General features: G+C 37.3%; 4 protein-coding genes across 5 annotated transcripts in view; all 4 read left to right on the plus strand.

Moving 5' to 3' along the window:
- Window positions 1-2,453: 2,453 nt before the first annotated feature.
- ppp3ca (protein phosphatase 3, catalytic subunit, alpha isozyme) lies at window positions 2,454-51,486 on the plus strand. Of its 2 annotated transcripts, XM_083565465.1 has the most exons (14): window positions 2,454-2,793; window positions 17,230-17,430; window positions 30,177-30,301; window positions 31,171-31,282; window positions 34,895-35,040; window positions 35,145-35,284; window positions 44,991-45,068; window positions 45,208-45,302; window positions 46,186-46,311; window positions 47,683-47,760; window positions 47,984-48,068; window positions 48,202-48,299; window positions 48,741-48,791; window positions 50,673-51,486. In XM_083565465.1, exons 1-14 carry the CDS (start codon window positions 2,745-2,747, stop codon window positions 50,849-50,851), a joined length of 1,563 nt encoding a protein of 520 aa, XP_083421591.1. In that variant the 5' UTR covers window positions 2,454-2,744; the 3' UTR covers window positions 50,852-51,486. The 2 variants fall into 2 exon arrangements, with proteins under 2 accessions (XP_083421591.1, XP_083421592.1); XM_083565466.1 differs by lacking the exon at window positions 48,741-48,791.
- Window positions 51,487-54,297: 2,811 nt separating this feature from the next.
- Window positions 54,298-58,174, plus strand: ecscr (endothelial cell surface expressed chemotaxis and apoptosis regulator). The gene is made up of 7 exons (XM_083565485.1): window positions 54,298-54,590; window positions 55,390-55,428; window positions 56,288-56,347; window positions 56,437-56,532; window positions 56,671-56,704; window positions 56,796-56,866; window positions 57,728-58,174. Exons 1-7 carry the CDS (start codon window positions 54,533-54,535, stop codon window positions 57,787-57,789), a joined length of 420 nt encoding a protein of 139 aa, XP_083421611.1. The 5' UTR covers window positions 54,298-54,532; the 3' UTR covers window positions 57,790-58,174.
- A 66-nt stretch (window positions 58,175-58,240) lies between these two features.
- Window positions 58,241-65,846, plus strand: dnajc18 (DnaJ (Hsp40) homolog, subfamily C, member 18). The gene is made up of 8 exons (XM_083565468.1): window positions 58,241-58,835; window positions 61,189-61,387; window positions 61,489-61,634; window positions 61,866-62,078; window positions 62,346-62,458; window positions 62,620-62,729; window positions 63,013-63,179; window positions 64,056-65,846. Exons 1-8 carry the CDS (start codon window positions 58,694-58,696, stop codon window positions 64,178-64,180), a joined length of 1,215 nt encoding a protein of 404 aa, XP_083421594.1. The 5' UTR covers window positions 58,241-58,693; the 3' UTR covers window positions 64,181-65,846.
- A 5,070-nt stretch (window positions 65,847-70,916) lies between these two features.
- The window catches only part of hnrnph1l (heterogeneous nuclear ribonucleoprotein H1, like), an 8,410-nt gene continuing 7,237 nt past the window's right edge, over window positions 70,917-72,089 (plus strand). The window contains exon 1 of the mRNA XM_083565467.1: window positions 70,917-72,045. The gene's annotated coding sequence lies outside the window, so the exon portion shown is untranslated. The remainder of the gene's footprint in view (window positions 72,046-72,089) is intronic.

Below are 72,089 nucleotides of genomic sequence, written 5' to 3' on the forward strand. Positions count from 1 at the left end.
CAACTGGTTTGCACTTAGTGCGACCATAATTTGTTTTCCAACAGAACAATGACCACAAACACGGCTCTAGGTTAAGCGAGAGAGCTATTTGTTCAAGAAGAAGAGGAAAGATGCATCAGATGACCTGGCCTCCACAATCACCTAATCCAGTTAAGATAGTTTGAGATGAGTTGGACTGGAGAGTGAAGGAAAAGCAGCCAACAAGTACTTATCACCTCTGGGAACTCCTCTAGATTGTGGGAAAACCTTTTGAGTTGACTACCTCATAATGTTGACTGAGAGAATGGCAAAGTGTGTGTAAAGCTGTCCTTAAAGCAAAAGTTACTTTGAATAATTAAAAATAGATTGAATATATTCTGGGTTATTTCTGGATAATTTAATACGTTTATGTTGACTACACAGGTCCAAGTTTTCCATATCTGTTGTAATTTCAGTGTCTTCAGTATTAATGTACAATGTTGAAAATAAAAGAAAAGAAAAGAAAGCAAAACATTTAATGAGAGAGAGAGAGAGATAGAGAGAGAGGGGGGGGTATATGTGCTATTATTATGGAATAATCAGCTGGATGACTGTTTAAATGATTAATAGTTATTGGGAGACCTCTTGTGGCAAAACTAGGTATTGCAAATAGCACAGTCAAAAATACAGGTAATTCTTGCAAGAAAAAAGTCTAACATTTTGTAGCCTAAAAAAGTAACTAATGTCATTAAAGTAACTAAATACTTAAGTCGTTCTTTTTGTTAAATCCAAAAAAATACACATATGAATCACAGCAGATCTGTTACAAATAATCCTGGATAACTCAAAAGTCAGGGACCAATGGCAACATGGTGAGTAAAATACAGATTGGACATTTAGATAGAAAATACACTGTTTTTCCAGAAGCTGTCCCTTAGTTCCTCTTTCGGTGTTGATGGTGGAGAGTGCTGGCTTATATGTTCAATCAGGTAAGTATATTATAAATCTAAAGGCTGTAGATTTACACCATTTTTTATCAAAGCGTTTAGCTTACCATCCTTTAATTTGTCATCCATCTGTAAATGACAGATCAAAATTAAGCTCATATTATAAAATCTAAGTCATATAAAATGCTATTTATTTGATCATGATTTGTGAGTGGGTTCGCACAAAATCTGAAACGTGCCATTATTACAGTCATGATGATGCTGATGATGATGATGATAAAGAATAAAAATAATAATTAAACATGGGACATATGGAGAGCATGAGAAACTCAGGTCCCATGAATCTGTCCCAGTGTGTCAAATAAAACTATTATGCATAATAATACATTGACATTATTGTTATTGTTGATGGTTTGCACTGTAGAGGTCATACTTAAAAAACAAAAAAAACAAATAACAATAATAATAATAATAATAATAATAATAATAATAAATAAATAAATAAATAAATAAATAAATAAATAAATAAATCACTGAACATCAAGGATCATTGAAGGATTTGTGAAGGTTTCACAGATGTTGTACACATCTTAAACCACACCAGAGCATTACACAAGCTGATTTTGGACAAAACTATTCTCCAGTTCTTTAGATAGTTAATGGTTCTACTTGGAAGTGGCCCAGTGCAGGTATAGTGTTTTTGATTTTTATACTGTGGCTGACTGTGTGAAGGCAGCAACGATGCTTAGAAAAAGCCTCCACTGGAGACTTTTCAAAGCAAAAGCCCCTTATCAACGCAAATATCAGCATAATAATCATACCAATGCTAGAAATAATAATAATAATAATAATAATAATAATAATAATAATAATAATAATAATAATAATAATAATAATAGAACTGGCAAAGGAGCATTCAATGCATTAGACAAATAAACTACAAGAAACTGCATGTTTTACTTGATATAAGCTATTAGAATATATGTTGCTCTGCTCCATTGATCCTGTTTCTTTTTTTCTTTTTGGAATAAAATATGTAAAACCTGCACACACAAGGTGGATTGGTGCGCACAAGGTTACATAAAATGTGTTATTTTTCCTATCATTATTGCAGGTTTAGTTTATACTGCATGCCTTAAATATGCCCAATGAGCTTTGATTGACAGCTGCCAATTACCAATTAGGAACAGTAAAACAAATAATTATAAATCTGGTGCTTCTAATCATTCCTGGTGCTATCTTTTTTATTATTATTATTATTATTATTATTATTATTATTATTATTATTATTATTATTATTATTATTATTCATAGAAAATGAACAGGTTGGTAGAGGGATGCTGAAGACTCTTTGCTCCAAGTGGATATTGATTAGCAAACATGGCGTGTCGTGTTCTCGGGAAACCCCTCTTCATATCCACCTGATGGCAGCATCAGGCAGCCCCTTTAAATGTGTGCGTGGGAGTTCCCCTCGCCCCTCTCCATGGCTCATGGCTCTCCCGAATCCTCTCTCTCTCTCTCTCTCTCTCTCTCTCTCTCTCTCTCTCTCTCTCGCCCCCTCCCCATCCGCTCCCTCCATCCTCCCCCACATCACGGCAGCAGCAGCAGCAGCAGCATCTTCAGCCTCAGCAGCATCAGCATCCACCCATTTCTACTCTTTGGCTGGACGGTGGCGTAGTTTTGTCCAGCGGCGTTGCTGAGAGCCGAACCGAGTGTCCAAGGTGATGCCACTGCAGCACCCGCATCTCGCCACCGCGCCATCACACCGAGCCTAAGCCGCTTCCTCTGCAAGGAGGGACAATACACCGTTCGCCCGGGAGACATCAGCCGCACAGGAAGATGTCCAACGCCGACATGGTCCTCAACGCCACCGATCGGGTAGTGAAATGTAAGTGTCGTTTCAGCGCTCGCGCGTCTCAAAATCCGGCGGATGCCTAAATGCGCAAGGAACGGGGGATGTGGTGTGGGGGGTTGTGGGGGATTGAGAAACTGGGGTAGTCGGATCGGATCGGATTGGCCGCGCCATACGCTCGCTTGGATGATGCATATGTCTGATAATGGCATTTTCTCTGATCGGCTTATGTTCATGCGCGACGAAAGGGAGTCTGATTATTATTAGTGGGTGGGCGGATTTAGGATGCATGATGTGTCTAATCTAATTTGCTGCACAGTAAGGGTGAGGAGCAAAGGATGGATGCATAGATGGATGGATGGATGGATGAGGCAGGCACTTTCTGTGGAGGCGGTGATGCAGCAAGATTGCGTTTGGCATGCTGGTAGAGGGCGCATGCTGGCTCCACTCATACGCACACACACACACACACCTTCGGGTACACGGAAATAAGGAGTCTAATGTCTTTCCACTGGTACCACTGTTAGAGTGATATGTTAGATAATCGTCCATATTTTTGAAAACGACAGCGATAGGAGGGGGGATTCCAGCTTGAGGGTCACGTGATCCCCAGAAAAAAGATGCCTTCATATAGAAATAATAGCTTTTGCACCCTGGATGCATAATGCAGGCTATAGGGAAACATTTTACCCAAATAACTGTTACATCATCACATGCTTTTATTTGTGATTGGACATATTGATATTTCCTTGGGTTTATATGGTGTATTTATGAATGCTCTGTGTGTCAGGATGATGGTCTGTAATATAATGTATACAATAGACCATTAGACTAGAGTGACTCTATACTGATATGTAAACCTTGCTGTCTCTGCCACATTTTGTCCATGAGGATTCAAGTGTTTCAGAGTGTGTGTATACATACACTGTGTGTACATGCTTCTAACATTAACCTGATGGTTTAAAATATAGTGGCTAATTCGTTTGTTTTCTTCTCGGAATGACAAGACCAAGGAGAACAATGTTCCTGTGGCATTTAAGCTCATGGCACATTTGAGCTCATGGCACATTTGCCAATACTGGGTGGGTAGGGTTGGATGAGATTCATCTGTTAAGAGTTATATGCGCCAAATATTTCTAGGCTAATTGAGCACTGCACTGCCAAAAATAAATTGGCAATAAGCTGCAGAAGGACCTTTAGTAGGTTTTAAGTATGCAGGTATCCACCAACTCATCCATGTCCTGACAGTAATACTATCATATTCATATTTTGTATCAGGATTAAGACATGATCATGATGATCGAAAGGTCTCTTAGCAAGCCTGTCTTCTGATTGGGTCACATGAGCTCTGAATTTGCTTTAGCATAGCCTGCTTATTGTACCTGCATTTGTTCCTTGTTAATGGAGTTGATGAATTACATATACTGTATTATTGAAAATAGGTTTCATGTTGTCATTTTTTTGGTTTTCATGCCTGTATGCATTTCATGCAGTAGTTACTGTTGTTTCAACCCCCTTGAAAATAAACATGTCTCTAAAACCTCTACGATGAAAAGACTTCATGCCACCAGTTTGTAGCCGAGGGTGCACGTTCATGTACTATTAAGAGTAAAAATCAATATTTCTGTTTCACTGTTATGGGTTTTGAGAGTGTAGAGAAAGGAAACCTTAGGAAATCCATTTAGGAAGCCAACATAACCTTAACAAGCCTTATTTGTACAGATACAGTCACTAACAGTAGTGAGTCATGGTGGCCTGCACCCACACACAGACCTTAGGATATTCACTCAGCTCAGCTTAAGAGAATGTTCAAACAGTCACTGTGACAGGCCACTGACTGTTTCCTCCCCACATGCCTTACAGCTGGATCGGTGGAAGATCACCCTCACCGATAGACTGAGCTTGTCTCAACACACTCCTGAACTCACCCCGACACCACACAGCTCCATGATGCTTTGTGTGTTATTGATTTTGGCATAGGCATTTGTTTCACCCTCAGTCAATAAGACAAATAAAAAGACAAATTAAATATAAGACAAATTAAAAGTATTGTCTATATCACAAAAGCAAAAGGCAGCAAACATCTGAAAGATTTTTACTGGTCTGTGTTACTGCATAAGGTACAATTAATATAAACTCAAACAAAAGCTTTATGTCCTTTATGTCTGGCTTCGATTTGTGCAGTCAAAAACTATTTATTAGCTTTTATATTAGCACTCTCCAGTGCATTGTTTTCTGGACCACAGGATGCATTAATAATATGTAGAGCTATTCATAAATACATGCATGAGATACTGCAAGTTTATAATTTGTAGATCTTTCTTGAATATTAATACCCCAGTGGCTTCATTGCTTTTATATATATATACCGACCATTCATAACATTTTGACAGTATAACATTATGACCGGTGAAGTGAATAATATTTTGTCATCATGGCACATGTTAGTTGTTGGGATATATTAGGAAGCAAGTGAACATTTTGTTCTCAAAGTTGATGTGTAGAAGCAGGAAAAATGGGATGGGCAAGCGTAAGGAAGTGAGCAAGTTTTACAATGATAGCTAGACAACTGGGTCATCTCCAAAACTGCAGCTCTTATGGGGTGTTCCTGGTCTCCAGTGGCCACTATCTATCAAAAGTGGCCCAAGGAAGATGAACAGTGGTGAACCGACGACAGGGTCGTTGGCAGCCAAGGCTTATCGATGCACATGGGGAGCGAAGGCTGGCCAGTGTGGCCGATCCATCAGACAATATACTGTAGCTTAAATTGATGAAGGACCAACACAATATTAGGCAGGTGGTCATATTATTTTTTAAATTTTTTTTTGATAATATGTTGATTTGATAATATGGCATAACTTTATGCCTGATCGGTGGCCATAAAGTTATGCCTGGTTATATATGTATTTAAAACCTTGTTTTAATAAAAGTTTAATCATTTTATTTTTTATATATGTAAGAAAGTAGAAAGATCCTTGCGAATTACTCTCAGAGATATTACCTCCAACTATCCAAAAGCATATGTGGTAGGGGGTCTGATAAATTCATTGCTGATTCGTTGGCCCTAAGTGAATATGTGTGTAAATGTAATGGTGTCTAATACTTTCCCAGGGTATAGCCCTGCTCTGCACATTGTTTTCTTCCGGATTTCTGACATGATTTAACATGAAGTAGTTCCTGATGGTAAATGAAATAATATTTATAGGGTTACATATATCACCGACTTTGCTTTATTCTCCAGCTTGAACTTGCTTTGAGTTCAGAACATAATGTAAAGTCTTCACATTCAGGTGGACATTCAGTTCCTGTAAAGGCAGGGAAGCTGTGTCATAGGTGACAGTAATATTATTTCACACTGGCACCTGGTTTCATTTAGGTCAGCAACTAGCTTCGTTCGCTCAGCCTAAGTAATAAATGGCTTAGTCTGGTGACAGGGTTTTAGTGTTCTGTAGATGCCATTTAGCCACATCTTGGGGTCCCAAAGGGATGTTTCTAAGCAGCCTACTTTACAGAGTTTGATTCTAGGGCATTAACTGTGTTAGTGCTGACAGGACCTGGGTGAATATTAGAGTTATTCTCAGGACAGATGTGAAAGAAAATTCCCTGGAAAGCCCAATATGTTTTCAGATAATCTATGCACATTTTACTGACTTAAATTCAACTTATTATCTAGCATTATATCAAGTTTATGTACATTTTATTAAGTTTTTTTCCTAGTCAAGATTCTTTTAAACCAAGTAACATCCAAACCATAATAATACATTTTCATTCTTGTGGACTAACAACTCAATCAGTTTGTGTGACTGATAGAAATAGTAAAATCAGCGTTATGATATCATAACACTTAGTCTCAACATACAACATCCACAAGAAAAGGGCAGTATATAATCACGTATAACTTCCTTCAAGAAAATTGTCCTATGGAGAAAGCTACAGGAGGTTTTTTTCTTGTGATTAGTCGTAATCATTAGTTCAGAGCGTGCTTTGTTCGCAAACAACATTCCGAAAACTACTTGCTTCAAGGCTGAGCAAAATGATCTCGTCCATCTGTCTTTTATGACTGTATAATATCTAAATGTACGTGTTTTGCCTAATCAAATGTTGGAGATTGAATGGAACTGAATGGCTATATTCACACAGTACTCGCTCTAATGGCCTATCTAATGTGCTAGGCTCTGACAAACCACCTATTATACAGTGAGCTGCCTGTGTGTAAAACACGCTATGAGTAATCTGATACTAAATTAGCTGCACACAATAGCCATGTAGCAGAACAGAGACATGTCCACGTGTTCAGGACCGGCTTCCAGCAAGCACCACAGAGGTGAATGGGTGAAGAGGTGAATGGGAAGGTGTAATAGCCGTCTGGGAGGCTGAGAGGGGCGAGTGGGGAGCTGGGGTTATCTGCATGCAGGATATACGCTCGCTGGCTTTATTTAGCTGTGCGGGTGAATTATTTAAGCATTGATTCACAGCAGTGTTTTACTGCACATTGCTCTCTTACGTAATGAAACTTCCCCAAGATCTATGAGATGCATTGGGGAAAAGTCAGAGAGAGACGGAACATTAATGCTGTATGGTAAGAGGAAAGGATCAAATGGGGGAGAGACAGATATGAGAACTGAGCATTTTGAATATGTAAGTGTAAGGCACATGGCATCAAAAAGTGTTTAGAATGGGTTAAGTGCAGGAATTTAGGTAACTAACAGAGGTTAATCTTGAAGTTTAAGCTCTCATGGAGCAAATCTTCATCCCCATCCTTTTCAGCACCCGCTCTTCAGATCCCATGCCATCTTCTCAGCTCTTTGGCCTCCAGCATATTGCCTTTTCATGCATGGACTGTGCTTAGTTGAACTACATGACTGGTTCAGGTAGGCTACAGTAACTCAAATAATAGATCTTTACTGCCGTGTTTTGCTGAAAATCCTCTCAGAATTCTCAAGGAGGATGAACTGGAACTGCAGAAGACCAAATCAGCTCTTCACAGCCAGGGGCAGACATTACCATGTCCCTGAAACTGGGAATATTGTGGAAAAGGCCCACAAGGATAACAAAAGGATAACTAAATGATTGAGCAGGTTTACATGTGTTCCTAATAAAGCCGCCAGTGAGAGTATAAATAACAATAAAGCTTGTATTTTAATTTATCTCTTTAAGGAAACACTTCACAAAAATAATTGTTGGTACAAACAATACCATATCCATTCCATTCATAATAGCCATTCATAGTTCTAATAGCTTCCAAGATCACCGGTTATCTATTACAAGGTGTAATATTGTGTTTGAGGTGTGAGGTGTCTGCTTCATTAAAGACTATTTAGGAAACTACAAATAATTAACTGTTTTTAAAAAAAATTAATTGGGCTGAACTATAAATTAAGCATCTGTTTCTTCAACTGTTTTCTAAAAATGATTTTAAAAAAATCTTTAATTTCATTTAATTTCATTTTTTGCTATCTCTGATACTTACCTCTGTTCTGCTTTTTTTCCTGGTTTTATTTCTTTGTTTCTGTAATGACCTCTTGATAGGTTGGTACCATATGTGTATTCATTAAAAACACACACACACACAAGTAACAGATATGCTAATCAGATAGGGCCTTTTTAGGGCTCTTGCTTAGATGTTGCTTTGCTAATTGAATTTTTAAAACAGCTACTACATTTTCATATTTGACAAGTCTTTGGAGTTACATGATCAACTAAAGGAAGGTGAAAGAAGGAAAACAGCTCCTACATTTACATACTGGGGCTTACAATTTAGTAAAATATTGTGTTTCGTGTGAGTAATCGTCATCTCATCTATTAAAAAACTGTGAATCAGAAACATTGCAGAGTCAGAGTGCAGAGTCAAAATAACCCTGAATAAAGATTAGCATTGCTAGTTAATGCTGTATGGAAACATTCATTTTTTTACTGACACATAGAGCTTTGTTTGGTCTAATGCTTTTTTTTGGTTCACTATCCTCTCAGATCAACCCATATTTGTCAGAGCAGACACTTCAAATGAGCCTGGTGGATTTTGGCTCCCAGAAGTGTTGAGGTGTATCTTGTTTTTACCTGATGCAATCACACAGCAGCAGAAATAAGCTGCACTAGCCAGAGCTAAGGTTTTCTCTTAAGTCCAGCTGTAGAGGCTCAGTCAGTGTAGGCCTACAGTTGATCCAGCCACAGCTAATGTGTTAGACAGTGAGGAGGTGGTTATGCCACCTGGTTTGCTCAGTTATTTATAATTTCCTATCAACGTGTCTACTTTTCTCTGTTCACAGAGCTTTATCTGGCACCCAGATGCAGCATTTAGTTTAGATAGTTTAACGTATGGAAAACCTAAATTATGTCTGATTAGGAGAGGTGTGTCGAGTTCAGGGGAGACTATAGACCTGCCTGTTTTTCTCCATGACAATTTTGTCCAACATGTACAAAAACTGGGTGATGAAATGTCCTACCACTGACATAGTTTGGCACAGAATACAGCTAGTTACTGTAACTATCTTAGGTGAAACTCCTGCACTGATTCAGAGTGAAGATGATTCTTATTCGGTGTCACACTGCATGCATTTAAAGCATCAGTTTGTACTGTTAGCCTCCTATGTCGAGGGATGTATGGGAAAGGGTTAGGGCTGTAAAAATATGCACAAAAGTGTTTATTTATTGGTCATTCCCTTCGTAGTTGCGTCGAGTCAGTTTAGCAGTCACTACGGTTTGCTTGGAAGCTGCCCAGGACAACAAATAAATGGGACCAAAATGTACTGGCACACAGACTGGATTCTAATTGCCTAAACACTGCATGCTGTTCTGCTGTATAGATATTAATTCTGCAACTATGCTATGATGCAACAGTAGTGTCTGGTGTAGTGCTGGGATACTGTGATATTCAATCGGAAAGGTAATAGCATTGTCTTTTCATAGGCAAAACACTATTGTGTAGACAAGAATACATTGACTAAAAGAAAACAAGACATCAATTGTGATGCTGTGTGTGTGTGTGTGTGTGTGTGTGTGTGTGTGTGTGTGTGTGTGTGTGTGTGTGTGTGTGTGTGTGTGTGTGTGTGTATTGTGTGCATAATTGGTAAACAAAAGGGTTATGCTGGGCATCAGCAATTTCTGTCATTTCTGTAACTTGTACTTTGCAGTCAGTTTCACAAAAAAAAAAAATCTATATAATTTCATATGTTTTTGATAAATAATATAACATCGAAAGCAAAACTGAGTAGTTTTCTTTCAGTTTATATGTTACATTTAAAGTTTAACATATATATTTTTATAGAGAGGGAAGACCTCCTTGCCCATTAAAACCAATTGGCTCTGTCTTTATTGTTTTCTCTGACCTTACATTATATATTTTTGATGTTAACTGAGATTAATGAGGTAATCTCCCAAATGACTGAACCTTTATCTGGCAGTGATGCTGTTTGCACTGTGTGCAACACTAAAATCTTAAGATCAGGTTCTCTTTGTGTCTCATTATAGAAATACTGTGGCCAGCTTTAAAAAAAATTCCGGCATTTCGTGCCATCTCTCAGAGCCAATGTGTACTATTGATTTAGTGTACAAGTGATTTCTCTAAAATATGACATTTAACATCCATTATATCCTATATAAAGCATGCAGCTTAAGTTTATTTAATTGTCCACTGGGAAAACAATCACACATTTGTGACATCAATAGACTCATGAGGGTACTAACATGTCAACGAAGAGACATGACAGATGTGGAAAAACATAGCATATGCAAGTTGCCTGATGTTCATGGTGGTTGTTTAATTTACAAATAGGCCTGCCTTTGATCCTCAGCTTGTGCAACTTGTGTCAAAAGATAAAATAACACAAATATTACTTCTGTTTTACTTCCACATGTTGATAAGTGCTTAACACAGATACAGGACTGTAGCACCTGCTTGTTAGCATTTAGCTTACTGCCAAGCATCTAACCAGCCAGAAAAAATATATGTTTTGATTAATCATAAGTGTGTAATGGCATGAAGAATCATGTTCACAACTCAAGGTCTCGCCTTTGTGAAATCCTCAGTGCTGGATATACAGTACCTTATATTTCATACTTCAAATACATAACAGAAATGTTGCTCATTATTTCATCTTGTTAGTCTAACAAACTATTTGGACCTATAATTTTCTCTTCTGAACTGTTTACACAGCCTTTCATACTTCATTTCAATTAAATTAACACAGAAATTGGTATGTTGATTAAACTTTTCAAGATTTAGACATTTAATCAGACAGACCAGACTGTGTGAAATAGTATGACGGTGCAGGGGTCACCTTAGGGTCAATTCTGAGCTCAACTTGGGCTCGGAAACAGCTCACACTTTAGGCTGCCTTGTCTAATTAGTGTTTGTTTGTTTGTTTGTTTGTTTGTTTGTTTGTTTGTTTGTTTGTTTGTTTGTTTGTTAGAGTGAATGATGGTTGGGTTTTTTTCTGTCTGTCAGATGATGTGTGTGTTCACAATGTATAGTGTGTCAGTGCTGGCCGCCCTCCAGTAGCCGGTGGCTGTTGCTCAGCAACACACACCGCAGTTTCAACAGCTCGGCTTTGGGTGTAAGTAAGGAACAAAGCTGCTGTCGACCACCTCAGTCTGCTTGAGCGCTCTCAAGCGTGACCAGTTTCTTCAGTGCAACCTGCTTGTTTCCTTTCTTCGACATTTCAGTTCCTAGTTTGGTTTATTGGCATGACTGCTCATCTTTACAGTACTCCAAAAGCAATTAACATCAATTAGAGTAGTAACAACAAAGCTGTATAATAGTTATAATATAATCTGTAGTTTTTCATGTCTTTATTAGTTTAATATTGGTGAATCCAAAATACTGTGTGTGTGTTTAAATATAAATACTAGAAATAGTCTCAACCAGAAAACAGACAGACAGACAGACAGACAGACAGACAGACAGACAGACAGACAGACAGAGAGACAGACAGACAGACAGATAGATAGATAGATAGATAGATAGATAGATAGATAGATAGATAGATAGATAGATAGATAGATAGATAGATAGATAGATAGATAGATAGATAGATATGGATTGGTCCATTGGTTTATGGATTGCCACTAAGGATTGCCACATATTCTATGTAATCATAGTGACATAATTTTCATCATATGTTCATCATATGTAGTTTATTGGTTGCATATACAGTTGGTCAGATTTCAAGTTTGTGACTGTATGACAGTTTGTCACATATTTATACACAACCTGTCCATTACTGAAAAACATATCATCTGGTCTTAGCATTAAGAACCATATATTTCTTGGGGTGCAGAACTATTCTCAGTACAGCACTGACACTGACATGGAAGTGTGTATGGCACTGGCTTGACTATTTTACGTGGAGACGTGTTACATTGTCACTGCTGGGATGGGGTGCAGTCCATCAGCCGAAATAAAATAAATAAATACTCAGCCGGCAGCAGTGTTACAATCAGAACCCATCACTGACAAAGGGTTGAAAAAGGAAATGAGATGTATCTGCATGATGTTCATGAAGTGCTTCCACATGATATTTCGATAGTTTAATGTAATGTATAAAATGGTCAGCTGCAGTAGGAATAATAATATTGCTTAGATGTACTGTATGTAATATGTAATTCTGTATCTAGCATATTAGGTCAAACACTAAGGCTAATGTGCATTTGTCTGTGTGCCTGCTTGTGTGTGTGTGTGTGTGTGTGTGTGTGTGTGTGTGTGTGTGTGTGTGTGTGTGTGTTGGCCTGTAGGACTTGGAGGGCTGGAAAAGACAGAGACAGATAGGCACATTATATGCTTGCACCTTTGGAGCTGAAGGAGACAGTGCGCTAAACTGCTGCTTCTTCCCAGATCTCTCCTTTAATCTCTCTCTATTTCTTTCTCTCTCCCTGCTCTCTCTCTCTCTCTCTCTCTCTCTCTCTCTCTCTCTCTCTCTCTCTCTCTCTCTCTCTCTCTCTCTCTCGCACTGTGCCTGCAGTATCAATTCAGTTGGCACAAAACGCTCAATAGGTGTCACTGGTTCTTCATCTTGCCGATTTTCTTAAAATCCCCCTCTTTTATTCCTTTACCCCATTTTCCTCATTACCTTATATATCACCACTATAACATGAGAACCGCATAGTATGAATGCTAGCAGATGATTTTATTCACTGCATCACAGAATAACCCACTCAGATGAAAGTGCCATCTACATACCTGATTGCATGATTGGTTTGTTGAGTCCTGATTGACAGGGAAAGACACAATTTTTTGGTACTCAGATGATTCCATTATTTTTGTGTGTGTGTGTGTGTGTGTGTGTGTGTGTGTGTGTGTGTGTGTGTGTGTGTCTGATGCATGCAATCACATCTTTAATTTCTTCTACCATGGAATAGATTTGTTAAGTATTTTGCATATGTATTTTAAATATTTCAGAGTTTGACATTCCGATTGGTTCTAGATTATCAAACAATGATCAAAATGTTATCAATCATTTTATAAGAGCTGCTCTTTTGACCAATCACTCGCTGCTATTTTCTGCTGTGTAAATTGCCAGGCTAACAGTAGCATACTATGTACAACTTTCCTGTGCCACATATACACTGCTGTGTATTTCTATTAAAACATTATCGATTACTACTTCAACAGAGACATGCATATGTAAAAAATAGATGCAAGACTCAACTGTAAAATCTTTATATTTTTATATCATACACCACTGCTCTGTACAGATGCACACATACATACATACACAAACAGATTGCAAATCCCACACTAGTTCTAAGCCAGTAATGTCACCCATAGTTGCTTGATATTTTTTTCCTGCTTAAGTCAAGCATAAAATATTTAAATCTGTGTTAATCATGTAGAGCCTTAAAGTCCCTCCTGTCAACTTACTGTGCATCTCATGTTTGTGTCACACTTACATTATTGCAGTATATATGCCTTATCTAGGATGTGTGGGCTGTATTACCATAAAAATTTGGTTTTAGCTGAAGATCCAGTGCAGATGCAGCAAAAGTGTTTCCCACCTTTAACTTTTATTTAGAGTTCCAATAGAAAAAAAATATCTCATAATACTGAAAAGAAGTGGGGCTTGGAATTTGCTATGGGATCTTATAGATGCTTGAGCAGTTTCTCTAGAAGAAAGGGCAGAAATGTCAGGATCCAGATGTGCAAAGCTATTCAAAACAAATGCCAGCGGTAATTGCAGTCAAAGGTGGGTCTACCCAATATTGACCCAGGGGATAAGAAACGTTGCAAGCAACAGATATCTCTTTTTTTGTTTAGTTGTTTAATTAAACATTGTATAACAATGAAAATGTTACACCTTCAAATCAAATGACAATTAAGATTAGTTGAAATCCTGAATGTAAAAAAAAAAAACCTGTTTAGAGGGTAATGTACTGTATATTGACCAACAGTGTTTATCCTGTTGTGTTTAAGATTTGGGCATGTAAAAATGCTTTCATCAGAATGCAATGGAATAAATTAAGCCTGATAAATCATTTACCAGAATGTCCTTATTTATTTTGGATGGTAGAAATGGTAAATGTATCACATCTGGAAATCTTGTTTTGTTAAATAAACTGGATCAGTTTAATAAAGTTTGGTCTCCCCTTCTCTATTATCTTGATAGTGTAGTTTGATTGTGTTTAAATTGTTATCCCTTTACTAGTGTGAAAGGTTTTAAGTCCATAGAGAGGAAGGTGGGATGGGAATCTGAAGTTTTTTTCTGGTACTTTGTACTTTCTTTTTTGTTTAAAATTAATTTTATTTTATTATTTTTTTTGTTTTTTTTGTGTTGTGTGTCCCTGCATATAACAAAGAGTCATGATCTTATAAAAATATTTAAAATACAAAATGTAATTTTATATATATATATATATATATATATATATATATATATATATATATATATATATATATATATATATATATATATATATGTTTTATAATATATATAAAACCTTTAATAAAAAAAAATTAAAGATATGTTCATGGAAGGAGTCTCCAGTGTAAATGCTTTGTAGCAGATTTTGACTGCATGGGAGACTTATTTCCTTCTTCTGAGGTCATAGGTTTAAACGTGCTATAAATTAATTGCCAATGGGAGCCTGCTAATGTTCCAAAAGATTAAATGCTTCAACATGGTTGAAAGTGTGTGTGGTTATAGTGAAGAATCCATCTATGTTAAAAATGATTATTGTTGGAAGTGGTGTGTTATTGGAGTAATTAAATACTTCCAGGGGTGTGGAAATCATAATCACTTTCGGTGGGTATGGTAAATCCAGGTCATTACCTGCATCACTCTATTCCATCACTCATTATTTTCCTATAACTCCATGCCTGTCATAGTTTATAACTTACATTATAGGCTGTTTAAAAAGTGGTAGTGGGTTAAATTTGGCATGAAGTGATATATACGAGATACCAGTAATAACCATCTTTGGTTTGGATATTTATTTTATTGAAATGTTATCTTCTTTTTACTCTCTATGGCAGCTCGAGAAAACTTCATACTTCCTCTCACAGATACAAAGACCACCGTCATATAAATTTACCATTTATACAAATGATGACCGTGTCATGCGTTTCGACAATGCTTTGTCTCTTGTTCATCGATCCTGTAACCACACACTGTAATTACAATGCAGCTCATCTCACCAGCACCACAAGCGTAAATAATTCACCATTCCAAAGCTTTGTTCGAGCTCCATCATCACTGCACACATTTCATAATGACTCACTCTTTTGCACCGTGTTCGACGTGGTGCTCTTTGTCTGATCAGGAGCTCTGAAAATGTTACTCTGTTGCAGATCAGCCTACAGTTTCACTACCACTTTATCAATAATTCATGCAGTGGCAGTGTAAGCGATTGTTGTGGAGTGTCATTCACTCGCTGAAGCACTCCTATTGTTTAAATGTGAAAAGTCTATTTAACCTTGTTAATTTATTGTCAGGGAACGACTGATAGTACTAATGAAGCATGCATAATTAAAGTAGTCTAGGTTTGTAAGGATTTATTTTCGGCAATGAGCCGTTCATCACAGAGCGCCCTTTTGATCATGAGTATATTAAAAAAATGGTCCGCTTTAGCTCTGTACTGTATCATTATGTTGTGAAGGATGCTTGAATATATTAGGTTTTATTTGGCATTGATAGATGATGTGTTAGTTATAGAGCACGCTTCCGGCAAACTTTTGCTGTTTCTATCATCTTTTGTTTCAGCCCTGCCTGTAATTGCACTTTTTATTTCCCAGGGTTTATGTCGTGAAACTTCCAAAGATTTCCATCATCATTTTTAGACCATACATATCAATGAGTTTCTGGCATAGTGTGCAATGTGTTGCATTTTTTTTCATGTTTAATCTAATAAGGATCACAATCTTATCCAGATTCCTCAGTCTGTAATAATTTGGACTCATCAGTGACTTTCCTGCCAGGTCCTTTCTCAGTCCCATAGCATTTAATAAGTCTTCACCCTGTTTCCTCTTCTAGAAAATTTTATTTCCTCTGGTCTTGGTTTTATCAAAATACCAAACGCCTTGAGAATGCAGGAGACCACAGGTGGAATATTATAGTATTTGATGGACTGTATGAGTTTAATTCTTGTTCTTCAGGTCACATTGTCTCAGCAAGTTCCAACTGGTACTTGGTCTGACTGAGACCAAAAATAAATACCACCTGTTATATTTCTTGATAGGAAATTGAATTAGCTTAAATAACACAAATATCTTATATTTGTAGCACATTCTACTGAGAAATAACTGGCAGCACAGCACATTGTTTTAGTTATTTTGTAGTCTAAAAACAAAATAAAACTAAATTTGGATTATATGCCATGAATCTAATATTGAATTCAATTCATTATTATTGGTATAGCGCTTTTAAGAATAGACATTGTCCCAAAGCAGATTTACACAGATAAAGTGGTAATAAAAGAATTTATACGTTTGTTCCTTATAAATGTAAGTTTGTAATAATTGTAAGTTTGTCCCTAATAAGTGAGCCATTGGCGACTGTGGCAAGGAAAAAAACCCTAAGATGGCATGAGGAAGAAACCTTGAGAGAAGCCAGACTCAAAAGGGAACCCATCCTCATCTGGGTGGTACCGAATATCCATTCATTACAGTTCCATCATTGTTACGGTGTGCAGTGATTCAAGGCAACATGTGATCCTGAGCCACTGTAGTAGACTGTTGATATTAATTACAGTCCAAATGTGTCCTTTAAGTTCTTGTGTTGCTCTGTAATTTCATGTATCATTAGGCCGTTGATGTGGAACCATCCCCAGCTGCACAGAGAGGTCTCCAATTAAAGAGAAAATAGATCGTACTATATTTAATTGTTAAAATCAATTTAGTTAATTTATTAGTTAGTTAATTAATTTACAAATAATTATTGTACAAATAACGTGATTGTATAAGTAATTACCCTCTCATTAGCCACAGAATCGGCAATCACAGTTTGATCAGGTAGATAACCTCTTGTCTTTCTTTTCTTTTTCCAGCCGTGCCCTTCCCTCTGAGCCACCGCCTCACCATGAAAGAGGTGTTCGACTGTGAGGGCAAGCCTCGGGTGGACCTTCTCAAAGCCCACCTAACCAAAGAGGGCCGAGTTGAGGAAGCCGTGGCCTTGCGCATCATCAATGAAGGCGCTGCCATCCTACGCCAAGAGAAGACCATGCTGGACATTGAGGCACCTGTGACAGGTAAGACACTTTACATTTTGCTTCAACATCTACCACATTCACTTCATCTACAGTGTAAAGCGAAGCAATATTGAGAATTAGAACAATATTGTGTATGTGAGATCTGTTTAGTGATGCATATAATACATGGTTTTATTTTGATGGTTCTGAATTTCTTCCATTTTAGTCTTTAATTCTGTTCTGACTGGTGCAGAGTTGTGTTTGAGAGTTCCCTTTATTGCTTTTCGCCGGGTTTGTTGGTTTAATGGAAAATGAAGTTATACTGATTGCTTTTTACTCGGTCGAAAAAGGGGTGAAAGTGAGCTGGCTATCACTCCCTTGCTTCAAGCGCCTGCAGTAGCAAGCTGTACTGAGAAAATTAGCACTTAATTGCAAGGGAGCTGCTACATTTTTTTGTGTTTTTGTGTTTGACTCACCAGCAGAAGCATTTAAACATGGAAATAAGTGCCCAAAAACAAAAAAGTGTTATAAGCATATCAACAGAGAACTACTCGATTAAAACAAAAAAACAGGTGTACCATTATATTATTTTTTTTAAATCACATCTTTTGCAACAACCATCTTTACCACAAAAAGCTAGCGAGTTAGACACAGTTAGCGAGTCTGAGTCCCAAACATGACAAGAGCGGGGAAAAGATGTATAAACTGAGACCTAAAGCACAACAATAAAGTACAGCTTTCACAAAGCCTTTACTTACCTGCAAGTGAAACTAAAGATGAAAACAAAAGCATAAGTTTCTAGTCACCGCTAGATTAATGCTGATATGTTTAGCACATTCAAAAATGGTGCTATGCTGCCATGAATGCAAGGTGAAAGAAACGGTGTCTGAGCAGGTTTAATAAGGTCTGAAGCACAGTAGACTGGTGTAGTAGAAAATACTCAATGAGTCACAATAACATTGATGGGCTACTTGCAGTAAATCAACTAGAAAACAGTTTTAATACCATATATTAGACTAAGCTAAATTATAAAAATTACAGGGACACCTGATTTTTACAGCCATATGTGTTTCTTTCCCAAACTGTTATCCCAATTTTGGAGGCGCACAATTGTATAGATGTCTTTGATACAGTAAAATTCAATTTTCCCTTCACTTCCCTTGTAGCTAAATGCACACAAATCTCCACAACCAAACCCAAAATCTTCCCAGAAGAGTGCATGTTTTTATTATAAAAACAAATGAGAAATAAGTGTCGAATTGGATATTCAAAAAGGACATAAGAATCTTATGGTCAGGTGTCCACAAACTTTTGTCCATGTAGTGTATTTTGACGAGTCATATTGATGTCTAGTATGTCTTATTATGATATTATAACTAAATAAAAACAATTAAACTATTTCTGGGCATTCTTACTATTTCCAGCTTGTAGTTTTCTTATTCTATTGGCAGAACATTTAGCTTTTGTCTACAAAATAAATGCTTTCTAAATGAGTCAAATTATCTTCAGTTAAAGCTTGAAATTGGTAGAAATGATTTAAAGATTCCTTCATTTGGTTTATTGTAATCTCATAAAAGGAAATATTAGTTGAATTTAAGTATATAAAAATATCCACTTGCAGGGTAATTTTTTTAGTGCAACAAATAGATCAAGGGGTTAATAAACTGGATTAGTATAGCACAGAAAGAATATAACACTGTTGGACCGAGACACTCGCACTGCTTATCAGTGCAAATAATGGCAAAAATAATATTTCCTTATTTCTCCTTAATGCACTTTTAGGTTTGACAGGATGTCATTCTTATTTGAAGCATCTTATCTATATAACTATATTATATAAAGAGGTTGCAGCTTTTTGTCTATATAATCAGTATATAAATTCAACATCACTTCAGTAGTTCATTTTGTTTATTCAAAGTGCACTCTTAATAGGAATAATGTTCATTTTCATAATACTTCAAAATATTTCCGATGCCACTGCATATTTCATTTTTTTGACATCTGGTATCCCCAGCTAAGAAAGCTTCATTTTGCATTGTATTGAATCTGGGATACCACCTGGATACAATCTTGTGATGAGACCTTCCAACAATGAAGTATTTGCAGTACATGACTACTGTCTGTAACCACCTTTTCTATTTTACTTCTTGTCTTGTTCATATCAGTGACCATGCACAGCATATGGAGCTATCAACGTGAGACCTATCCACTTACCTCCCTTAGGGATAGCTTTTAGAACTAAGTAGCCTCATATTAGCATTGCTACCCTTATTATTCATCATTACCATGCTGTTTGCTAGTTATCCCAACAAACTTGTTCGGTGCTGTTGCTCAGTAACACCATTCTCATAATGCCCATCAGGGTTGAGTAGTCCCTCTGTACCATCTCCTTCGAGTAAACTGCTTACCTAGAGACAAACTTGACCCCATAGTCTAAACATCTTGCTAGTTGCAAACACCTACGTTTGGTAACAACTGAACAAAAAGGAGGCCAGAATGTAATTTAAGTTCCTCTTCAGTGAATTAGTGACCTGGTGGCAGACATGGCTCAGCTGATTCAGGAGATGGTGTCATGCAACTTGGAAGCTCAAATCATTAAACAGAAACCTAATCTTATTGAAAATATTCCACTTTTCACATTAGAGGAGTATGAGTTTGCAATGTCTATATTAGTAATGGGTTGTTCATGAACGATTCTTAGCCGTTCGTTTTTTTATCATGTGACTCCCATAAACGCTATGCAGTGCATTACACAGAAAACAGAGTTCTGTAGTTCATCTCATGGGTCCTCTGGTCTGAGACGTTTGTTCTTTTGTAATGTGTCTCCTATATATTCTTTGCAGTTATAAATAACTGTATGAATGATTGCACATAAATTATTACAGCAGTGTTTGGTTTAAAAAAAAAAAATCCTGAAACCTATATGTTTTCCCACATATGGAACACTATAGAGGTCAAAGATATGCATTTGCTAGAAAGAGTGGGCCATGTAGCTTTAATCATATCAGTGACCTTTCAAGTCCCAAAGGGACTTGTACACAAACATTCCAGGAGGATTATAACAATAAGACACTCAGAACAATTTTTCTGCTCATTAAAGTAAATGTATGAGCAGCTAATACAAAAATAATCTATATGTGTATATATTAAGGTGAGACCCCCTAAAGGCTGCTTGCAGCAGTAGGGCAGTGCTTTAGCCAGCTTGCATGAATCCACTAAGACTGACAGTATAGCAGTCCATGTCCAACATCAACCACCAAAGTAGGAGGACCAAAGGCTGTTCTCCAACGTTTCTAGCATAGCATCACCTGGAAAAAATAGATGAGTAGGCTTTTCTGTAGGAGAGGGAGAGAAATTGAGGCATTACTATAAACTCTATTAAATTTTTTAATCAAAGATTGTGTGTAATTGTTGTCAATCAAATCCAGATCTTATGTTAAGGGTTATCTTTAGCATGGAGTAGGAAATGGCCTGCCCATCAAAGTCTTAAAAGGAGGCATCTGTGTTTTTGGTTTGGGTGTCATACAAATATGACAAAGGTCAGTGACTACAAACTCCACACAATTTTTACCTGTTTTCAACCTAGCTTTGGTTATTATATCCTTAATATTAATTTATTTTAAAAATATATATATAAAATAAGTTATTAGTTACCTTTAGGACTATATTTAATTTTTGACTGGCCCCTTCTACTCATTTGTACACAAAGCAACACAATGAACAAATACAACAAAAGCTTCAGGAAAATTGCAACACCGCGAGAGTTTTTTAAATCATAAAATCTTGATTATGCGTTTGGTCAACAGAATACCCAAACAAATCTCTAAATTTTTTGTCTCTCCACAGAAGTAAGGATAACTCGGCAGTTACTTAAAAATGCATTCATAGAAACATTATGAATTAGATACATAATGCGTGTGGTATAATCAGACATAAATTCTAATTACCATTATAGAAACACCGTTAGGCTTGTTATGCTTTCATGTGACACAATTGGATAAATAGGATTTCAACACAGAGGCAGGTAGAACAAATAAAGTAGGAATTCTTACCTCATTATGTAAATCCCACTTCTGACAATATTAAACTGTTAGATTTCTTTCTTTGATTTGTTTTGTATTTTATACGATATTGTAGAGGCACAATCACTTTGTCACACACATCCTGCCCCATGCATTAGGGAAGGTTTGCCAAGTGACTCACAGGCAAGAGTCAAATAGTAAACTTTTCACAGTAAAGTTTCTCTCTATATATTTCATTTAGAGAACAAAGAATATACACATCAACAAAAACACATATACAAAATTATTGGCTCAGACAGCAGTGTTTGTTTTGAAACAACAAATCCTGAATCATTTTGCCACATTTGGAATGCTAGAAGGGTCAGAGACAGTCTGACAATCTGGACAGAAAAGAAAACAAGATAAGAAAGGAATGTAAACAGTGGACACAAAGAGTGGGCCATTAAGATTTTTGCATATTAGTTAGCTGATAGTCACCTTACTCCTTATTGTAGGAGACCAAAGTTAGGGTGTTGGTCAAGTCTCTGCCGACCTGTTTTATGAATCTGTCATTAGCATATAGCATTCTGGCAGAGATGTACAAAAGATGACCTGGAGAGGAGAACGCAGGTTTCATAGTCATGGCTAAACAGACCACCCAAGGGGTTGTGGGAGCTTCTAAAAACAGAGAACCTCATGGAGAGGTACTTACTGAAGACATTTCTAACAAGTGTGTTGAGGAGCGATGCCCCATCTGAGAGAAAGCCACATCATGTACATTTCCTTTATGTGCATTAACAATAATATATGGACGTTTAACCAGCGGGAAACCTGCTGCTGTAGGTTTTTTAAAGCAGCATCAGTCTGAGTCACTCATATTGAGTGCAGTAGCACAGTTTGACCATCCTTTTAGATTTCTCGGCCTTTTTTTCTGGCACAGCTGCTTAAATCCATCAGTATATCAAAACTGAGGAGAGGAAAGAAAGAGAAGAGAAGGAGAAAGAAGATCTTTCGAGCAGAGCACACCTACACCTCTGAGTCATCTTCTCACAGCCCAGCTTTCTCTCTCTCTCACGGCTGCTGGGTGATTTATATCTGCGTGGGTGTTGTGTATGTGTGTGTGTGCGTGTGTGTGTGTGTGTGTGTGTGTGTGTGTGTGTGTGTGTGTGTGTGTGTGTGTGTGTGTGTGCTTGTGTATGCTCATATCACGTACATGTTCATACATATGTGAAGTTGCGCTCGTGTGACTCCATTCATATGCGTAAACATGTCTGCTTGTCTGGACAGCCTTAATTAGTTCCTCAGCATAGGCAAAATTAGGACAGTTTTTGTTATGTATTGTGCAAGTGTGACTGTAATGATGTCAAGAGCTTATGAAATATGCAAGAGACGACACGTACATGAGGAGATGTCACTGTGAAAAGGAACGCTTCCTTTTGCGATCCACCAAAATGGAAAACAAAAGTAATCTCTCATGCTTGGCATACCTTCACACAGCTCTACAGCACCTGATGTAGTGCTTTTGTTCATAAGGATCGTATGCGATAAATTTGCATGGCTTTTTAGGCATTCACATAAGCATACACACATGCCGTTTTCGAGTTCAAGCTGAGGTCAGGATCATCAATTCAAACTAAGGCTGATTTGTTCAGTGCATCTTCTTGGGCAGGTTCTCATTAAGTCCAACGATGCTGTAGCCAAGCTACATCTGCATAATGCTGCTGTCATGAGAAAATCTTCATTTTGCCTTGTTGTTTTTTTGTTGTTGTTGCTGACTCTCCTCTTTCTGGATGATGCTATTTTATTGTTTTTTATTTTTTAGCTTGATACAGAGTTATGCATCGATCAACACTAATACTGACCAGGTATTTACAACTATTTTGTTAAAGGTTATTTAAAGTGTGTTGTTGCATTTATTGTTTTTCTTTATATAATGAATTATATTTTAGGACACTATTTTTATTGTGCATAGCAATACCGATTTCTTAAAAATTATAGAGTAGAGTAGTGGAGTGCATTAAGGCTACTTTCAAACCCTATTTATTATATATATTATAAGTAAAAATAATATATTTTATGTATTATTTGAATTAAAATCAACAGTAAACTTTTGTTTTTGCATCCATAGATACTCTAGCATTGTAATTACCTTTGTTAGTTTTACCTCGTCTTTGCTAACGCTGCTAAAACTAAACTTTGGTGATGTATGTAGAATTGTTGGGCAATACAGTGCCGATATATTAAATCAAATGCTAAAGGTTATATTGAAACACAATCTATTGCAATTCTAGTAGCTTATCATCATACTGGCCACATTTAGGTGATACACAGTGGGTCAATCCTGCTGTTTGGGACACTGACATATTGAATTAATAAACTGAATATAGCCAGTTCTGTCTGGATGCATCCTGAATTCCCTTTGTAGCTCTGTGAGTTTAAACTAAATTTCATACATTCTCATCTCTCCTGAAATCCTCCTCTAAGAAAAAGAAATTACTTGAGAGGAAAAAAGCATAAGAGAAGAGGACACTGAAGAGATGGAACTCATGAGAGTTTGTGGGTGGCGGTGGATCTGTGAAATGTAAGAATGAGTTAAAACCAAATGAATCCAAACAGCAGTGTTCAGGAGAGAAGGTTGGCTACGCTGGATAAAAATGACAGAAGCAGAATGAGCGAAGAAATAAGCATCGATAGATGGAATTATATCAGTGGTCACTGAAACTCCTGCCAGAGTTCTGTGTTCTTGCTGAGCAAGCAAACCATCCTCTACTTCGGAAGACATTAACTGGAGCAACGGTGAGAAATTACATAGGTTTAAATGTTTGAGCGGAATGATATGAAAAATTCATGGCATGGTAACTACAAAAAATAAATAAATAAATAAACCCTGCATTTCTTGCTGAGCTCTTAAGGTATATAACTCACAGCTGAGGAGACCTGCGTTTAATCACTCATTTCAGTTTGGTTGGAGTTAGGATTTTTTTTATAATTTTAACCTTATTGCATATCAATTAGCTTAGGTTCTTTTAGTTCTACTGCAAAACAGCATATGCTGCATATGATTTTTTTCTTTACAGATTTACAAACTCAAAAGTCCAAAAAACAGTGCCTAGACATTTATACATGTCTCTATGTGCAGTCTTAGAAAAAGAAGGATTGATCTAAACACCTCAGAAGTCTTTTGTTGAGCCTCTGACGAAACCTGAAAAGGGTCTTTGCAGAAACTTACAACAGAATGTCAGAGAAGGCGCCATTTAGACCTTTTTAGGAAGCTAATAACAATTAACTACACAAAGAACACTTGAAGATCTTTTTTCTTCTTTGAAAGAGTGTTTCATAAGAGTGTGTTTTATAATTTAGAGTAATGTTCATGGTTTTATAGTTTATTTATTACTGACTGTAACTTGTATTCTACCTTCTTATATTACTGCAGCTAGCAAGCAGATTTGACTAGTGATTATTTAAAAAATCATTTAAAATAAAAAAGGAACAGTTTAAAACATATTGCTGACAGTTGCATACATTTCCATATATCCATTCCATGCATATAGCCATGTAGTCTCCATAAACACTGGCAAATAAATGGGTCTAAGTAAAAATCTCAGTCACTTTTAATATGACCCTGCCATGAAATGCAACCGTTTCTGCAAGTCAGTTCATGAAATTTCTGCTAGTTCTCCCTCTGTGAAATTTAAGTGCAATCAATGTAACCTGGAAGCATCTAGGAGCAACATCTTGGCAACAAAACGTCACAGGAAGACCACACAAAGTCACATTAAAATCACATTTTAAAATTCTTGTATTATTCACAACAGAGTTCTAAACTGCCACTTTGATGCAACATCAGTAAGAAACTATGCCTCTGTAGCTTCATGAAATGGGTTTCTATGGCCAAACTACTGCCCACAATCCTAAAATAACTATAGGGCAATATAATGGCAAGCATGGTGTAAAGCACACTGTTATTGAACTCTAAACAAGTAGAAACGTGTTCTTTAGATATCTGGTTATCTGTTTCCTTGTACAGAGAATGGTGGCTGATATAATCCCAAAGGTGGGGGAAACTCCATACTAATACCCATGGCTTTGGAAAGATAGGGTCCTACAAATTAATATCGATGTGATGGTTGGGTGTTCACATATGTATTTTTTGTCATATAATGAATCTCTTAACAAGCACATTCAGCAGGTGATGTAGTTTTATGCATTATGCAGCTGATGATGTAGAGCCAACAGCTGTAGCCAGTAGCAAATACTTTTATGCAAATACAAATGTAAAATATTTTATACAATTAATACAAATGTAGACACTAAAAACAAAAAAGAAAAAAATACACAAACGCTTTAATATATATTGCATACTTTCCTTAAATATATGTATTATTTTGCATGCTTCTTTAAACTAAAACAATTGAATTCTCTTCAACTGGATGGGGATAAGAATACCAAAGTGCAGACCTCAGACAGTGTTCATTTTTATCTTTTTGCTACTTACAGCCATAATGGTAGTAGTAGTTGTCATACCTATTGTCAACTTGTCAACTCACTGCACCTAAAATTATTACAACAATTTTTTTGGGTATATGTTTTAGAGGGTAAACCAGCACACCCATATACTGTTCTACAAATCTAAATTGAAAAAAAAAGTTAACATTAATGAATCTGAATCCAAATCATCTTTATTAACCAGTATCATGGGTTGCATATACAAGGAATTTGTCATAGGGTGGAGGTTCTATAAATAGAAAACTTTCCTAGAAAAATAGGAAAATATAATAATAAAGTAATAAAGAAAGATAAAGAAATCAACTATACATTTTGTGCAGAGTATGTAATATCTAATAATAATGTAAAAGTAAGGGAGAGAAAATAATAATTTTCCAGGTGCAGGTTTGCAATGGAACTCCTTCTTTGTTGCTTAATGAGTAGAATGTTGGACTTTAGATCAAAAGGTTGTGAGTTTCGAAACTCAGCTCCACTAAGCTGCCACTGCTGGGCCCTTAAACAAGGCCCTTAACTCTTAACTGCTCACTTGTATAAATGATATAATTGTAAGTTGCTTTGGATAAAGCTATCTGGCAAATGCTGTAAATGTTTTCTATAAATTTATTCATGTGAAATTACAAAATCATATCAGTGCAGTGTCTTATTTCCTTAGTCACAATACACAGAAAGGGTTTTATAGTGTAGTCATGTACGGTGCCACATGCTTATTTATAAAAGACTGACGTGTCTGTGTACAGTATTGTGTATCACAATGCACTACCCACTGCATCCCTGTTGCAGCAGATGCCATTTCCTGATTTCCTGCTCGCTTATGTTCATTTGATTTCACCATACATCATACAGCACTCATCGTGCAATGTTACTGCCTGTTTTTTTTTTTTTTTTTTTTTAAGGGATAAGGGGCAGGGATTATATAAACCTTTTCATATCTACAAAGCCTTAAAAAACATGGCTGACAGTAAGCAATAGAGTCGTGCCTGACTGGAAGGGTTTGAAGTTGCCTTCAGAAAATCCCCCAGCTCTGCAGGGGATGGCAAAAAAAAAAAAAAAACAGCAAGCATGGAGATGCTCGCAGGAGTAGTGTATCAGCCTCACAGTGCACAGCGTACTTCACAAGGCCTGCTCAATCCTCTCTGCTGTACCAATTTAAAAGAAAAAAAACACTGTCGGAACAGATGAACTGAATCGAAAAAATGGGCGTTTTTGTTCAACATACTGTTGCCTAATAGTATTTCTTTTGAGCACAGCCAGTGTAGAATCCTTGAAGGCTTCATGTCGTGTAATAGCTTTCTGAAATAGTTCTTTAGAACACATAATGAAAAACTCCTTTTCGCTTTCATCTTAGGTATGTACTGTCAAAACAGTGCAAACATGCAAAAAACATTTAGAGGGAGTTAGACTTACAAATGGACTAAAAATGAGTGATCAGTGGATATAGAGATGCTTGCTTGTAAAAAGCAATGAAAGAGCGAGAGGGGGATTGGAAAAGGGTGCAGGTAGATGATTGAGTGTGTTCACTTCTCCGCCTGCATCCTGTCACATTGCTGCCATTCATCAGCTCGAGTTCCTGTATGCGGGTGCGTATGGATGCAGACAAACCAGACAGTACTGCATAGATTCTTTTTCAGTATGTATGAGAGCTTTGTGTATTGTCTGATACTTGAAACTGGGGGTATAACACAATGTCACTTCTACTGTCTGTATCTATGGTGTATTCAGATTTTAAGTGGTTTATATCAGTAAGGGTTTTAGGATACCACTCTTCATGTAGAAACATTGGAAAAAATAGAAGTCAACAGCATTAGCATGTATAAATTCTGGTTCTAAAAGTTCATCAATCTTAGCTACATCACTCATTGTTGATCTAAACAATCCTACAATCCTGTTGGTCTTTTTTATCCTGCTTGCAATTTTTTTTTTATGTCGGCAAAAATACTAATTGTCAATTTCCAAAAATAGGAAAAAAGTAGATTTCAAGTGACCTAAACCAGTCAGTTACTTAGGTTGCATAATTGAAAGCTTTATGTTCATGAACTTACACACATTTGAACATACGAAAGTATAAACTTCCCACTTACTTAATTTCAACCAAATATATTAAATAAAAAGGTGATTATTTATTTGTGTTAGTAGTCTCGTTTAGAGTACATTTGTTGCTCCAGAAAAAAAGCTGTACTCGTCTACACAATAAGACCTTATATTACAATTCTAATTACATTTTTATATACAGTGTAACTATATGACTTGGCAATGGCTAAAAATACTTTGTACGCAAAAGTTTGCATGCCCATCTTTTTCCTTGTGTGTTTGTAAAGCAAATGTCTTAATTTAAAAACATTTCCGCAATTTTCGCATCATGTTCTGTTACAGAATGTCACAGTGCATGTTGGAATCCATGACCCCAGACCATGATGCTTGTATTTGTTTATATGTAATAAACAAAAGTGTTGAGACTTTTTGAAATATAATGTTTGGTTTTCAGAGGTCTTACATTATGAAGACAGTACTATGTCGTATACTCAAAATACTTGTGATTTAATGAACAGCCCAATGAAAATAAATTCTTTTTTTTTCCCCTATAGATATTTAGCCCTGCCTTTTAATATCATGACTAACTGTCATAGCTTCTCTCACTATTTCTGTGTTTGTGTCTGAGGTATCCCTAAGGCAGGACAAAACTACTTGGCTGTCTAACACTGCTACATTGCTGCTAAAGGGCTTGTCACTGTAAAATGTGTTAATGGCTCATCCTAATGGCCCAAAACAGGCTCTCAATGCCCCTGGCTCCAGTTACCTCAACACAGATAAGACTGCCATCCATTTAACACAGCTTATGATCATTTCAGCTGGGTCCCTGAAGACCATTCAGGTTCAAATGCTTTGTTTGTCGGATTAATGTTTTCAATGGATTTAGTGATTGATGCATTGCATGAGATCAGAGATTGTGGTGACGTCACGCTGTTTTCAGAAGATCACCTGGCAAATTTTTTTTAGCTTAAAATACAAATAGCTGTGTCAGTGTTTTAGGTCGCTAATATTTGCGAGCCTGAAAGGGTTGTCTGGCATTGTTTGTGTTTTTCTGAAGCGTTTTTTGTAGCGTTAGTGGTGTTGCTTCGAACCCTGAGTGGGCGAAGGCCACAACGGAGCAAATCAGCAGAGACAAAGATGGCAGGTGGGAGGGAAAGAAAGCGCAAGAGAGAGACTGTGTGTGAGTGTGAGAGAAAGAGACGAAGGGGGGCAGTGAAACAGAGGAAGTGATACGCAGTTTTGGATACTACAGCTTTGTCAAATATCCAAAGCAGACTGATGTGATTACAGTAGGACAGTTCACACAAGGTTCCTGGTACCAAATACAGATATGTACATATGTATGTTTTCAGTCTTTTAGAGTCAGTCAGATACAGTCATATTTGTAAGAATCCATCCAATTAGATATATTCATATTAGCTTCAATTTGTTAATGTGATGACACAAATTGACTTGTAATAGCTAATTAACATTCTAAGTGAAATATTAATTGCATAGAACAAGCTGTGAAGAAAGAGGCCAAGATTCTGAACCAAGTATTGATGTTGTTCAACATGACTAAATACCTGTATAATAGGTTTGTATATGCTGTCAATACTGTCTATAAATATTTCCTCAAATATGTCCTAAAGCCACGCCCACACTCAGATATGAACTGGCTGATGGGTCTCATGGGTAAATGCTTAGGCAGCATCTCCATGCCAACGCAGAGGAAAGGCAAGAGAAATGAAAACTCCTCATTTATTTCATTATTTATCCTCATCAAATTCATGTCACCATAGCAACTGGAGTTTGCATCTCTCTCTCTCTCTTTCTCTCTCTCTCTCTCTCTCTCTCTCTCTCTCTCTCTCTCTCTCTCACACACTCTCTCTCTCTCCCTCTCTCTCTTTCACTCTCTCTCTTTCTCATGCTCTCCCTCTTGCATTTTCTCCTCCTCAGGGAAAGAATCATCAAACTGAAAGACAACAGAGATGTTCTGGCCAAACAATCTCCTACACACAGAGATGCATCCCATCCCCTTTCCCCACATACCCACAGCATGTTGTTTTACATTCACAAAAATTAGTTTGTACACCTGTCTCCTTTTTTTGAACATTTATGCAGTCAATAAGCTGACTGGAGCGGCAGTGACTGCAGTTCCTCTACACAATATAACAGAGTGCAAAAGAAATTTCTGTAGGGCTAATGGAAGACATTGATAGGCTCTTATTCCCTATCTCACTCACTCTCTTATTTTTTATTCTTTCTCTGCCTGTCTCTTTCTGTGCCCAGTGTGTGGCGACATTCACGGCCAGTTCTTTGACCTGATGAAGCTATTTGAGGTAGGGGGCTCACCCGCTACAACGCGATACCTCTTCCTAGGAGACTACGTGGACCGGGGTTATTTCAGTATCGAGGTAAGAGGAAACACACATCAAACACCAGCAACAGGGTGCTTTTCTAAATTGCCCCTCATTGTGAATAAGTGTAAATATGAAAACCTGTGATTCCCATTTCCTACCCAGTGTTCCCTGTACCAGGTTACTGAGAATGAATGAATGAATGATTCACAAAAGTGTATTGCACATTAATGAAATGTTAACCCTTTTGATTAGCATACTTTTAGCTTGACAAGTGTGAGCTAATAATAGTAGATTTTTCAGGGTATAGTAGATTTTTGATAAGGATGTATTAACAGAAGTATTTCCCAAATATAATGAATTTAGCTTATGAATAGAAGTCATTTAAGAAATAATTTAAAAGGATTTGTCTTCTACTTCAGCTTGATGTATTGTCTGGGACAGTAGTCATGAAAAACATGAACACGCATTAGTGAGTGTTAGAGAATGTACAGTATTTCTTACCTAAAAGATGTTACATGTGTCATTTAAAAGCTCAACAAGTTCTCACCATTAGTTAAAACCCTGTTGAGATTGTTTGGGCACATGAATTTATTTTGTCTGTCTTAGACACATAAGCATTTGTCTTACTATTCTTTAAACAACATACATGACCAAGCTGGTTTCCTCCTGGGGAGACCAAAAGGTCAGTGATGTCAGATATTCCTCTCCACAACACACATGCAATGCACACCCTAGTTGGATTTAAGTGTGGTTTAATCAGTTGATTTGACTCATTATTTGTCGTAATAGGAGTGGAACGTTTAGGGTGTTAGCAGCTGGAATGTGTTGCATTTTTAAAGATGACAATGTGTCTAATAGCATCTAATGGTGTAATTTGTGGCAAATGCATCATACTTACTCTACACCTCTGTTTCTGTCCACAGTGTGTTTTGTACCTTTGGTCGCTGAAAATCCTCTACCCAAAGACGCTATTTTTACTAAGAGGAAATCATGAATGTAGACATTTGACAGAATATTTCACCTTCAAACAAGAATGTGAGTATGAGATTCATGCTTCTCTGCAACTTGTTCTCTTACTTGTACAGTGTTATTTAACACTCTGGATGAGAGCTTCAGTCTTCACCAAAAACACGTCATTCTATATGTTCTAGAGCAAGCAATTTGTTCTTTGAATTCGGAGAAAGCAAGTTTGGTTTAACACATATTAGTTTTAGTTTCTGAAGCGGGCTTTTTTCAGGTCACCAATCACATTCAAAAGCACTGTTCATCTGTGTGATGGGAACCCCCTCCAGGGTCTACCGTAAGAATGTACGTTGTGAGAAATGATTGCGCCATGACTTTCCTGGGATATTCTCCAGGCCCCTACAATCTTTTGTAGGATAAGCAGTAAAGAAAATAGATGGATGGATGGATGGATGGATGGATGGATGGATGGATGGATGGATGGATGGATGGATGGATGGATGGATGGATGGATGGATTAATTTATTATAGATTGTTTGTAGAAAGAAGAGATTTTTTATTAGGAATAAGACACCACATTGCATTTTGTTTATGAGGAGATTTCTTTTATTAACAATTATTTATTATAGCCATGATGATATTTTGAACGTCCTTAAAGTCAAATTAAACACATCTATAAAAATATAGACTGATATCTGATGAATGTGTGTAGCCAAAAGTATGTGGTTGTAAGTTCACCCCACAAAACTGTTGTCACATAGTTAGAAGCACACATCTGAAATGCTTTTGTTTGCTGTGGTATACAATTTTCCCTTTACTGAAACTTATGCTCAGACCTGTTCCATTATGACAATGCCCTGTGCACAAATCCAGCTCCATGTAGACATGTATTGCCAAAGTTGGAGCATAAGATATCGAGTGTTCTGCTCAAAACCTGTGACCTTAATTCCACTGAAACACTATGGGATGAACTAGAACTCTGACTGTGCCCCATCCCTCTTTACCTGACATCAGAGACTGGCCTTGCTAATGATTGTGTAGCTGAATGAGTACAAATTTGTACAGCCATACTCCTCATGAATCTAGTGCAAAAGCCTTCCCAGATGAGTGGAAGTTATTATAAACACAAATAAGGATTCAATCAACAAGCACATATGTGTAATATAAATCCATCCATACATCCATCTTTCTTTTGGTCAATGGATTACTTACTAGGTTGTGTCAAATCTTTTCATCTGTCGTTTAGTATCATATTAGGAGTAAGGAAACATAAAAAAAAACTAAAATAAGTGGATTTGAGAAAAATAAGAGACTTAAAACAGTAAATGTAAGTGTGCTATATGGAACAGGAGACATAATACAGTAGGTTTGTGATCTAAGGAGTAAAGAGAAATTTTCGATAGAGTGCATCAGGTGAAAATAGCTTTGTTCTTAAGGGAGGAGCCGCTGACTGTGGGGGAAGGCTGCAAAACACATGATGAGATAATGCTCACAAGTAGACCTATCCCATGAGGCAGACAGAATACAGACACAGGGTAAGGGGAGGCAAGTGGCGAGTTGGTGGCAACCTATTTCTGTACCTACTCTGCTGACCTGTCACCATGGATACAAATGCCTCTGAGAGGCAGCGAATTAAGATTTAATGAAAAAAAGGGAACACACACATCGTCCCATGCAGAGAGGGACCTTTAGAGGGACTGGTGGTGGTGTTCCTTCTGTTTGTTTGTAATGCACAGAAACACCCAGGAGGGCTAGGAAATTTCAACACCGAAACTAAACTGGGAATGAAAGATCACTGTCAGAGCACTCAACTGTTTCTTAGTACTAAGAGTATAAGAACAAATGTTTTCTTATTGAATACGGTCTTGCCAAGATACTTTATAAAAGCAGTACACAAAAATGAAAACAAACATTACAAAACAACTAATATAGTGAATGTGTGAAGGATAGACCAAACCGCTAAAACCAAATATTTGAAAATAATCAATCATTAAACTATCTGAATGTTGATTTCCTAAGTAGTTAAGAAATATTTTTTCTTAATATTTAATATCTTAAAATACTTAATTTTCTTAAAATATATAAATATAAATATAAAATATAATTTTCTTAAAATACTTAATATCACTTAATATTAGTTTTAGACTATGACCAACAATATCTAACATACAGCTCAGTTTAAATGTTGTTTTTTTCTGTGGAAACATATCAAAATGAGCTTCATGTTTTAAACTACTTTTCAAGCTCTGTTTTATAAAAGATCAATCAACAATTTCTGACCAATCAGTACTGAAAATGTAACTGTATTTATCCTCTGGTATACGTTATAACTCTTCTTCTTCTTTCGGCTGCTTCCATTAGGGGTCGCCACAGCTGATCAGTCGTCTCCATATCACTCTGTCCTTTACATCCGCCTCTTTCAAAAACACCTGCATGTCTTCCCTCACCACATTAATAAACCTCCTCCTTGGCCTTCCTCTTCTCCTCAGAATTCTTCTACCAATATGCCCCAAGTCCCACCTATGCCAATGACCCAACCATCTCAATTGCGCCTCTCTCACCTTTTTCCAAAATGTCCTACCTGTACAGTCCCTCATTTCTAATACTGTCCCCCAAATAAGCCAGCTCGGCCTCCTGTCTTTTTATCAATGCCACTGTCTCTAAACCATACATCATAGCAGGTCATACCACAGCCTTATGAACTTTCCTTTTCACTCTTGCAAATATAAATGTTATAACATAACATATCAACATTTTTCATATAGGTGAATATTTTACATTAACCAGAGAGGTAACAATGTCACCATATATGCTACAGTAAACTAGCTAAAGTTAGTACAAGACAAAGAAAAAGAGCTTTCTTTCTTTCTTTCTTTCTTTCTTTCTTTCTTTCTTTCTTTCTTTCTTTCTTTCTTTCTTTCTTTCTTTCTTTCTTTCTTTCTTTCTTTCTTTCTTTCTTTCTTTCTTTCTTTCCAGCTAAATCACAATGAACAAAAAAACCTAAATTCAAATTTTACTTTTGGGTGTTTCTGAATAGCAAACATACAAACTCTCCAAACATCCCAAGAGCACTCAGCAGCCACTATAAAAAAAATAAATAAATAAAAAAAAAATCTGGCTCATTCATTACAATCTTTTTCTAGCATTGCAATGTGTCCTGAAACTCTGAACACATGCAACTGGCAAATAGAAGCAGATACACATCCAGAGCTTCAGCTATTATTTCATTTTGACCTCATTAATGATGGTGTAGAGACATAGATGGATGTTTTGGTAATGGTTACATTCCTAGATGCTGACCACATAAGGTAATATATGGGGTTTTTTTTTTGCACCATTATGTCAATTTTTAGAGACCGTTGTGTACAAACATCCTTGGAGATCAGCAGTTTGTAAGATACCTAAACCAGCCTTTCTGGCACTAACAAGCATGCCATAGTCGAAGCACTAAGGTCACTTTTCCCCATTCTCATTTCTGATGTAAATATTAACCGAAGTGTTTGACAAGCAGCTGCGTCCATTGCACTGCTAACATATGACTGACTGTTTGGATCATTGCCTGAATGAGAAGGTGTTCCTATTTAAGTAATATGTGAGTGAATATTAGATATGTTAGAAATTGCCTATTCAATATGTTTGCAAAATATCTCACACTGATCATTCAGCTTCAATGTTTTCGCTCAGGTAAAATCAAGTATTCAGAGCAGGTGTATGACTCCTGTATGGATGCATTCGACTGCCTTCCCCTGGCTGCCCTTATGAACCAGCAGTTCTTGTGTGTCCACGGTGGACTGTCCCCAGAAATACACACTTTAGATGACATTAAGAAGGTAAAAGCATTCTTTCAGTTCCAGTTTTTTTATCTATGGGTACTGGGCAGTGTTTTATGTATATTCAGTGTATATTCGTTACTATACATCTCTGTGTGACCTAGTTGGATCGGTTTAAAGAGCCCCCAGCTTTCGGACCAATGTGCGATCTCCTGTGGTCAGACCCCCTGGAGGACTTTGGCAATGAGAAGAGCCAGGAGTACTTCAGCCATAACACAGTCAGAGGCTGCTCCTACTTCTACAGGTAGAATTGTACACAATTTACACGAGGTAGATTTGAAACACGACAGCTAAACGACACATTTCTCATTCTGGCTCATAAAACTGTGGTTATGGTTTTGGTTCTGGCATTAAAACTTTCTGCTTTTGTGATTATCCATGTGTCGATATGGATACATTTTTGTGTGCTTGTGTGAGGATGAAAAGGGGTGTGCATGTGTGTGTGTAAGAAAAAAAGATAGAGACTTCTTTAAGCCACTATTTTTCTTTATTAACACATTTCTATTTCAATCTAATTTCTAACAGTTCTTCTCATTCCTGTAATGCTTTGGCAAAACTGTAAATTGCAACAGTCATGCCAATAAAGCTTGTTGAAATATAATGAGATAAAGAAAAAGAGACATAGATAGATAGATAGATAGATAGATAGATAGATAGATAGATAGATAGATAGATAGAGAGAGAGAGAGAGAGAGAGAGAGAGAGAGAGAGAGAGAGAGAGAGAGAGAGAGAGAGAGAGAGAGATGAGAATGCAGTCAGCTTGCAGAACCTGGACAGACTGCATGGCAGTCATATCTCTCTCTCTCTCTCTCTCTCTCTCTCTCTCTCTCTCTCTCTCTCTCTCTCTCTCTCTCTTTTTCTCTGCTCATCCCACACGTACCACCACCAGCCTGTGAATATTTCACACTCTCCACTGAAAATCTCATGGAACAATGGAGGGCATGTATGTATCTGTGAGGGGGTTTGAGTGTTTGTCTGTATGCTTGTATGTATTCTGGAGGAAAGAGACAAACATTTTTGTAAAATGAAAGCTTGGTGTGTATGTACAGTTAGTCCAAAATCTGTGAGATTATCATCATGGGAATCAAGCAAATTATTTCTATTTATACCACAATGCTGTTGTATTCTGATTGGTGAGAAGGTGTTGATTAATTTTCTATATAAACTTCAAATCACAAGTTTATGTTAATGTTGTGATTTAAAAAAGGTATTGTTTCTATAGTAACATATACTTTCCAGATTATGGAATGTAAAAAAAATGTACGCTCATTGATATGGTGAATTTTTTTTTAGGAGAGATGTTTATTTAACATTTTTTAATGTATTTGCCAATACCAGAACTTTGTAACATTTAGTAAGGTTTCCACCATAGCATAAATGGATTTGCATTCTCTGGTTTCTCATGTCAAGGTGTGTCTCTGTTCATAAGAGAGGAAAAAAATTGTGCTGGCAAGAGAATGACAGTTTATACCTGACATAATGGAAGTGATAATTTTAGTTATTCTAATGAGAAGTCTACCTCCTAGAATACACTACAGCCATGTTGCAAAGTAAATTCATGAGAACAGGAGGCAGATGCAAATGCAGAAATACATTCGGTAGTAGAGATGGTAACTTAGTCAATGCCTTTACAAAGAACAAGTAGAAAATAAAGGGCTTAAATAAACTGGTAAATTGAGTAACACACAACAAAATGAACTCAAAATTCTTAATTGTGTACTAGGGTGCACTCTGGAGCTTACAAATATGGTTGCCAGTACCTACATTTCCCAACAACAATGTCTGCATCTGAAATCACTTACTCGTTTACTCATTCACTAATATCTACATAGTGCATGGCAGTTGAGTTCACTAGTTAGTAAAAAGGAAATACAAATAAATAAGTGTCCTGCGTCAGAGATTAAAAACCATTCAGACAATTTGAATCATAAAAGTTACACCTACCCTGTATTAACACCTGCGATGTACCATAAAACAAAAGTTTGTTTCATGTTTGTTCCTGTTATGTTTATAATGTACATTTTAAAGTCACATTTGTCAAGTTCACATATTTCAAATAAAAATCATCAAGCATATAAAAATACATTATCTTTAGAACATTGTCGCAGGGTTTCCTGTCAGTGTTTTCCAGCAGACTCCACAGCTAAACACTATAAAATCTATTCAGTCACGTTCATTTGCTAATTTTGGTTTTTGGGTGAAACATCTTTTCCTTGGAAGTAAAGGAAATCTTCTTTTGCACAGTGTCACGTCATAGTATGGGAAATAATGCGTTAGCAAGTGTATGTCACAGTGCATTGTGGGTACAAACAAGTGATCCACACATCTATGAGCAGTCACAGTAGTCACAGAGCCAGCTAGCCAGCTAGTTTTTGAAGTAACACAGAGTTACCAAGCCTTTTATTGTTTGTCTGGGTCTGGGGTCCTTGGATTATTAAGACTTTTCTTACTGTTTTGTACTACTAACTATGACTCCCATCATTTGTTTCTTTATTCAACTGTGTGACATTTAACAGGAACTAATATGTCTCAATATTAAATGCAACAGTAGGCAGTTAAACCATATGGCATGTCATTTGTTAATAAGTCAACGATTGTAATATAAGCAAAAAATTAATTTTGAAATCTAAAAAAAAATTATCAGCAGCACCTGCTGGCATATTTATTTAAATTTTAAATGCAGAAAAAATGCTGTTATTTACTTATGTATTCAATGGCAAGGGAGAAAATTTTCATGATTCAATGCTCTATTTTTAGACACCTAGAGAAAGTCTAGTGAAATCTTTTTGTTTCCAGAAAATGGACTAAATAAGTGTATTTTCCTTATGCATTCTTATTTTTCACATTACATTTTATATGTGCATTTTTATATTAAATGCAACAATTAACAAAAATGTATGTTGAGTCCAAAATTGGATACAATAAAAAAATTATACATTTTAAATTAACTCATGAGATTCAGATTTCTTCTGTGCCTGAAACTTAAAGAAATCTTTGAGAGAGTAGAAATATGTTGCATAAAGCAGAAGACAATGTCACGATTTTTATTCTATCTATCTATCTATCTATCTATCTATCTATCTATCTATCTATCTATCTATCTATCTATCTATCTATCTATCTATCTATCTATCTATCTATCTATCTATCTATCTATCTATCTATCTATCTATCTATAGAAGCTTTGTTTATATATATTGATTGTTTTAAAGAATTGTGACAGTCCTAATATCTTCATATGCACATCCATACACCCACACACTCTCTCACACACTGCAGGAGATCACATCACACAGTGCATTTTCCCCCCTATAGGACACATTAGAGCCCCGGTGTGGGTGTGGGTGTGAGTGTGCCTGCCCACATTCATGTTTTATACATTTGTCTGTTTTAAAAAGAATTCATGTGACCTGTCCAATGCAGGCTCATTAGGCGTGTGTAGACCTACATAGCACACTTTACACACACCCAGTTTGCAGTTTTACACACTACAACCCCTTGGATGTGTGTGTGTGTGTGTGTGTGTGTGTGTGTGTGTGTGTGTGTGTGTGTGTGTGTGTGTGTGTGTGTGTGTGTGTGTGTGTGTGTGTGTGTGTGTGTGTTTAAGCCTCCAAACTGTGCTTCTTACTCTGCCACGATAGATGTCTGGCCTCCCACATTTGAGGGTAGTAGCATTTTCTCTCTGTGTCCTCTCTCACTGCTAGATGATCATTAGAACCCAGTTGAAGAATAGCTGATCATGGTAAAGGAAAACACATGACAAAGCAGATTACCACCATCATGTGCTACATATAAAAACATGCAAACACAGAATGAAAGTACATACCACACAAAAATTCTGTTTTGAACCACAGCTCTGTCTCTGTATTCAGAATTTTGAATGTGGGTGAGACACAGTGAAAGAATCAGTGCGGCACTGAGCCAGGAGAAAACTGCAGCAGATTTGGGCCAATCAATAGCAGTGCTTGATTCATCATTAGGTCTGTCTTGAAACCATTTGGACAAATATTCTCTCTCTTAATACAGTCATTGCATTCATTACCTATTCTTCCCTGCTCCAGGGAGTGACCGGTCTGCAGCGTCTGTGTATGTGTCTATGTGTGTGGGGGTGGTCGCATTAATGTGTGTCCATGTGTATAAGTTATGTTCATTCTTCACACCGCAGTAGTAATGCTCCTCGTGCTTGCCCAAGACTGCTTCTATAGCTTTTATAAACAATGCTCTGTTTATTTCAATTAATCTTGAATATTATGTAAGAGTCACAGCAGCAGCTTTTGTTCCTTCCTTATTTGCCATGTTATGAAGAGTCAGCATGAGTCTACAACTGCATTTATTTTTATTAAGGTGCAGGGCCCATTTCTAGTGATAACATTTCCCTCCTGATCACAATTTATTCATCCAATAAACCTAAATTAATTGTATTACATAATCTAGCAATTCCAATATAATATGCATTAGGCAAATGTATACTGCCATATTTATTAACTGGAGTTATTTGTTTTTTTGTTCTTGACATTTCTACCTAGTAACCCAAACCAGATCAACATTTGAGAAAATGTAAATTCAAAAACATTTTGCAAACATCAGATACCAAAAATCATATTGCGATTCAGGTTGACATTATACTTGCTAAGCATGCAATGAATGCCATAATAATAATAATGGGATCAGTCAATTACCCTTGTGCTACAGTAATTAAAATATGTGTGGGGTGCTTTCAAATACGGTACCCAGACTTTTTTCTATGAAGGACCAAAAATCTAACTTGATTGAGGGCCATGAGCCAAAATTAAATGTTGCATTATACCAAATGGTGAAATTAAAGTTGTCATGGTGAAATTAAAGTTGTCATTTATAATTTAATAACACTGTTCACATTCCTTGGACCACTTTTGATAGATACTGACCACTGCAGACTGGGAGCAACCCACAAACAGCTGCAGTTTTGGAGGTCCCCTGACCCAGTCGTCTAGCTATCACGATCTGGCCCTCGTCAAACCTTACACTTGCCCATTTTTCCTGCTTCTAACACATCAACTTTAAGGACAAAATCTTCACTTGCTGCCTAATATATCCCACCCACTAACACTTACATTTCTGTCCTCTGAGACCAGTCTTTGTGGGACAGCAGGACACTGAATACACAATGATAGCATAATGTACATAAACACAACATTAATAAACTTGTAATTTTATTCCAACACAAAAAGAGCAAACATTATAAGTTATATGTTTTAGGCAAATTCAATTCCAATGAGAATGTATATATATACAGAATATATATATATATATATATATATATATATATATATATATATATATATATATATATATATATATATATATATATATATATATATATAAAGTTTATTAATGTTGTGTTTATGTACATTATGTACATGTACATGTCGGAAATATAAAGTAGGATCATTTATAAGAACTAATTCAAAGGCAAACAAAGTCGTTCAGCTTAAAAGTACACTGTCATTTTATCTTTAAAAATATTGTAAATCATTTAGATTGAATATTAAAATATACAGAATGTGTGGTTATATTTTTGCGGATTTTTTTGCAGAATTACCCCCTAAAAAAATCTAAGCGACATTATTACATTGATTCAAATTCAACATTTACACAGGAAATAGATATTGATCAACCAACCCCAGCCATTAGGGTTGCACAAGCCTTAGTGCCGGTCCCAAGCCTGGATAAATGGGGAGGGTTGAGTTAGGAAGGGCATCCAGCGTAAAAACATGTGCCAAATCAAAACATGCGGATGCTCCGCTGTGGCAACCCCTAATGTAGAGAAGTTTAGTGGGGACACAATATAAGTACTGATAATACTGGCAGTGTTATCAGAATAGATTAAAGTAAATATAATATTTCAGAAATTTTTAATATGTATCTAAATCATATTATATCAAATGATATGAAATGGTTTAAGTGAATCAGTTTATCTATGTGTCAGTATGTGCGAATGTATCTATGTATGAACACTATTTACATGCTAAAAATGGCATAGAACATAGTGCTTTCCTGCAACTGAAAATGTAAATGTCCAGACACGACGTTTAACCATTTTACTCATTTTACTCGTTACTAGTAACAAGTAACTTGTGTACCATTGGGGATTATTAGTTAACTTTCTAAGTTTGCTTTGTAGAATTCAAGAGTTATATTTATATTCAGTTTGTAATCAAGCGTACCAGTGTAGATTTTTTCATTACTAGAGACTCGAAGCACATTTGTATGTCGCTCTGGACAAGGGCGTCTGCTAAATGCTGCAAATGTAAATGTAAATGTAAACTATGTAATCAAGCTAGTTGAGTATGCTAACTTATTTTCCCCATTTGCATTAGCTGATAACTGACAGAGGATAAGAAATTGATTTGGTCACAGATATGTTAACAAGGACATTTACAAGATGGATAATTCAAGAAAAGCTGAACAATGTGAGGAATGGTCAGCAAAAACTTTTAAAAACAGTTGTTAAGCTTTCTAATGAACCATTCATACCTTTGTGTTTACTTTTCTGTAAAATTTGCACAAAAACAAACATAATTTGCCTTGTTTACAAATCCCCAGGAAAACTATAATGCATGGGGAAAAAATGCACAAAAAGGCAAGGAAAACCCGGGGTCATTTTATGAGGTTAATACTGATGCTTCTGCTAGGAATGATGTATGCAGGCAGCACAACTATGGCTGCAGTGAAATAAAACTTGTTAAATTGTGTTCATTGGGCTTCTTGCTTTAGTAATGGCATTCATTCTCGCTGCATGAGATACCCATTTGTTATGTAGCGCTCTGTTATACTGCATTTTTGTATAATATTGATAGTTTCCATAGCGTTGGCATCATAATGATGGTGGTAATGAAGGTGAATTTGTTCAGGTAGGACACCACTGAAGGCCTAGGCATGAAATGCACAGCCCGCTTTTCAAAACTAATCCCTTTCTAGCTTATATGACCAATTCCTTAGCAATAATTTGACATCACAATAAAATAACACCATAATGCCAGGTGCTTGACTCCCTCTCTTTAGGCCATTTTATCATTACTGCTGATTAAGCCTACCACAACGGCGTCATCTGCAAGCATGATTATAATGCTCAAACTATAAACAGGTACACAGTCGTGGGTAAACAGAGATCATAGTAGAGGCTAAGCACAGAGCCCCATGGGAAGATGATCTTAAGCACAAGGGTGGAGGCTATTTGATTGTTAATTGCTTGTTTGTATAGGGGATTCCTGAGAATTTACATTTCTGCAATGGTGGCTTCACTACCGCGTCCTCTTTTGGCTATCTAGGTTATAAATCTGTGTATTTACAGCCTTTATGTGGTACAATTTAGCACCTTATTATGTACTATGTAGACATTTGAATTGTGTTGTGTCACAGTAGACATACAGAGTGGCACCTTACCTTAGCTGTATGGTTTTATTTTATATTTGATCATCATATTGAAGATTCTTGTGGTATTTTGCACCGCAGTTATGTGAGTATATGGAAAGACATTTTCGAACTGAATCTTCAGGAAGACAAGTGTGTGCCTTGATGCCAAATCTCCTGAATAATGCTTTAGTCAGCAGTATTGTATAATGTGTGTGTGTGTGTGTGTGTGTGTGTGTGTGTGTGTGTGTGTGTGTGTGTGTGTGTGTGTGTGTGTGTGCTCGTGTGTGTGCGTAAGAAAGTAAGAGCTCACTAAAGAAGAAAAGAAGGGAGGGGAGTATGAAGGAAAGAGAGCGAGACCCAGACTGCGGCCAGTAGCAGCATCAACACAGCTCTGCGATCTATCCCACAATCCCCAGGGGCTTTGCAGTGTGGTGTTGCCATGACAACCCACTCCTCCTGCCCAAATTGGAGCAAGGGAGTGAGAAAGAGACAGAGACAGAGGAAGCACTGATTTGTAGAGGATAGCAGTAGTGTCGCGATGGGGTTGCCACTCATTAGCAGATGCTGTAGCTCAGAGGGGGAGTGAGAGAAAAAGGACTGTTTCACACTTGTTTCCTGGTGTAGAAACTGCTTCTCACCATGCCGCTGTGTCTCTCACTTGCACATGGAGAAGGAAAGCTAGCTGTAGGCTATACACGAGCCGCAGGATGAGCTTCTCTCCATTAGATCATACTGCGCGCTCCATTAACTCTTGACAGGGCGGCATTATGTGCACTCTTCATGGCAAACCCATCCATAAAAACTCGCTGTTTTAATGCAAAAGCAATCCCCACAACACCTAGCACACATCATATTCATTATACTGGCCGTGTATGGGCATTTTACCGGGTGTACTGAAAGAGTATGTATATCTATGTGTGTGTAGGTTTGTGAGTGTGTGTGTGTGTTTGTCTGTGTGTGGGTGGGTGGGTGTGTGTATGTGGCTGAAGACTGTTTCAAGCATTAAGCTGTAATATAACTGTCAGCATATATGTAATTATTTGTGTGTCGCCTCTGTGCTTGTGTCATATGCCCCTGGATGTACTGTGTTTAACCAAATTTCACTGTGTTTAAAGAAGATTCCTAGCATGGTGTACATTATCTGTGAAGACAAAGTTTTCTATTAGCTCCCATTTCTAAAGCTCATTTTTAATATTTACTTTTTATCATGAAAACTACAGAAATCTGGTTTATTTTCAATGCTAAGAAATGCTAATCTGAGTATCACATTGTTGCATTTACACACGTTTTGTACAATTTGGTTTTAACACCTCTGAAGGAAATTATTTCTTATAATTTGGTTGGGAATTTTGGTCCCATGCTCACAATGCCCTTACATTCCACAACCTAAATCCTTAATGGCATTATGTGGTGCTTGCTAGCAAAAGTGTTCAGTCGTGTTTGTTAGCTCTGGTTTGTTCTTCAGTTGAGGTGCAAAAGACTCGATTAAAGTCAGGACTTTAATCGCTAAGAAACGCTCCATATCTCCTAAACAACATAAAAGTAACCAAATATTAAGTATTTTACACGCATTCTGATCAATGCATTGGATTTTCTTCCCTTGCCTGCATACCTTAATCGTGTGCTGCAAAACATTCGTTTTGTGGAAGAATTAAAATCTCCCACAGTTGTATATTGTACAACTGTTTTTGAAATGATTACAACTACAGTTCTAAGGTTCAAGTATACAGAATTCATGTGAGATTATTATTATCAAGAAAGACTGAGAGATCTGGCAATATTTTGAAATATCTTATAATACTGGGCAACTATGCAGCCCACATTATATCATGACAAAATATTTTTTATAAACAGATACAAATACAATGTAAAATGCAAATTGAGTTCAATTAGGCTGCAATTTTTTTTTACATTTTTAGGAACTTGATTGAATGTCACTGTCAAGTCCTGGATGGGCCATAGCCAAGTCATGACCAGGAATCTGAAGTATTAAAGGAAATAAGTCCAAATTAATCTTAAGATTGAAACTGGAAATCTTCATTTTCATATATACCAGACATTTACATATGCTTTAAATCAATTGATATCGGCATATTGATGGGTTATTAGATCTAAAACTTTTTTTTACAAACTCTTGGTTGATACCAAGACCATATTTAGCTAGACCAATGCTAGTCCATGTACAAAGCCCCGCAAGTCTAAGTCAAAGCAGAAAATATCTCGAGACTGGGCTGGTATCCAATTTAGTCATTTTGGAAATCAGAATAAAAAGATTCATTATAAGTAAAAGTTACAAGTAACTGTGCAAACTGATTTTTTTAAATATAATTTCAATTATATTCTGGAGTAAAGTAGCTGAAGTGAAGGAATTATCAGAGCCAGAATTCTCAGATCATGCTGACACTGCTGACATTTCTACCTCTGGGTTTTGTCCAGTGTTTTCAGACCCCTACTGGAAACATGTCTACATGTTACAGTGCCCCTGCTGACTGCAACCTAAACTACACACATTCTTATTCGATCTCTCTTTCTCTCTCTCTCTTTCTGCCATACAGTTATCCAGCAGTGTGCGAGTTCCTACAAAATAATAATTTGCTATCAGTCATCCGAGCACATGAAGCACAAGATGCAGGGTATGTATGCAGACACAGTCTGTCTCACGTCCACACATACACTTACCTTTTCAGTCCGTAATTATATCCATCTAATGACTTGTCCCCTCCCTTTATTGTCTCATTATCTGTATATATGTTTTGGCCTGGTTTGTTACAGATACCGGATGTACAGGAAGAGTCAGACCACTGGCTTTCCGTCACTAATCACCATCTTTTCTGCACCAAACTACCTTGATGTTTACAACAACAAAGGTGGGTGGAACTAGTATTCATGTCTCAATGTGCTACTTCCCACTTCTTATATTCTTCACTCCATGATGTACTGACAACACGGAGTCAGAGCAAGTAGTCTGGCGAATATTGACAAACGTGACTGCAGTCGGTGTGTTGTTATGCGCGTGCACGGAGTGTTATCTATAATAAACAGAATAGGATGGAGGAGATGTGTGGGTGGAAGAGGCTGTCAGCTTCACTGACTCCATCCATGTGGCTTTATTTCTCCTGATGGAACAGGGTCAGCAGCTCAGAATTCAGAAAGAGCCATCTAGTGGATATTTCGTAGAATACAACACAAGCATATAAATAGTCATGCAGAAATCGAGATGTAAACATGTTCTGTAATCAGCACTGTACTCAACATGCTGATGTAGACAATTCACATAACCTTTTTTTTTTTACTTTTTCTGTGATGTTTGGCACAAATTTTATATATTCTTTAGCTATCATTTAATAGGTTTATTTATTTACAGTTGTGTACAGATGTGCACTCATTCATGCAGTTATCCAGTCAGTCAATCCATCATCTGGCATCATGATCTGTCTTCTTACTGCATAAATTCATGCACAGGCAGATCAAGAGATAAAGTTCAATGAACATCTAAAATCCCACTCAATGAGTAATCATTTTAGGGTTGAAAATGGTGGCAAATTCTATCCACTGTGCTAAACATTTTTCATTCATGATGAGATTTACATCATCATTTGCCTTTTTGGTCTTCCTCAAGTCTCGTATCTTCCTTCAAGTCAACTACAATATACTTTATGTTGGCACTGCTACTGGTACTGTATGTTGCTATCTGCCCTCATCTACATCTATCAACCAGTAAATATGTGTATTTTTGTGTTACGATGTCAGCGGCTGTCCTGAAGTACGAGAACAATGTGATGAACATTCGACAATTTAACTGCTCCCCCCACCCCTACTGGCTGCCAAACTTCATGGATGTCTTCACCTGGTCTCTGCCCTTCGTAGGAGAGAAAGGTAACTCCTGGTTCCACTACTCCAACTGACTTTATAAGACTGTAGAAAGGGCATTACTCATAATCACACACTCTGGTGCTCATGATATTTCTCACTCTGTGGTATTTGAATGATTTATAATCACACTCTTGTAATGATCTACAATCACCCAACTCTGAATGGGTTCCCCTTTTGAGTCTGGTTCATCTCAAGGTTTCTTCCTCATGCCATTTAAGGGAGTTTTTCACTTGCATCATCGTCCCAGACTTGCTCATCGGAGATAAATACTCATAAATTTCAGTATAAGTGAATTTGTTATATAATTCTTACCTTCTGTTAAATCTGCTTTAAGACCATGCCCATTGTGAAAACGCTATAGAAATAAACATGAATTGAATTAATACATAGTATCTCACGAAAGTAAATAGACCCCTCACATTTCAGCAACCATTTTAGTATTTATTCTCAAAGGACAATATTATAAAAATTAACCTTGGATGCATTTTAATAGTCAATGTGCAGCTTGTATAACAGTATAGATTTACTGTCCTCTGAAAATAACTTAACATACAGCCAATTATTGTCATAACTGGCAACAAAAGGGAGTACACCCTTGTAACCGTGTAACCATGCAAAGCCACATGTCCTATTCATCATGTTCATGTTTTTCTCTTCTTGACAGGACCATACAAATGTGTGTATCTCATAGTAGAGCAGTTAAAATTTGGTGCTTTGAGTACAATTATTTCAAACTGACCACTGGATGTTCAACATGGCACCCTATGGCAAAAACTCTCTGAGGATTTGATCATTTGAATTGTTGCTGTACACAAAGATGGCCTAGGCTATAAGAGGATCGGTAACACCCTGAAAATGAGTTACAGTACAGTCCAGTGGCCAGGGTCATACAGAGGTTTTCCAAGATGGGTTCCATTCGGAACAGGCCTCGCAAGGGTCAGTCAAATAAGTGGAGTCCTTGTGCTGCGCATCAGGTGCAAACGCATGAGTGAGGTCCAAACTCACCAAACTTGTCAGTGCTCAAACTATACGCCACACACTGCAACAAGTCTGTTTGCATGTTCATTATCCCAGAAGAAGCCTCTTCTGAAGCTGGCTCCCATGAAAACATTGCAAACAGTTTGCTGAAGACAACCTGTCCAAGAGCATGAATTACTGGAACCATGTCCTGTGATCTGATGAGAATAAGATCAAGCAGTCAATTATGGTGGTGGTAGCATTATGGTCTGGGGCTGCATGAGTGCTGCTGGTACTCGGGAGCTGCGGTTCATTGTGGGGAACATGGATTCCAACATAAACTGTGACATTCTAAAGCAGGACATGATACTATATATGGTACCCTCTAACTATTATCCACTATTATCTTACCTGCAGTCACAGAGATGCTGGTGAATGTGTTGAGCATCTGCTCCGACGATGAGCTAATGAACGACGGAGATGAGATCTTTGATGGTAAGATTTTGCCTTCATTCTACCCACTGTCCTTTCTATTTCCTTCTGTTCACTTGTGCATGCTTTGTCTTATAAATTGCTGTTGTTAAAAAATCCTCTATGCAAGCCATAAGCTCACAGTGTTCTTGAGAAGTTTGCATAGTGTTCTTTACTCCCAGAAAACATTGCATTTGAATGACTTTCCCAGTGGCAATATGGTGTGAAATCTTTTGTCTACCCCCAGCCAACGCAGCAGCTGCACGAAAAGAGGTGATTAGGAACAAGATCCGTGCCATCGGCAAGATGGCCAAGATGTTCTCTGTGCTCAGGTACTTCCTGTGAAGGACTTCCAGTGATATATTCATTTTCAGTATGCTAATCTAAGTCAATCAACTAAAGAAATGTTGAATGAGAGACTAGAGACTTATGAGAATTTGTGTATATGTATACAACTGTATACAGAGAGGAGAGTGAGAACGTTCTGACACTGAAGGGGCTGACCCCGACTGGCATGCTGCCCAGCGGCGTGCTGTCTGGGGGCAAACAAACTCTGCAGAGCGGTGAGCATACAAGCCTACATAGGGTCTTTAGATGCTTTTCTAAACCTGTCCCTGTCTCTTCCACCTGTCTTTCCATCAGTCTCTCTGTATCCTCTGACAGACTCCGGGCTTTGGGGTGTTTTTCGATCTACTGTATACTATGAGTGACCCCAAAGCCTAGAGCGCAGTGGGTCGGTTTCCCCGCAGGGGGTAAACCGGGGTGAGGTCAGTGTCTGTGAGTCTGTGCCAGGTTAAGAAGGATGGCCAGGTGTCCGGGGAACGTGTGTGTATGTGTATGTGTGTGCGTGTGCCTGAGGGGTTGACTGGCTTTGTGCTCCATAGTCTGGTTGGCGTGCATGCATTTCGCAGGGTCGTCTCTTCTGGTGCACTCCTGCTGCCTGTGCCTTACTGCCATATGCATGGCTTGTTCGAATGTAACCACGTCCCCTCCTCTCCCCCCAGCCACCATTGAAGCCATCGAAGCCATCGAGACAGAAGAACCTGACGGAGAAGGTAAATACAGGACATGTATCTGGGCTTAGCATCAGCTGCTGCACAGCAATGATCCACTCACATTTACACTAGGACCAAAGCAGAGTAGTGGAATTATTGAGAGGAAAAATGCATTGAAGTCTAAGAAAGGGCAAAGCAGTACCTGGCAAAGATTCTCAAGTTGCAGTTTGTAATTTTTTAGGTAAAAATTATTTGTTGGCAGATAATAATAATCTGTTTTGAAGACTATTTTTTTTTTTAAGACTTTTTTTTTAAATGCTGCAATGTAATTAAATTCTTAGCTTTTATCATTACAGACTCATTATTGCCATTATAGATTTTTTTTTAGGCCCAGAAAATGACCACACCCCCATTAACAGCAGTGATGTTCCGCTTCACCATTTTTTTTCTTGAGAGCCAAGGTTACCACAGAGGGGGTGTGATCTGTTTGGGGGGTATAAAGGGTTATCAATGTACATACATAGGCAGACGAGTCACTCTTAAAATTACAAACTGCTCCTTAAATCTTAATAGCATCCAGAAAGTTGCATCCTTTTTTATGTCATTTTAGAGTTTTTTATGTAAGGAGTTATATATTGTAGCATGAGTACCTTGTGCTTTTGGTGCAGCAGCAGTGGCAAAAGCACAAGTATTTTTCAGACCTTTTTAATATTGTGCTCTAATATAACAAGGACTGAAGTGGGACAGCCCTTTGATTGACTTGACCAGATATTTGCATTGCCCTTTCTCAGTACTAACAGTAAAGAGAATAGGGACATCTACTCTACTACTGCATGGTGATATGAAAAGGTGTCAAACACAGATGCATGATTACTTGAGTCAGTATGTTAAGTGCTGCATTTTTCTCTTCCTCTCATGAGGCCGCTGTAAGCATAGCATGTGATAACTGGAACTCTCAGGAACTCCCAGCCAACCAGAGTGTGTTAGCCTCTTCCACAACCTCTTGTGCTCTAAAGCAGGCACACCTCAGTGGCTCACTCATGGAAAGAAGAACTGAACACTATTTCCTCTCCAGTCCTGTTTTTTGGTACTAGCAGGAAACGGAAAAAGGCTTGGTTATGGAATACAGATGATAGAGAGGAAATGGTTTTAATATCCTGAATCTTAAAAGCTGTATATGTTCTTTTTTTCTTACAACTTAGTTATAGCCTGCAAGCAGCAGAAAAAACAAGAGAAGCTGTACTCGGAGAGTATAATATCATACATTATTATCAGAAAGTAGTAAGAATCTCAAAGCATTGCTTTATGTTATAGGGTACTGGATTCTATTGGGTTTATAGGAAATGGAAAAGAAGGACCAGTACACCCAAGTGATACTTAGGTGTAGTTTGGTTCTCCATAAAAAAATACAACCTTTTTTTATCACTGACATAAGGGACAATAACATTACTGTTGTTTTATACCACAGCACTGATTATTTTAATTCTGATTAGTCAGTAGGTGTTGATTCATTTTCTGATACAGCCCCTCTGACAGAGGTTTATAGACAAGGTTTATATTAATGTGCTAGATCTAATGTTTGATCATTTCTATAGTAAAAACATATACAGGGACAGGGACTGTGAGTAATCACTAGTATGGTGAAGTGATTTCTGAGAAAATGTTTGATTAAAATTTTAGAAGTAAAGGAATCTCCACTTTCTTTTTAAAAGTCAGAGGGAAAAAACGTCACTGTTCTCAAATTGCTGTGGTATAAAAGGTATAAAACACTTTGGGACCTCCTGTAATAATCAACAACGTTGCTTATTTCCTCATAACAGCACACACATTTGTGTTTTACTCCTTACATTTTATATTTTTTACAGAATTCAGCTGTGACAGGATGGATTTCATTAAATGTGTGGTGTTTTGGTGTTCATTTTGGTCTGTGCCTTTCCACAGCCATCCGCGGCTTCTCTCCACAGCACAAGATCAGCAGCTTCGAAGAGGCTAAAGGTCTAGACCGAATCAACGAGCGCATGCCTCCCCGTAAAGACGGCGTTAACCACGTCGGTCACTCCATGGGCAAAATGAACATGTCTGAGGCCAATGGTACCGATGACAACAGTAACATCCAGTGATGTAGCGGCCACCTGCAGTGACCGCATTCCCAAACTCGTACCACTGTTCTGCTGTGTGGCAGGATGTTGCCAAAACCTGAAAATTTAAAGCCTGCTGATTCCAACCAAACCCAAAACAACATATACATATGCATCCACTACTGCTATGTCAAATTAGCGAAGCAAATGATCCATTTTCAAATCTGTCATGGATGTGGGTGGAAGGCGGTTGCTCTTTTTCGCTGCCAGTTTACAGAATGCGGGTTTCTCGCTGTTTCGGGCGAGTTCTGCCGCTATTTGGGTGTGACGAACAGGGTAGGGGTAGGGTTTGCTTGGGAGGGAGGGGGACAGTTATGTCAGTCAAGGGCTGAAAGTGTCTTTATCAATTCCTTTCTGACTCCACCCAATCACCAAGTGGGCGGGGACTAGGGATTTAGAACTTTAACCTGATCCATCGCAGCTCATCGGTGGGGGGTGACCAGCCAGTACCAATGCCACGCACACATTTAAATATTTTTGATTGATGAGTTTTCTTCATGAGCCCATCTCATAAACGAAGCGATCGCACTGTTTGACATGTTTTGCTACTAGTATTAATGAATATGAAATTTGAGATGACGCAACAATGAAACGTTTCTAAGAAAGGACATTTGACAGAAAGAAAAATTCTGTACATTTTATTACTTGCAATGCACTCTTACCTGAGTATTTTTGTTTGTTTATTTATTTATTTATTTATTTATTTGTTTATTTATTTTGTTTTGGTAAGATGCCATAAAGCTGCGTGGATGTAAGGTGTAGGGAGCTTGCATATGTTGGCTGTGCATATGTTGGATTAACCCCCGCTGTGGAATGAACACTTGACGGTGAGGGGAGGGGGGAGGGGGGTTATGCAGTTAAAGTTTGACCTTTGGCACCACCTACCTGATTGTTTCTCACCTGCCTGTAACTCCAGAGAGAATGCACATAGTATGTTTCGCAAGTCAAATGAACCTATATATATATATATATATTAAAGTATAAATATATACATATATAAATATATTATTAATAATAAATGATGGACAATATCGAGGACAATTTTTAACAGCATCTGTGGTATGGAACGCATCACTGCATGCAATTAAGTTCCTTATTGATATGTGAAATTATAATTGTGATGTGTTTCAATATAGTAGATTTAAATTATTTCCCTTTTCACATTATATTTGTAAAATTCAACTTTGTTTTATATATATATATATATATATATATATATATATATATATATATATATATATATATATATATATATATATATATATATATATATATATATTATTTTGTAATCTTTTCTTCTGTCTCACTTATTTTCTTTTTCATTATTTTTAGGCTCTTCTGTTGGTTGATTTTTTTTTTTATTGTTTTTGCTGTACAGGCATCGATGCTCTTTTTTGAGATGTTAAGCCTTTGTGTTTTTTATTTTTGTTCAGTTGGTGTAAAGAATGTGTTCAATAGTGTGAATGAACATATTACTCAGTGAAACGCAACATTCAGGCTGCCAAAGCATGATCGCATGGTTTATTCACATGTAAACAAATTGGACACGCTGAAAATCCTGTGTCTCACTTTGAAGGAAAACTATATTCTCATTATAATTCTTGATGATATCTTATACTTCTTATTCTTACAATTAAGCTTACGGTTCTTTTCTCCACTGTTTTCTGATCCTTGTTTGGTCCAGACGTGGTTTATTTTAAAGAAGGAGTTTAATGGATATTAACTTGTGACTATTTTTTCTTGCAATTTTCTCTTGAACTAAGTTTTGGCATCTGACTTCCTAAATGATAACACACATTGTAAGCATGCCCTATGGGACAAATCACTTTTTTTACTCTTGAATAAAATATGCATGAACTACTGTCTCAGTCACCATTCTATACCTGTAATGTGTGTTGCCTAAGCATGGATGAAATAAATAATTTGGTCCAAATGTTATTATGCATAACAAATAGAGGGAATCAAGCTTAAGTTAAATATTTATGTAGACATTTCCTTCCAATGATGCCTTGTCCTCTAAGACTCTATGGCCTTTTTGAGTAGCTAATAAAATGTTGTTATTAGACTGATATAAGCCGGTGTTTTAACAACATTGTTAAAGTCTTTCTCGACAATAAAAGGTGGGATCAAATGCTGGAAGCAACGATAGAATAGGGTTATAGAGAGGCAATGAGTGTAAAATACACTCACACAACACTTTTCATTCAGTCCCATTGTAAATGGTGGACACCTGTAGCCCAGACACAAGCCAAGTTTGAAGAGGCATGCCACTGCAAATTGACGTGTGGTGAACTCTGACCTGCGAATTCATATCACATGAAGACATATAACTGATATGAGACTAATACGTCATAGCATGACCTTTTCAGAAAATACAATATGAGGGAAGCACTGATTATATCGATGTTGTAGCAGACAGCACAGCTTCGAAAGAACATAAAATCAGCATTTTAAAAAAATTGCCTGGTTTACGGTGTCAGTTGCTGCTTGTATTTGCAGCAGGTCTACAAAGAAATGTTTGTACGTTGAAAGTCTATGGTGACTGCTGCATAATAAGCATGCACTTGGGCAGGATTCATGCTGCCCTATTCTTTATGAATGTCTTGTTTACAAGTGGGGGCAGGAGTCATTATAACAACAACAACAATAATAATAATAATAATAATAATAATAATATTAATAATAATAATAATAATAATAATAATAATAATAATAATAACAACATCTCAATACACTCATGTCAGTTTTTACGAGACACAGTGATACAACCAGTGAACAGCCTGATGACAATGATGACAGCACAACACCTGTTGTAATGAACCCACTTGAATGCAATCTATTTAATGAACTTTGCTGTGTCTATAGATGAGTCATTTCTATGATTATAATTTACATTTCGATTTACTGTATATATTTCTCTAACTAGTTAAGTTGGTGTCTTTGGAATACAATTATCAGCATCCAGAAAGTATAAAATTGATACTGTTATAGAAAAATTTGCTCAATTTGACTCATTGAGAGAAAATAAAGTGGCAGACGTATAACAAAGATCAGTTAGATCAACCAAGAGGATCGTCACATCTTTCTCAAATTTTTAGTTCTGTTTCCTATTAAAAATTGGTATTGAGTTAGTTGGTCCTGTTGAATCAAATGTTATGAAGTTGCTCTAAGAATTCACTCACAAAAGTCTAGTATTCTAGCCTTTTAAATATAAATTAGTTTTAAGATGTTTTTGACGTTCGTGATCGTTTTGTTTTTTTAGAGAAACCGCTCCTTCTTTGCAAGACTAAAGCACAAGCACAAGGTCAAAGAGTTGCTTTTCCATGAGAACACGACATCTGCTTCCTCCTATTCTTTCCCAGGAAACCGTAGGTCACTGTTAGGGCCATAGCAATCTCACCCTGAAACCAAGAGTGGGCACAATTACACTTAGACACACAATCAATCACCAGGATACAACTACACTTTACATGGTCTTATTTTCCTTCCAACAGCACAGGAAACAGTTTCTCAGGAGCTGCACACTGTTGTGGATTAATTTACACGTGAACACTATAAAGCTTGACTGCTCTGTACAGTTTAATAAATATTAATGCCTGTTGACCTCCAATAGTCAGCATTTTTTTTTTATAGAAACACACCTTAAACTCTGTGGATTAACCCATGGCTTTACTCTTATATCCTTTATTTGTCCTTTGTATGACTTTATCGCTTATTTCAGGTAAGTTGGAAACATAACAAAAGACAGAACTTTACATTGCATACTTTAACTAATCTGTGTGCAGAAAACTACCATGCAGAATAATGTGCAATAATATGCAGCAAATTTACAGATGTTTAATTAAGATTCCATAATATATACATGTGGGTGGTTGGGAATTTCTTAACAGACTTTTTGGATAAAAATTCCTAAAGCAATTGATTGGAACTGCATTTATTCTTTTTGTGAGAATTTGCTGATTAGATGTTGGCACAAGGCAGTTACAAAATCCTCCTACTTAACAAACTGATAAGTGACTCAAATGATCCCGAATATATGCTACCATGAATATATGATTAACAGCACAGTTCTTTCTATAAGATAAATGCAGTTTTTGAAGATATAATTTTAGTACACTGTTTATAACAATAAAAAGTAATTATATCAAGTAAAAAGAGGAATGTGTTGCCCATATTGGCCAAACAGCTAAAAAATGTATGGCATCCCAAAAAAAATCTACAAAATATTATCTAAATTCTGGCAATCAGCCAAAAAGTCCAGAACTGGTTTTCCTGCTTTAGCACCTCAAAAATCGCGAGTAAAAAGACTATGGAAAAGGTTGGGGTTTTTTCTTCTTTTGCAGTGGTGAAAGCATTTTGTCTGGCATGGAACTAAGTGAAATTCCCTTAGATTTGACAGTTTTTACAGCTCTCCAAATAAATAGAAATAGAAGAACATTTTGGAATCAGATGTCTGCACCATCAAAGTTATTGTCATGGGAGAAGAAATGGACAAATAATTATTTGTATTTTCTCCACAGTGACAAAAGCTGAATCTGCTAATGCAACATCACAAACAGGTATTGTAGTACAAATGTACTTTTTTTTTTACTTTAATTTTTCATACCTTTAGATTTAACTGATCAACTGACTTACTTCTTAATGCTTCAAATCTTTGTGGAGAATATCAGTTTTTGCTATGTACTTTTGTTTTAAATGTTTGACTTTATTTACATGCATTTTATTTTCACAAGATTATATCAGTTCTTCTATTATCCTAAATGACACCCTTTCTGCCAAGTCTGGAGGTAAATAAACAATGTAATATTGGTAAATTGACCTTTAGGAAAGTTGTAAAACTTTTTTAGTCGAATGAGCTGGAATAGTAAAATACAGAGCGATAATAGGAATAATGCATTGAGTTTACAAAGTCTGTACTTTTACTGTACTTGATTAAACATTGTTGGGAAATTATGTAAAAAATGACTCATTGGGAAGGACTGTATTGATTGTTTCCTACAGAGTTCCTAAGCTTGAATTGTCCTGAATTGTGTCCCAGGATAAAGGAACGGAGATTTGCTACATTAAGGAACTGAAAAAAACACACAAAATTAAAAATCTCAAAACAATCTCATAAAAAGATTTAGTCAATGAGTCTGAAAAACCAGGATTTAAGACAAAATTTAGTCCAAGTGTATAAATGTATGTAATTTGTTATATATGTTGTATATGAAAAAGAAAAATTTTAATCTAAAACTAAACCAAAGTGATTTAGACAAGAATCCACTACAATCAGCAGAGGCTTACATCATAATGCACAAAATAATTGGAATGTTCAAGCTACTACACAGTTGTTAAAATATCAGTCTTATTGTCAATTATCTTAAATCTCATTGTACTGGATGCAGTCCAATCTGTAATGTCTTCTACTATGTGCAGGTGATGGTACTGAACCCACACAGACAACACCGGGGACTGGGCTCACGACATTAGCCTTTGGTAGGCTGCATTATTATTCAAGGATATCTGCCAAATTAAATTTTTTATTTGTTTCTTTGTCTTTATTGTTTTGTTTTGTTTTTTGGCAGGTGTGATGAGCTTCATTCTGATATTGATCATTGTTATGGTGGTCTTGGTAACAGCAGTGAACTTTAGAGGACGCTGCCATAATTCAAAGGAAGAAGGTGAGATGTGATGTGTGTGTGTGTGTGTGTGTGTGTGTGTGTGTGTGTGTGTGTGTGTGTGTGTGTGTGTGTGTGTGTGTGTGTTCTCCCACAGCTTTATTGCATTAGGAAATAACAAGGTATTTATCTACCTTGCAGGTATAAAAAACTATGGCTCTGTGGTATCAGAAGGGTATGTACTAAAAACTCAAATTTTATGAATGCATGTAATCATCTGTTACATGTGTAAGCCAATTATGATTTTGTTTGTAATGTTCTTACAGAAATTTGAGCAACAAAACAGAGAGGGGAAGCATCATGCTAGTCTCTATGAGGACAATAAACACAGACACTGGTAAAGGTTTACATGAAACATGGTTTATTGTCATCATGCACTTTTTTGTGTTTGCGGATATTTGACTATCATAGCCAACTTTGTTGCCACCCACTTGTATAGGATGTCTTTGGATTCTGTATTATTAAGATTTTCCTAGAGACTAAGGGCCACAAACCTGTTCCAGCATGACAGTGCCCCTGAGCACACAATGCGGATGTTTATACATACATTGATGTCATGCATGGTTTGCCAAGGTTGCTGAGGAGGACATTCAGTGGCTTGCACAGAGCCTTAAACTCAGTCTCACAGATCACGTTTGCATATACTGGAACACTATTGGAAACCTCTCCATAATAAAAAGACTGGAGGTTATTATAAAAGCAAAGGTGGGACTAAATCTTTAATGGGATTTTTAACACATTTTTGCATGTAACAAGCATAAACAAGTGTGATTGCTTAGATGCCCACATTTGGCTGATCCAGTGTGTTCTTCTACATCTGACTTGTAGAATTATGAGTGTGAAGTATGAATTATTTCTCACTATGGTTGCAAAAAGTGCTTATTTGAGTTACCGTATTCTACTCGTATTTCTCTTCTTAAAAAGGCATTTCCAGCAAAAGAATTGCTGCTGGTTGGGATTTTTTAAAGTTTTTATTTACACCATTCTGTGTACACTTTAGAGATTGATTTGCGGTTTTCAAAACCAGGCTATCTGGCACTAACAACCATGCTATGATAAAAAAGTAATTGAGTATTACAAGTATTTATAGGTTGTTGTGTTTTGTACCGCTACCATTTGATTGGCCGCATTAAAGGAAAAGTTACAGTTGTTTCCCCATATATAAATATATATTTTCTGTCTTCCTTTCTTTTTACAGACACAGATTCAGTACGATTCTCCTCCATTTACAGTGTAGCATTGGAAAACGAAGACCAGTAGCTCAGACTGAAAACAGGGAAGGGAACGGACTCGATTCTCTAATCGGAACTGATTTTCCGTTCTCCTTTTCAGCAGTAACAGATCGGTGTTGTTTGAATGACACGGTTCTACATATCTGTACAGTTTGCCTCACAAATATTTATGCAAAATTTTAATGACCACAAAGAATGATGGGTGATGCATGTTAAAGAAAAGCACTCAATGGACAACTCTAATAAACTTTAGACTCAGAGCTGATGAAAAAGTAAGATATAAAGCATTTGTCTGTTACATTTGAGATATATGATTTCTTTTCAGTATTAAAGCAAAAATAAAAAAATAAAAATAAAATAAATAAATGTTTTGAAATTGTTGACCCACAGAAATAAATGACATTGGAACATACTGTGCGGTGTGAAAGACCATACAAGGGGGAACGTTGGCGGTTTTCTATTGGTGCTTCCCCTACTTCCGGTTCCGGTTAGCCATGGCGGTTGCTAGCTACCCCGTTTAGATACTTGGTTGTCCTGCTTGTAATCCGGATATATTTTTGGGGGGAAAATGTGATCTTGAGTTTCATAAATGGTGTTTCTGATGACAGTTTATGCACTGTAGAAGTAAACTGTGTTGACACTGACGGCACTGACCGGTTGTAATGCTGAAGTGTGTCCGAAACTAACCGGGTGCTCTCTTAATGTTATTAGCTTGTTAGCTACTCGGCATTTTCACGCGACCGTTATTTCTAATGTAAATCCGCTTGTTCTATTATTTGGCGTTTAGTTTTAGTGTCGCCATATGGGAACTAACGTTTCCCCCGTTTCAGTGTTGTAATAAGTGTACTTGGGCAGCCTGTCATTGCAGCTGTCATTCGGGTGTCCGTCTTAAACAGAAGTAGGCAGGACCGTAATCTGAAGCGGGTGTAGAGATGCCTGGGTTTCTGTCTGATAAAGAAGAATCGGACAGACTGATCGAGAAAGCAAAGCTATGTCTAAGATCAGGACAGAAGGAGAAAGCCCTGCAGATCTTATATGAGGCACAGAATATCTACCCCAGCACCCGAGCTCGAGGTGAGTAACCTTAGGATTTCCAGGCTGACACTGAAATAGAAAGTGCAGTGTCTGGATATTACTGCAGGTCTCATGATCAACTCTCGGCTCAGTTGTCTGTTTTGGTTCTGGCAGTCTTGCTTCCTATTGCCAAACACTGGATTCTTTAGTGTTTGGATAGTTTTTCAGCCAAGAGTCGTTGTATATTGAATCTCCAAGGGAAATACACTGGTACCTTTCCTAAAAAAAAATGATTAGATACATAGATGGAGAGAGAGAGAGAGAGAGAGAGAGAGAGAGAGAGAGAGAGAGAGAGAGAGAATTTCATTAATCCCATAGGAAATCTGTAATGTTGCAGCATCCAGTTCAAAGACATACAATACATTTGACATACAAGCAGGGACTATAAGGGGGGGAAGAACTTGCAAAATAAAAATTTGCTATTTCAATGTACGTGATGCTTGAACATACGGGGGGGGACTCAAGTAACTGTAGAAATCAGTGGTCCGTTTGGGTCTTGTGGTCTTGCTTTCCATTGCCAAACACTGGATTCTTAAGTGTTGGGTTAGTTATCCTGCTCAGGTCTATTGTATGTTGAATCTTTAAGGGGAAATAAACTGGCACCATTTGTAGTTCAATAACATGCCTATTTATATAGATAGATTGTAATGCTACAGCATTACACATACAACATACAGTGCAAGCAGGTAAGATGAGGTAAAAATGTTGCAAAATAGTAAGATACTGTTTCGATTTGCATGATGATTGTATGTAGATTGTATATAAATTCCCATATCATGTGGGTACTTAAGTAACTTTACTTAAGGTGCTCCAGCCATTTATAAGTAAAAAAAACAGAATGAAAGTACATGATCATGTCAGTGCCATCAGTTGAACAACATAAGAGACTATAGATTTAGTTGCAACAAATTATTATGGTTAATAAACACAGAACAGATTTACAGGTATATGTCCCTGTTTATGGTGATGTCAGAGAATGAGACAACAGCGTTCAGACAATTAGGACAAAAGCGTTCATTGTTGTCCTATTAAACCCGAACTTGTTTAGATAAACAGAACTTAAACTCAGCAAGGGAGATACACTGGCAACTCTTTTCTAGGAAAAATAAACTGTAGTAGTGTGTAGTAGTGAACACAAACAATGTGTGCCTTCATGAGTCTATTCCAGTTAAACTAAAATGTTCTACAGTGCATCCAGAAAATATTCACAGTGCTTTACTTTTTCCACATTTTTTTTGTTCATTTTTTACAATTTTGAGGAAAATAATAAAATTTTCCCTCAAAATTCTACAAACAATACCACATATTGAAAACATTAAAGAAGTTTGTTTGGAATCTTTGCAAATGTATTACAAAATAAAAAACCGAAAGAAATCACGTACATAAGTATTCACAGCTTAGGCCGTGACAAAATTGAGCTCAGGTGCATCCTGTTTCCACTGATTGTTCCTGCGCCGTTTCTATAACTTGATTGGAGTCCACCTGTGGTAAATTCAGTTGATTGGACATGATTTGTAAAGACAGACACCTGTCTATATGAGGTCCCACAGTTATTGGTGCATGTCAGAGCACAAACCAAGCTTTGAAGTCCAAGGAATTGTCAGTAGAACTCCGATTGTATCAAGGCACAGATCTGGGGAAGGGTACAAAATAATTTCTGAAGGTCCCAATGAGCACAGTGCCCTCCGTCATCTGTAAATGGAAGAAGTTTGGAACCACCAGGACTCTTCCTAGAGCGGGCCGCCCGGCCAAACTGAGCACTGTGCATACTTTCTGGAGTCACTGTATTTTTCATTGTATTATATGATACGATATGCTAGTCACATGCTAGATACTGTCATTGACTTAGTGAGTCAACTTCCTACAAGTTCTTGTTGCCAAATTATGCCCAAGTTCAAAGAGAAGGTTGTTTGAACACAACAATGCTTTTGGTAAGAACAATCTTATACCAGCATGGTCGATATCCGCCCTGATGCCAGGTAATGCTAGGTATTAGGTGTTGTTTTGCTGTACTTTCATCCACTTAACCCAAAACAATTATCATGTTACTTTAATTTAAAATTCAAAAATATATATGAGAGAAGCTCTTCTATAAGATTACATTGCAAACTCTTTATATGCATATGGTATGGATTTTTAGAGAGCCAGAGATTAAGCATGAACATGTGCAAATTACATTTTGTCAGCAATATCAAGTTTCTCCAATGGTCACAGAGATCTGATTTGAGTTGCTGATCCAGCAATTATTTGACGTTTTTAGCTATTTGTGTTAATATTGATACTTGCAGGTAAAACATCCCATGCACTTCATGTGGCAAGCCATCATACTTTTCCCCTCTCTGTTAACAATTAGTCCTGATCGATGCTATTGTGAAGAATGGTAGTGCAGCTGCCCCTGAAACAGATCGTACATACACACCGCCACCTGGATGGAGGAACTCCGACATCCCTATCCGGCGACAGCACCAGCGTAACAGTACAGGAGTAACTGGTGAGGCACCCAGTGATGACAAGAAGAGCTATACTGAAGAGCAGAGGCAGGGGGTTCTCAGGTTCATTCACACACTGAGATTCATGCACACACAAACCTTATATTCTATAGTAATTTTGTGTTTTCATTAGTGACCCTAACCCTATCATTGTATACCGGCAGGATACAGAGATGCAGGGATTTTTATGAGATTCTGGGTGTACCGAAGGATGCCAGTGATGAGGATTTGAAAAAGGCTTACCGTAAGCTTGCATTACGTTTTCACCCGGACAAGAATTGTGCACCTGGAGCTACGGATGCTTTTAAAGGTATGGATCTGCATTCAGCAATGTCATGTGTTAAAGTGTAAGGCTCGAGTCACCCATACGAGTCTGTGCAACTCTGTGGCCTACATTGTACCACGAAGAACTACTTTTATTTACGCATAATGCATGACAAGAGATTGCATTCCTCTCGAGTGCTCTATGCTGCATTTAATTTTCTTTACTGCGCTATAGTATAGTTCTCAGCTGTTAGCTGTGTGCTGTTCTTTTCGGCAGCTATTGGTAATGCCTACGCAGTGCTGAGTAACCCAGAGAAGAGGCAGCAGTATGATCAATATGGAGAACAGGGTACCACAGAGACACCTAGTCACTCCACAGCCCAGCCTGGTTACACTCACACACACCATCGAACCTTCCACAGGGACTTTGAGCCCGACATCTCACCAGAGGAAATCTTCAACATCTTCTTTGGTGGCAGGTTTCCTACAGGTTAGTCCAAATATATTAATTGGCACCCATATTTATATACTGCACTACAAGCTATATGATGACTTCTTTAGGATGTATAAACAGACAGATATTTGTGAGACATATTAAATGGGTTATGGCCAGGGCTGCATTTAATCTGCAGTGCCAGTATAATGTCATATTAAAACATCTTTTACAAGATTTACAGCAAAGCAGTATCGACTTTTCGTACATGCTGATGCAAGAGATTTGTTGATAAGGCATTGAAACTATATTGCATTACCACAGGAAACATTCATGTTTACACAAACAGAGGAGCTTCTTATTCACATTTCTACCAGCAACGCAGACGGCGTGCATATGAGAGACGCGAGGAGGAAGTACAGGAGAACCGCAGCCAGGTCTATTACTATTCCATATCCATCACTCATCTACTTAACAACCTCACCCCTGTACTTTGCTTATTACTGTATTTCTTAACCCAAAAAATTAGACTTATTTAGAGTTTGGCAGTTTTATCTAGGGAATTATATTTTTTATACTTTGTACTTTTTTATTTTAGAATACATTCACAGCCTTCCTGCAGCTTCTACCTGTACTGGTGCTCATCCTGATCTCTGTAATAACCCAACTGATGGCCACTAACCCCCCTTACAGCCTTTTCTACAAACCGTGAGTCTGATCCTTTCCTCCATCCTTATCCTGAGCAGTGATGAGGGATTATCGCATGCATATTTCATATAGATATTAACACAAATGTCAGGCTGGTATAGTGAGACTGATTGATTATGAATTGTAACATGAGCTCGCATGTAAAGCAGACACCATGAAGTATGGAAAACTAAGAGGTTTAGGTTATACAGTTATCATACTATGCGTGAATATCATGCCAAACCATGGAGGGATGATCTGGTTTGAGTAGTGACCACGCTGATAACGTCCTGTTGTCCTACAGGTCCATGGGTTTGGTGGTGTCCAGGGAGACGCAGCACATGGGCATACAGTATTATGTAGATAAAAGCTTTGATTATCATGGGGGGGCTCTGGATGAGCTGGAGAAGACTATAGAGAGTGACTACATAAACCATCTACAGAACAGCTGCTGGAAAGAGAAGCAACAGAGTGAGTATGCTCATCTGTATGTTGTCATAACCGAATTCCCGAGTTCGCTCTGAAAAATGCATTCCTTTAGTTTGGGGGAAAAAAGTGATCTAACTTGACCTTTTATATGAGACAGTCGGACACTCATAAACCATGCACTGAGTTATAGGGTATGCATGTGCTAATATAAATACATTTTACTTCTTTCATAGTTAAATACAATACACAGCCATTGCATATTTTTTTCACATTGCATCACATAGGCCTGTATTTACTGTTAATACTGATGTTGAATGTATGAGGTTATTCTATGATTACAGTTTTTGTTAGCACACATTGCTTTTGTGTATTAGATCGAAGCACATGGCCCAAATGATTTGCATATTAGCAACCTGTTATGCAACTGGTATAGATGTGCTGGAACCTGGGAGAGAGAAGAAATGTGGAATATCTGAGAGACTGGATTAGTACACCGTGCTCTAAGTAAAGAATAACACAAACGAACTGTGCTGTTATATGAAAGTAATATGTAAGCAACAAAAGGGCATTATTTTTGTATATAAAAGCACAATCTTCAGTGTGTATTCCATTTAACAATAATGACGATGCTTAATTTATTAACTGTTCTTACTTATGTTAACTCTGTGATAGTTTTCTCCTCAGCCTGCCTTTCAATCCCTCTCTCACCCTCTCTTTCCTACTTACTGAAAAATGATATAGCTTATATAAAAAGTTAAATGGCTTTTGACCAGTCAGAATGTAGAATAGCATTATTAAACCAATGGCATTGTTTTTTTTAAGACAGTAATACTTCATTAATAACATGTAGTTTGTGCGTGACAACCTGTTAGCCAGCCATGTCCTATACTAACAGTGCAGAATTTCTTTACCTCTCAGAGTCAGACCTGGCCAACCTGGGTCAGCTTTATCGTGATGAACGGCTGAAGCAGAAAGCCGAAACCATGAAGTTGGACAACTGCGAGAAGCTTCACCGCATTGCAAGCCGCCAGAGGGGCAACTAAAAAAAAAAAAAAAAAAAAAAGGATATGCTCTATTAAACAAAATGTCTTACCCTGACATATATACGATTTTAATCTGTGCAGTGATTAATCACTTTATTTAGGGAGAGTTTGTTGGAAATGCAGTGCTTTTTTAGCCCTGCTAAACAGATAAAAGTGCCAGCACGCCGAATTGCACTGGTGCGGCTGGAAGTGATCAATTCGGTCAGCTTTTCGCGACAATGAAACGTAGCCTCATCACAGAGGAAATGTTTTTTGTGTCTTTGTACCTCCTTACATTAAGGAATTTAGGCTCCAGATGCACTGAAACTTACACAGATTCTTCAGTACAACACTGATTTTATTTAATATGCTTGAGTTTTAGTAGTGTAGTATGTAGTTAACAAAAATGTATTTATTTAATTGCGTTATTTATTTTTCTTCTCATGTGTATTGTTAACATTTATTTGGTGTTAATCAGGCTAAAGACATTTCTGTTAATGAAAACGAGGACATTTTTTTCATGCAGATCTAAAAGACGATTCATAAAAAAACCCAAACTACTGCTTTCAAACGCTTTTCCAGGTAAATCGAGATGTTCTCATAAAGGTTAAATTACTTAAATGGATTTACTTTTGTAACTGATGTTGTTATTTAATACTCAATGCTTGGAGTCACAGGGCATTAGTATTTGTTATTTTGTGTTTAGAAAATAAAGCTTGTTTTTGCTTTTTTTTTTTTTTTTTTTTTTTTTTTTTTTTTTTTTTTTTTGCTCCAAAATCCTTGTAAACAGCATTAATAATTTTTAATATCTATAGTGACAACTTTTTTTGTTGTTGTTGCATGCAGTCCATTGGGCGTTTTATTTTGCTTTGTGTTACACGCAGTATCAACTAAAGGTTGACCGATCGTGGATTTTGCTGATACAATAGCTTGGTAGAAACTTGCCGATAACCGATTAATGAACCTATAGTTTATAAAATAGATACTGGATTTTTGGATAATAGCAATAGTGCTGAATTATATTACAAAAAACAAACAAACTACTGAATCATAAAAATGTGCTAAATAAAATAAATATGAATATATACATTAATATAAGCATATAATTAATAATCAATTAAACAATATTATCAAATATATAATATAGCGTTTATCGTGTACCGTGCGATCTTTGTATCATGTTGTCACATGTAAAAACAAACAAAACGCGGCGTCAGGGATTCATCTCTAAAGCAAACCTTCTCTGCGTTCCAGCAACGTACACAAGCAAGAAAAACTATTGGTGTGGATTATTGCAAATAGCTCCAGCAATCAACTTACAGTGCTGATTAATCTGCAAAACCAATTAATCGGTCGACCTCTAGTATTAGTGAAGCAGGTTTAATTTAGACCTAAATATTTTCATCTAAATTACCTGCAAGCTGTTATCTTTTGAATTGTAGACATGTTAATATGTGGTACCTCATGTTGAGTCAACACTAGTCCTGAAATTCTGAATGTGGAAACCTGTTGCTGAATGCTTAGCAGTACAATACATTTCATATCTTGAAGTAAAGTGAGATTTATTTGGAATGGAGGTAACGTGAGTGAGTGCTGAGAGAGATTTTGTTCTGGTTTTATAAAACACTAATCATTTTCACCTTCTCCCGAATCATACAATAAAATTACAATATAATTCTTCTAACAAGCCTTGCAGTGTCGTTGTGGAGTTTTTTTTCTCTTCCTACCATGACCAATTTTGAACTTCTTCATTTTACTGGCTTGGGTAACATCTGGTAACCTTTGCTGATAGACTGAGAAAATGTTTTTCCTAAACTTGCTTCTGATCATTAGGACTTTTCACCAGTTCTACTGAATAGTGGGGAATTCCTGCTGAAATATTGTAAAAACCACTTAATGAATTCACATTTGGGATGACTCATTAATCAAGAACTCTCCCATCATTTAAGAGAACCCTCTTTCAATAAAAAATACAAGGCCATCTGTTCGTGTCTTCAAGCAGAAAAAAAATGTCTGAACAGAAAGTGAGATTTGAAACACCACCTGGCATGACTACCCTGTGGTTTCACACCAGCTTACACCTCCAGGTCCTGGGATCAGGTTTATCTCATGATATCACAGGTGTGACTCACACACTGTTTAATAGCAGTGATTCCCCACCATTAAACTGATCAGGAACATTTTCATGACAGAGTACATGTCTAATCTCTAAGATTGACTACTTTGAGAATCCAGAAACATGGATCTTCTCTAAGGATCTGTATTTGCCACAAGCCTTAATAGATCTCGTGTCCAAACACCAAGGCAAAGAGAATCATTCATTCTATAATAGAAGCAAACATACGTCTACAGTGGGTAGAGATAGGGGATTCCATTGAGGTGCCAGTGACCATGACATAAGCTTCGAAAAATGAGTAGGATTGATTATTGGAAATAATAAGGGAAAGTAATGATCGCAATGTCCTTACTCTGTCAAAAAACGTGATTATAAACATGATACTGTCAAAGTTATACTTTATGTGCAAAGGTTTGTGGATGCCTGGCCATAAGATTTGCTTTTAACATTTCGTTACTATTTGCTGTAATAATAACGTTCTGAAAAGATGTTTCACTAGATTTTGTAGTGTGCTTGTGGAGATTTGTGCTCATTCATTCACAAGTGTTAGTAAAGTCAGGTACTAATGTAGGTGATGTGAGGAGGCCTGGGGTGCAGTCAGCGTTTCAATTCATCCAAACTGTGTTCAGTAGGGTTGAGATCAGAGCTCCATAACAGGTTTTGTGTAAAGTGTCAATAAAGTATTTACTGCTTTGTTAACGTCGGGACACTATATGCACAAAAGTTTGTGGACACCAGACAGTAAGATTTGTAGGTACTTTTTGAACATCCCATTCAACATTAATTCCCCATTTGCTGTTATAATAACCTTCACTCTTCTGGGAAGATGTTCCACTAGATTTGGTGATGTGTACTCATTCACCACAAAGGTGTTATAGCAGGCCACTCAAGATATCCCACTCCACACCATGTAAACCATATCTTCACATCTTTTGCACATGGGCATTTGGGTCTCCTAGTTCAAGGTAGGAGAAAATTTAATTCTGCTGCATTGAAAGACATATTATACAATTGTGTGCTTCCAGCTTTGTGAAAACAATTTGGGCAAGAACCACATATGACTGGAAAAGAAATCCTAATAATTTTGTCCAAATAAATGGCTATTACGCTAACTTTAAGCAGCTAACGGTGCTGACTTGAACGAGCTAATGGCTAGTAAATTATGTACGGCGGCTACCACTGGGGGATTAGCTCAAATGGTAGAGCGCTCGCTTAGCATGCGAGAGGTAGCGGGATCGATGCCCGCATCCTCCAACTGTTCCTTTTCCTCCAGAATGAATAAGATTTTCAGTTTAGTAGTGTACAAATACTTATTAGCGTATATAGGTGCCAATAGAAAAAGGAACAGGATCGACAGGAGCTCTCTGTAATGGTGAAGAGGTGCTGGATGATTGGGCAACTACTGCAGAAGTGATAAGGGAGACAGCTAGAAAGGTACTTGGTGTGTGAATGAGAGGGAGTAGTTTTGGTACCTGGGGTCAACAGTGCAAAGTAATGGAGAGTGTGTTAGAGAACTGAAGAAATGAGTGCAGGCAGGATGGAGTGGGTGGAGAAGAGTGACAGGACTATTTGGTGATAGAAGGATATCTGCAAGAGTAAAGGGAAAGTTTATAGGACTGTGTTGAGACCTGCTATGTTGTATGGTTTAGAGACAGTGGCCCTAACTAAAAGACAGGAGGTGGAGGTGGCAAGATGTTGAGGTTTTCGTTGGGAGTAACGAGGATGGACAGGATTAGAAAGGATTTTATTAGAGGGACAGCCCATGTGGGACGTTTTAGAGACAAGGTGAGGGAGGCGCGATTGAGATGGTTTGGACATGTACAGAGGAGGGACATGGGGTATATCGGCAGGAGAATGCTGAGGATGGAGCCGCCAGGAAGAGGATGTCCAAGGAGGAGGTTTATGGATGTGGTGAAGGAAGACATGCAGGTAGTTGGTTTGAAAGAGGCAGATGTAGAGGACAGTGGGGTATGGAGACGGATGATCCGCTGTGGCGACCCCTAATGGAAGAAATCGAAAGAAGAAGACGAATATGTTTCAACATGTTATAATAAAAAGTACACAAATGACCTAAACCCACTATTATTTTAAACAAATATTCCATGAAATATATTTTGCCTTTTACAACATACAATTGATGAATAAATATTTAATACCGTGTTGAGGCGCAGTCATTCACTAAGATAGGGGGATTAGCTCAAATGGTAGAGCGCTCGCTTAGCATGCGAGAGGTAGCGGGATCGATGCCCGCATCCTCCAAATGTTTCTTTTCCTCCAGAATGAACAAGATTTTCGGTTTGGTAGTGTACAAAGTACAAAGTAATTTTTCCTTCCACTACAAAATCACATTGATTCGTGCAAACGTTCATTTGCACTCGAACACGTATAATTAAACTTGTTTTTATCTAAACATAAGACCAGTGCACAGTGTGGCCCTAAACATGGCTCTCAGACTTGTGTATTAAAGTGAGAATGTTAACCAGCTCTACAATTAATAATGAATCTATTTCACTACACATGCAAAAAAAAAAATATAATAATAATATTAAAAGAAATATAGCATGTACATAAGTATCCAAACCCTTTACTCATTACTTTTGCTAACAATTACAATATCAAGGCTTTGCATCCCTGGATTGGATGATCTTCTGTCATTCCTTATAGAGTTCAAGTCAGGGCTCTGGCTGGGCCACTTTAGGATATTCACAGAGTAACCTCTTTATCAGAGTCAGGTTAATTGGCCAAGTGTGTTGACACACACAAGGAATTTGGTTCCAGCTGTTAGTGACTCTAAAAGTACAGACATAAATAAAACTATACATTCAGCTTGGACTATACAAGACAAAACATACAATACAAGACAAGACAAAACAGATAATGTGAGAAAATATAGACAGTATGAGTATTAAATAGGGATACAGGTTATATGACAGATCAGTGATGTACATAAAGTGTGAGAGTGCATGGTAGTGCAAATAACAGTATTGTGCGTCAGGTATAATAAAGAGTTTACTTTAGAACTTCACTAATGTGATGACTGACAGTTCTGATATTGCAGTACTTATAGATATGATATGAAGCAGGGAATATATTTATGGTGAGTTGTTAATGAGGCTGATTGCCTGGGGGAAGAAACTGTTCCTGTGTCTGGCAGTTTTGGTGAACAAACTTCTGTAGCGCCTGCCAGAAGGGAGGAGCTGAAAGATTTTGTGTCCAGAGTGCGAAGGGTCAGTAGTGATTTTTTTCTGCCCGGTTTCTGGATCTTGTATGGTACAAGTCCTGGAGAGTGGGCAGGGGATCACAAATTATTTTTTTCTGCTGTTTTAACTGGTTGCTGCAGTCTGTTCCTATCCTGTTTTGTTGCTGCTCCAAACCAGATGGTGATTGATAAGCACAGGACAGTTTAAATGACTGCAGTGTAGAACTGCATCAACAGTTGATTGGCGTAGAAAGTACATCCTCAGCTGGGCCTTTTTAAAAATGGAGTTCATGTTAGACTCCTATTTCAGGTCTTGGGAAATAGTAGTGTGTTTAGCTCTAGGTTGTTCTGACTGCCCATAGCACCAGCTGCTTCACCTCCTACTCATATGCAGTTTTGTCCCCATCTTGAATGAGTTTGTTGAGCGCGGTGTCATCGGCAAATTTCAGGATGATTGTGGAGAGTTTAAAGCAGGAGGGGACCTCACACAGCTCCACTGATCTGTTAAAGACATAGGTGAAGATATGAGCCAGTTGATCAGCATATGCTTTAAGACGGGAGGAGGGGACACTGTCTGTGCCGGGAGCCTTCCTTGTCTTCTGTCTCAGAAAGAGCCGATACACATCCTCTTTACAAATCGTGAGCACAACTTGAGTACTGGGAGGAGTTGTTAGAGGGGTTCCCAGAGGTGTGATGGGGCGGACAGTGGGCTAGGTTAGATGAGAGGTGTGAAGATATTGTTCTCAAACTTGCAGTAAAAGGTGTAAGGTCGACAGCCAGGTCTGTGTTTGCTTCAGTGGGGAGGGGTGGTCTCCGGTAGTTTGTGATATCTTGCAGGCCCTTTCACACTGATGCAGGATGGTTGGCTGAAAACCTGCTTTTCAGCTTTTCAGAGTAGCTTCTTTTGGCTATTCTGATCTCTTTTTTTCAGTAGGTTCACACTCTCGCATTTTATGTACATTACTGATCTGCCATATACTCTGTATATTGAGTTCTATTTAAACTTTCATTGTCTATATTGTCTGTATTGTGTCATATAGTCTGTTTAGTCTCGAATAGTCTAAACTAAATGTATAGTGTTATTTATGTCTGAGACTTATACTTACACATAGTTAATTGATCCCCCACACTTGGCCAATGAACCTAATTCTGAGTTGTCCTTATGCCAATCCTGTGTTGTCTTGGCTGTGTGTTTAGGGTCCTAGGGGCACCTGATCAATTATTTTTAAATATTTAATTATGTCTTATGTAATATATGTATCTTAAATATAAGATACACATATAAGACTATAGTTGTGATGGTCCATAAACAGAAAAAAAGATTAAATAAATAGAAATATAATATAATATAAATAGAGACCACAGCGATCCCTAATGGGAGAAGCCGACAGAAGAAGAAGAAGAAGAAGAAGAAGAAGAAGAAGAAGAAGAAGAAGAAGAAGAAGAAAAAGAAGGAGAAGGAGAAGAAGAGGAAAAAGAAGAAATTAAATAGAAAGTTTTTTATTTCAATACTTATGGTACAGTATAAACATCAGTAGAAACAATCCGATTTACAGTACAATATAGCCCAATGCCTAATACAGCTGTTCAAACTTTATTACAATACATTAATATCCTTGTAATAACAATGACCTTTAATAAGTGACATGAAACTGCTACTTTTCGTCCCCAAAAGTTTTTCCATATTGGGTTGCAGCTGATTTATTGACACTCAGAATATTATATTGGTAGGAGTCCGTGACACTTTTTCAAGTTTATCAGACTGCTCACAGAGGGAGGTCCTGCCAAAGATTTTGCAGATTAAAAAGTAAAACAAAAATAAATTATTATTAAGATCTGGCATTTCCCCCTTTTTTCTCTTCTGAAATATGGCATGGTGGGCAAAATCAAAAGGTTTTCACGAGTCAACTATGAACCCCAGGCGCTTGTTTGAGCATCTCTGCTCTAGTCACATCAGACTATGAATCTAAGATATGAGACATTAAAAAACCCTAATGCTATTCAAGGCGACTCTTTGCGCTTTATGTATTAAGTATGTGTCTTTAAAAAAATTGGTCAATGATTTTTGCAATAACAAAATCGCAATGTAATCTTGAGTGTTTTACTTAAACTAGAGACAGGACACACTCGGCCAGTAAAATCAAACTCCAGGAGGGAGTATTGGACTGCCGCCTATGCACAGCCAGTGCACCAGAGAGCGCTGTACATCCCGCTAGTCAAGCGAATTCCGGCTCTTTGAAGTGAATCGGTTCAGTTCAGCCCTATTTCTCTGTGTCGTTTGGGACTTAAATCCTATCAGGACACACCTACTACCTACAGCAATACAAAAGCCCTTAATAATGTCACTGTCATCTATTTGATATTTTAGCAGTTTTATAATTTGTAACCTAGTTTCTTTTTTATACCCATAGCATTGTTATGTTTCGAAAATAAACAATCAACAAATGAGTCGACTCGTTTTTTAACCCTACTGCTCGAGTCGTAGAAGAAGCGTAGAAGAAGAACATCCGCTCGAACCGGAAGTGGTGCCTGAGTGGAAGTCGAGCACGCCGAGTTACTTCGAACGAGAAGGTAGGTTTCTAATGTGTATATCAACATTATATTTACCTGTACTT

Source organism: Silurus aristotelis (genome assembly GCF_946808225.1).
Source record: "Silurus aristotelis genome assembly, chromosome: 16".
Classification (NCBI taxonomy): domain Eukaryota; kingdom Metazoa; phylum Chordata; class Actinopteri; order Siluriformes; family Siluridae; genus Silurus; species Silurus aristotelis.

Coding starts and splice junctions, on each gene's coding strand:
- ppp3ca (XM_083565465.1), top strand. CDS start 2,745: ATGTCCAACGCCGACATGGTCCTCAACGCCACCGATCGGGTAGTGAAA. Junction 30,302..31,170: donor GGGGTTATTTCAGTATCGAG/GTAAGAGGAAAC, acceptor TTCTGTCCACAG/TGTGTTTTGTACCTTTGGTC. Junction 48,792..50,672: donor AGAAGAACCTGACGGAGAAG/GTAAATACAGGA, acceptor GCCTTTCCACAG/CCATCCGCGGCTTCTCTCCA.
- ecscr (XM_083565485.1), top strand. CDS start 54,533: ATGGCTTTACTCTTATATCCTTTATTTGTCCTTTGTATGACTTTATCG. Junction 55,429..56,287: donor TAATGCAACATCACAAACAG/GTATTGTAGTAC, acceptor TACTATGTGCAG/GTGATGGTACTGAACCCACA. Junction 56,705..56,795: donor GGCTCTGTGGTATCAGAAGG/GTATGTACTAAA, acceptor ATGTTCTTACAG/AAATTTGAGCAACAAAACAG.
- dnajc18 (XM_083565468.1), top strand. CDS start 58,694: ATGCCTGGGTTTCTGTCTGATAAAGAAGAATCGGACAGACTGATCGAG. Junction 61,388..61,488: donor CAGAGGCAGGGGGTTCTCAG/GTTCATTCACAC, acceptor GTATACCGGCAG/GATACAGAGATGCAGGGATT. Junction 62,730..63,012: donor TACAGCCTTTTCTACAAACC/GTGAGTCTGATC, acceptor GTTGTCCTACAG/GTCCATGGGTTTGGTGGTGT.